At 34.2% G+C, this 72,089-nt stretch overlaps 1 protein-coding gene across 1 annotated transcript; it reads right to left on the reverse strand.

Annotated features, from left to right (window-relative positions):
- Positions 1–11,064: 11,064 nt before the first annotated feature.
- On the reverse strand, positions 11,065–45,774 carry LOC145673501 (uncharacterized). The gene is made up of 11 exons (XM_081743271.1): positions 45,527–45,774; positions 35,783–35,982; positions 32,724–32,814; positions 31,174–31,292; positions 29,902–30,038; positions 28,976–29,042; positions 25,800–25,965; positions 25,098–25,288; positions 23,279–23,444; positions 20,720–20,859; positions 11,065–18,441 (listed from the first exon to the last, which is right to left on the reverse strand). Exons 1-11 carry the CDS (start codon positions 45,603–45,605, stop codon positions 18,106–18,108), a joined length of 1,692 nt encoding a protein of 563 aa, XP_081599397.1. The 5' UTR covers positions 45,606–45,774; the 3' UTR covers positions 11,065–18,105.
- Between the last annotated feature and the right edge of the window lie 26,315 nt (positions 45,775–72,089).

The raw sequence follows: 72,089 nt of genomic DNA on the forward strand, positions 1-72,089 counted from the left end.
GTAACACAAAGAGAAACTACCTAATTCTATCAAACTTATATATTTTTCTGAAATCGAAGTGTTATCTAGTCTTCTGCAACGGGTTATTTTGATGCACCCTGTATATATATTTTCAATGTTAGAACAAAAAAAATGTTTTCATATTCTACACATCAGGATAGGTACGAAAGGCACAAATTAGCAGAAAAAGCATAAAATAATGAAGTTAGAAACAGATATTCTATATGAACGACTATAACCCTTACCTTTTCAATGAGATCACATGACGCACACCTTCTGTCAAAAATTGATTCCAATTACCACGGAGCTATTCAATTTTGTTTTAATTTTCTTATTTCACGTAAAAATGTTGGCTGGCAACCGCCTAACAATATATTATATGTCATTATGTGCATATTGAATTGTTACTAATTGTCGTGTATTATAATCTGTTTTGGTCTATATCTTAAGAACCATTTAACATATTTTCACGAAATAAAGCTCAAACTCGAGTACCAGCACTTCTCTCATAGAGGTCGTAAACCCGGGTCCCTATGGCTGAAAAAAGGTACCTTATCCTGTACCATGTTTGTTACTACTTTATTCTTTTTTTCAAAATAACGCATATTTCACTGCATTTCCCTACACTGACACACCACTAGGTTGCTTGCATATGATACCCGAGGATCACATATGCGTATTTTTACGTAACACAAAGAGAAACTACCTAATTCTATCAAACTTATATATTTTTCTGAAATCGAAGTGTTATTTTGTCTTCTGCAGCGCTATATTTTGATGCACCCTGTATATATATTTTCGATGTCAGAGCAAAATATGTTGTTTTCATATTCTACACATCAAGATAGGTAGGAAAAGCACAAATTAGCAGAAAAAGCATAAAATAATGAAGTTAGAAACATATATTCTACATGAACGACTTTAACCCTTACCTTTTCAATGAGATCACATGACGCACACCTTCTGTCAAAAATTGATTCCAATTACCACGGAGCTATTCAATTTTGTTTTAATTTTCTTATTTCACGTAAAAATGTTGGCTGGCAACCGCCTAACAATATATTATATGTCATTATGTGCATATTGAATTGTTACTAATTGTCGTGTATTATAATCTGTTTTGGTCTATATCTTAAGAACCATTTAACATATTTTCACGAAATAAAGCTCAAACTCGAGTACCAGCACCTCTCTCATAGCGGTCGCAAACCCGGGTCCCTATGGCTGAAAAAAAGTACGTTATCCTGTACCATGTTTGTTACTACTTTATTCTTTTTTTCAAAATAACGCATATTTCACTGCATTTCCCTACACTGACACACCACTAGGTTGCTTGCATATGACACCCGAGGATCACATATGCGTATTTTTACGTAACACAAAGAGAAACTACCTAATTCTATCAAACATATATTTTTCTGAAATCGAAGTGTTATTTTGTCCTCTGCAGCGCTATATTTTGATGCACCCTGTATATATATTTTCGATGTCAGAACAAAATATGTTGTTTTCATATTCTACACATCAGGATATGTACGAAATGCACAAATTAGCAGAATAAAAATAAAATAATGAAGTTAGAAACATATATTCTACATGAACGACTTTAACCCTTACCTTTTCAATGAGATCACATGACGCACACCTTCTGTCAAAAATTGATTCCAATTACCACGGAGCTATTCAATTTTGTTTTAATTTTCTTATTTCACGTAAAAATGTTGGCTGGCAACCGCCTAACAATATATTATATGTCATTATGTGCATATTGAATTGTTACTAATTGTCGTGTATTATAATCTGTTTTGGTCTATATCTTAAGAACCATTTAACATATTTTCACGAAATAAAGCTCAAACTCGAGTACCAGCACTTCTCTCATAGCGGTCGCAAACCCAAATCCCTATGGCTGAAAAAAAGTACGTTATCCTGTACCATGTTTGTTACTACTTTATTCTTTTTTTCAAAATAACGCATATTTCACTGCATTTCCCTACACTGACACACCACTAGGTTGCTTGCATATGACACCCGAGGATCACATATGCGTATTTTTACGTAACACATAGAGAAACTACCTAATTCTATCAAACTTATATATTTTTCTGAAATCGAAGTGTTATTTTGTCCTCTGCAGCGCTATATTTTGATGCACCCTGTATATATATTTTCGATGTCAGAACAAAATATGTTGTTTTCATATTCTACACATCAGGATATGTACGAAATGCACAAATTAGCAGAATAAAAATAAAATAATGAAGTTAGAAACATATATTCTACATGAACGACTTTAACCCTTACCTTTTCAATGAGATCACATGACGCTCACCTTCTGTCAAAAATTGATTCCAATTACCACGGAGCTATTCAATTTTGTTTTAATTTTCTTATTTCACGTAAAAATGTTGGCTGGCAACCGCCTAACAATATATTATATGTCATTATGTGCATATTGAATTGTTACTAATTGTCGTGTATTATAATCTGTTTTGGTCTATATCTTAAGAACCATTTAACATATTTTCACGAAATAAAGCTCAAACTCGAGTACCAGCACTTCTCTCATAGCGGTCGCAAACCCGGGTCCCTATGGCTGAAAAAAAGTACGTTATCCTGTACCATGTTTGTTACTACTTTATTCTTTTTTTCAAAATAACGCATATTTCACTGCATTTCCCTACACTGACACACCACTAGGTTGCTTGCATATGACACCCGAGGATCACATATGCGTATTTTTACGTAACACAAAGAGAAACTACCTAATTCTATCAAACATATATTTTTCTGAAATCGAAGTGTTATTTTGTCTTCTGCAGCGCTATATTTTGATGCACCCTGTATATATATTTTCGATGTCAGAACAAAATATGTTGTTTTCATATTCTACACATCAGGATATGTACGAAATGCACAAATTAGCAGAATAAAAATAAAATAATGAAGTTAGAAACATATATTCTACATGAACGACTTTAACCCTTACCTTTTCAATGAGATCACATGACGCACACCTTCTGTCAAAAATTGATTCCAATTACCACGGAGCTATTCAATTTTGTTTTAATTTTCTTATTTCACGTAAAAATGTTGGCTGGCAACCGCCTAACAATATATTATATGTCATTATGTGCATATTGAATTGTTACTAATTGTCGTGTATTATAATCTGTTTTGGTCTATATCTTAAGAACCATTTAACATATTTTCACGAAATAAAGCTCAAACTCGAGTACCAGCACTTCTCTCATAGCGGTCGCAAACCCGGGTCCCTATGGCTGAAAAAAAGTACGTTATCCTGTACCATGTTTGTTACTACTTTATTCTTTTTTTCAAAATAACGCATATTTCACTGCATTTCCCTACACTGACACACCACTAGGTTGCTTGCATATGACACCCGAGGATCACATATGCGTATTTTTACGTAACACAAAGAGAAACTACCTAATTCTATCAAACATATATTTTTCTGAAATCGAAGTGTTATTTTGTCCTCTGCAGCGCTATATTTTGATGCACCCTGTATATATATTTTCGATGTCAGAACAAAATATGTTGTTTTCATATTCTACACATCAGGATATGTACGAAATGCACAAATTAGCAGAATAAAAATAAAATAATGAAGTTAGAAACATATATTCTACATGAACGACTTTAACCCTTACCTTTTCAATGAGATCACATGACGCACACCTTCTGTCAAAAATTGATTCCAATTACCACGGAGCTATTCAATTTTGTTTTAATTTTCTTATTTCACGTAAAAATGTTGGCTGGCAACCGCCTAACAATATATTATATGTCATTATGTGCATATTGAATTGTTACTAATTGTCGTGTATTATAATCTGTTTTGGTCTATATCTTAAGAACCATTTAACATATTTTCACGAAATAAAGCTCAAACTCGAGTACCAGCACTTCTCTCATAGAGGTCGTAAACCCGGGTCCCTATGGCTGAAAAAAGGTACCTTATCCTGTACCATGTTTGTTACTACTTTATTCTTTTTTTCAAAATAACGCATATTTCACTGCATTTCCCTACACTGACACACCACTAGGTTGCTTGCATATGATACCCGAGGATCACATATGCGTATTTTTACGTAACACAAAGAGAAACTACCTAATTCTATCAAACTTATATATTTTTCTGAAATCGGAGTGTTATTTTGTCTTCTGCAGCGCTATATTTTGATGCACCCTGTATATATATTTTCGATGTCAGAGCAAAATATGTTGTTTTCATATTCTACACATCAAGATAGGTAGGAAAAGCACAAATTAGCAGAAAAAGCATAAAATAATGAAGTTAGAAACATATATTCTACATGAACGACTTTAACCCTTACCTTTTCAATGAGATCACATGACGCACACCTTCTGTCAAAAATTGATTCCAATTACCACGGAGCTATTCAATTTTGTTTTAATTTTCTTATTTCACGTAAAAATGTTGGCTGGCAACCGCCTAACAATATATTATATGTCATTATGTGCATATTGAATTGTTACTAATTGTCGTGTATTATAATCTGTTTTGGTCTATATCTTAAGAACCATTTAACATATTTTCACGAAATAAAGCTCAAACTCGAGTACCAGCACTTCTCTCATAGCGGTCGCAAACCCGGGTCCCTATGGCTGAAAAAAAGTACGTTATCCTGTACCATGTTTGTTACTACTTTATTCTTTTTTTCAAAATAACGCATATTTCACTGCATTTCCCTACACTGACACACCACTAGGTTGCTTGCATATGACACCCGAGGATCACATATGCGTATTTTTACGTAACACAAAGAGAAACTACCTAATTCTATCAAACATATATTTTTCTGAAATCGAAGTGTTATTTTGTCCTCTGCAGCGCTATATTTTGATGCACCCTGTATATATATTTTCGATGTCAGAACAAAATATGTTGTTTTCATATTCTACACATCAGGATATGTACGAAATGCACAAATTAGCAGAATAAAAATAAAATAATGAAGTTAGAAACATATATTCTACATGAACGACTTTAACCCTTACCTTTTCAATGAGATCACATGACGCACACCTTCTGTCAAAAATTGATTCCAATTACCACGGAGCTATTCAATTTTGTTTTAATTTTCTTATTTCACGTAAAAATGTTGGCTGGCAACCGCCTAACAATATATTATATGTCATTATGTGCATATTGAATTGTTACTAATTGTCGTGTATTATAATCTGTTTTGGTCTATATCTTAAGAACCATTTAACATATTTTCACGAAATAAAGCTCAAACTCGAGTACCAGCACTTCTCTCATAGCGGTCGCAAACCCAAATCCCTATGGCTGAAAAAAAGTACGTTATCCTGTACCATGTTTGTTACTACTTTATTCTTTTTTTCAAAATAACGAATATTTCACTGCATTTCCCTACACTGACACACCACTAGGTTGCTTGCATATGACACCCGAGGATCACATATGCGTATTTTTACGTAACACATAGAGAAACTACCTAATTCTATCAAACTTATATATTTTTCTGAAATCGAAGTGTTATTTTGTCTTCTGCAGCGCTATATTTTGATGCACCCTGTATATATATTTTCGATGTCAGAACAAAATATGTTGTTTTCATATTCTACACATCAGGATATGTACGAAATGCACAAATTAGCAGAATAAAAATAAAATAATGAAGTTAGAAACATATATTCTACATGAACGACTTTAACCCTTACCTTTTCAATGAGATCACATGACGCTCACCTTCTGTCAAAAATTGATTCCAATTACCACGGAGCTATTCAATTTTGTTTTAATTTTCTTATTTCACGTAAAAATGTTGGCTGGCAACCGCCTAACAATATATTATATGTCATTATGTGCATATTGAATTGTTACTAATTGTCGTGTATTATAATCTGTTTTGGTCTATATCTTAAGAACCATTTAACATATTTTCACGAAATAAAGCTCAAACTCGAGTACCAGCACTTCTCTCATAGCGGTCGCAAACCCGGGTCCCTATGGCTGAAAAAAAGTACGTTATCCTGTACCATGTTTGTTACTACTTTATTCTTTTTTTCAAAATAACGCATATTTCACTGCATTTCCCTACACTGACACACCACTAGGTTGCTTGCATATGACACCCGAGGATCACATATGCGTATTTTTACGTAACACAAAGAGAAACTACCTAATTCTATCAAACTTATATATTTTTCTGAAATCGAAGTGTTATCTAGTCTTCTGCAACGGGTTATTTTGATGCACCCTGTATATATATTTTCAATGTTAGAACAAAAAAAATGTTTTCATATTCTACACATCAGGATAGGTACGAAAGGCACAAATTAGCAGAAAAAGCATAAAATAATGAAGTTAGAAACAGATATTCTATATGAACGACTATAACCCTTACCTTTTCAATGAGATCACATGACGCACACCTTCTGTCAAAAATTGATTCCAATTACCACGGAGCTATTCAATTTTGTTTTAATTTTCTTATTTCACGTAAAAATGTTGGCTGGCAACCGCCTAACAATATATTATATGTCATTATGTGCATATTGAATTGTTACTAATTGTCGTGTATTATAATCTGTTTTGGTCTATATCTTAAGAACCATTTAACATATTTTCACGAAATAAAGCTCAAACTCGAGTACCAGCACTTCTCTCATAGAGGTCGTTAACCCGGGTCCCTATGGCTGAAAAAAGGTACCTTATCCTGTACCATGTTTGTTACTACTTTATTCTTTTTTTCAAAATAACGCATATTTCACTGCATTTCCCTACACTGACACACCACTAGGTTGCTTGCATATGATACCCGAGGATCACATATGCGTATTTTTACGTAACACAAAGAGAAACTACCTAATTCTATCAAACTTATATATTTTTCTGAAATCGAAGTGTTATTTTGTCTTCTGCAGCGCTATATTTTGATGCACCCTGTATATATATTTTCGATGTCAGAGCAAAATATGTTGTTTTCATATTCTACACATCAAGATAGGTAGGAAAAGCACAAATTAGCAGAAAAAGCATAAAATAATGAAGTTAGAAACATATATTCTACATGAACGACTTTAACCCTTACCTTTTCAATGAGATCACATGACGCACACCTTCTGTCAAAAATTGATTCCAATTACCACGGAGCTATTCAATTTTGTTTTAATTTTCTTATTTCACGTAAAAATGTTGGCTGGCAACCGCCTAACAATATATTATATGTCATTATGTGCATATTGAATTGTTACTAATTGTCGTGTATTATAATCTGTTTTGGTCTATATCTTAAGAACCATTTAACATATTTTCACGAAATAAAGCTCAAACTCGAGTACCAGCACCTCTCTCATAGCGGTCGCAAACCCGGGTCCCTATGGCTGAAAAAAAGTACGTTATCCTGTACCATGTTTGTTACTACTTTATTCTTTTTTTCAAAATAACGCATATTTCACTGCATTTCCCTACACTGACACACCACTAGGTTGCTTGCATATGACACCCGAGGATCACATATGCGTATTTTTACGTAACACAAAGAGAAACTACCTAATTCTATCAAACTTATATATTTTTCTGAAATCGAAGTGTTATCTAGTCTTCTGCAACGGGTTATTTTGATGCACCCTGTATATATATTTTCAATGTTAGAACAAAAAAAATGTTTTCATATTCTACACATCAGGATAGGTACGAAAGGCACAAATTAGCAGAAAAAGCATAAAATAATGAAGTTAGAAACAGATATTCTATATGAACGACTATAACCCTTACCTTTTCAATGAGATCACATGACGCACACCTTCTGTCAAAAATTGATTCCAATTACCACGGAGCTATTCAATTTTGTTTTAATTTTCTTATTTCACGTAAAAATGTTGGCTGGCAACCGCCTAACAATATATTATATGTCATTATGTGCATATTGAATTGTTACTAATTGTCGTGTATTATAATCTGTTTTGGTCTATATCTTAAGAACCATTTAACATATTTTCACGAAATAAAGCTCAAACTCGAGTACCAGCACTTCTCTCATAGCGGTCGCAAACCCGGGTCCCTATGGCTGAAAAAAAGTACGTTATCCTGTACCATGTTTGTTACTACTTTATTCTTTTTTTCAAAATAACGCATATTTCACTGCATTTCCCTACACTGACACACCACTAGGTTGCTTGCATATGACACCCGAGGATCACATATGCGTATTTTTACGTAACACAAAGAGAAACTACCTAATTCTATCAAACATATATTTTTCTGAAATCGAAGTGTTATTTTGTCCTCTGCAGCGCTATATTTTGATGCACCCTGTATATATATTTTCGATGTCAGAACAAAATATGTTGTTTTCATATTCTACACATCAGGATATGTACGAAATGCACAAATTAGCAGAATAAAAATAAAATAATGAAGTTAGAAACATATATTCTACATGAACGACTTTAACCCTTACCTTTTCAATGAGATCACATGACGCACACCTTCTGTCAAAAATTGATTCCAATTACCACGGAGCTATTCAATTTTGTTTTAATTTTTTTATTTCACGTAAAAATGTTGGCTGGCAACCGCCTAACAATATATTATATGTCATTATGTGCATATTGAATTGTTACTAATTGTCGTGTATTATAATCTGTTTTGGTCTATATCTTAAGAACCATTTAACATATTTTCACGAAATAAAGCTCAAACTCGAGTACCAGCACTTCTCTCATAGCGGTCGCAAACCCAAATCCCTATGGCTGAAAAAAAGTACGTTATCCTGTACCATGTTTGTTACTACTTTATTCTTTTTTTCAAAATAACGAATATTTCACTGCATTTCCCTACACTGACACACCACTAGGTTGCTTGCATATGACACCCGAGGATCACATATGCGTATTTTTACGTAACACAAAGAGAAACTACCTAATTCTATCAAACTTATATATTTTTCTGAAATCGAAGTGTTATTTTGTCCTCTGCAGCGCTATATTTTGATGCACCCTGTATATATATTTTCGATGTCAGAACAAAATATGTTGTTTTCATATTCTACACATCAGGATATGTACGAAATGCACAAATTAGCAGAATAAAAATAAAATAATGAAGTTAGAAACATATATTCTACATGAACGACTTTAACCCTTACCTTTTCAATGAGATCACATGACGCTCACCTTCTGTCAAAAATTGATTCCAATTACCACGGAGCTATTCAATTTTGTTTTAATTTTCTTATTTCACGTAAAAATGTTGGCTGGCAACCGCCTAACAATATATTATATGTCATTATGTGCATATTGAATTGTTACTAATTGTCGTGTATTATAATCTGTTTTGGTCTATATCTTAAGAACCATTTAACATATTTTCACGAAATAAAGCTCAAACTCGAGTACCAGCACTTCTCTCATAGCGGTCGCAAACCCGGGTCCCTATGGCTGAAAAAAAGTACGTTATCCTGTACCATGTTTGTTACTACTTTATTCTTTTTTTCAAAATAACGCATATTTCACTGCATTTCCCTACACTGACACACCACTAGGTTGCTTGCATATGACACCCGAGGATCACATATGCGTATTTTTACGTAACACAAAGAGAAACTACCTAATTCTATCAAACTTATATATTTTTCTGAAATCGAAGTGTTATCTAGTCTTCTGCAACGGGTTATTTTGATGCACCCTGTATATATATTTTCAATGTTAGAACAAAAAAAATGTTTTCATATTCTACACATCAGGATAGGTACGAAAGGCACAAATTAGCAGAAAAAGCATAAAATAATGAAGTTAGAAACAGATATTCTATATGAACGACTATAACCCTTACCTTTTCAATGAGATCACATGACGCACACCTTCTGTCAAAAATTGATTCCAATTACCACGGAGCTATTCAATTTTGTTTTAATTTTCTTATTTCACGTAAAAATGTTGGCTGGCAACCGCCTAACAATATATTATATGTCATTATGTGCATATTGAATTGTTACTAATTGTCGTGTATTATACACCCTAAAAAATGGTATAGTTGGCATAACCATTAAATGGTTAATAATACCAGAATAGTATTGCTTATATAGGGACAGCTATGCTTATGGCCAGTAATAGCATACAGGTATGGCTATTAAATCCGGGTTATTGTTACCATACATATGTGCAATAGTATCATATTTCTGTATTGTAAATTTAACTATAATCGGAGTTAATAGTCAATATTACCATGCAGATTACAATACAGCTACATCCCAACTATACCTTTATAGCTCTGCCTACAATACCATATTCGTTCGAATACTATACCGTATAGGTATTGCAAAGATACTAGATGGTTGGACAACAGGTGGACAACCATACCGTATAGTCATTGTAACCATTATATATTGTTGTATTTGCAAGACTAAATTACAGTACCTACAATACCCTATGGCTATTTTAAAAATACTGTCTTATTGAGACAACCATATAGCAGGGTAGGTGCACCAAATTTTATACTTGATGTAACCATACTATATTGCTGTAGTTGCAATATGATATGACTATATCTACAATACGGTATGGCTATGTGAACAAGAACGTCTTGTTGAAGCAGCCATGTAAGATGGTAGATGGAACAACCTGCATAGGTACTATAACCATATTATATTGCTATGGTAGCCATGCCGTATTGTAATATTGAAGATAAAGTATGTTTGCTGTTACCATGCTAGATTGTTGACAGAACAATCTAGCATAGTGTGTGGAACAATTTCGGAATTGTTATAGAAACAACACGCATAAACACACCACCTTGATTCTGCTTCATATTAAACTTCACAGAAGATAAGACAAAGGTATTATTAGAAACAGTTCCAGTAACCATTTCAATACTTCTTTAAATGAATAATGGAAATGTTTCTAATAATACTTTTGTCTTATCTTCTGTGAAGTTTGATATGAAGCAGAATCAAGGTGGTGTGTTTATAGCTATCGTAACCATGCAGTGTTGTTTCTATAACAATGGAACTGAGGTGGTATGCAATGTAGATCAGAAATTACACAGCATTTATAACAACTACTTTTATTTTCCTTTAATCAAGTATACATTACAGAAAAATTAGAAATGCAGCACAGTAATACCAAAAAAGGAACTTTACAATAATGCAGTTATGAAAGTATATAAATCTTTTAATCAATGCAATGAAAATATACCACATACTTTTGATTTACATTTCTTTCTTAATATTTTTACACGTATTTTATAAAATGTGGATGTTACTAAATAACAGTTATTCCAAGTAACTGAACACGGAAGACACATATTGATGATGTGTCCAAATTAGAATTATTTTTCATCTTACAGTTTCAGTGTACATCTGACACCATCTTCAGAGAGAGGAAATAAGATGGCAAATAACGGGTAAGGAAATTGAGAAGAACTCGAAGTATTCAATTTTGTAATCCATTCTTTTCCCATCCTATTTTTCTCTATCTGAAGATGCTGTCAGGTGTACAACCAGACTGTAAGATATAATTCTAATTTGGATACTAAGAATTGCCCCAATTACATAAACTAGAAGTTTTGAAGAATCAAGATTCACTTAATACAATACACATATATACACGGTGATTCAGAACTCGAATTCGCAGGAAAATGAACTTTGAATACCCTGGTCCTCGTAAAGTCCTTAAAACTACAAAGAAAAACGTTCTTCGCAGGACAATCCGCCTCCACCATATCCGTTACGTTTCAACACAAAACTATGAAATATTCAAATTTGAAAGTTTTACTCCCTTGAGCGGAATATGGTACATCAACTCTGTCAATCATAGTAGAGGAGTTAGTGTTCTAAAGTTCATTTCCTTACGACTTCGGTATGCATACAAGCAAGAAATATATTGATTCTAGTAAGGAGCATGTAAATGAATATCAAATGAAATTAAATGCTGATTCATTTCACATTCTAAATTCAAACTTGAAAATTAAGTGGCAAGTATTTGTGCTTAAACTGATTCACACAGAACAGGAATCAGAAGAAAACAAATATATATATGTATTATTCCATTAGACGCAGACTTACTGTTTTACTGATAATGAATATATTATAATACGATTTATGGCTGATTCGTTTTATTATTAATGAATTTAACACTAATGCTTTATTGTTGTAAGATCATATTGCACTTATTTTTAATTTATTTTCCACATTCCTAATACTGATACAATAAATCATTTTTCAACCAAAACTGCTAAGTTTTATCTTAGACAGAAAACCAAGAAGAAAAAAAAAAATGAGTACAACTTAACAAATATAACAATTCTTTTGAAACTTGGTAACCGTTTGCATTAAAAATGTAAATAATATGAAAAAATACAAAACATGTTACAAGACTGCTTTTTTTAAATAGAAAATTTTGTAACTACCATGTAGTTCTTTAGGGTCAATACCTACATCATAATAAATGTGTTTCTTCCTACGTTTGATAAATAATAAAAACATGCATAAAATAAAGCTTAGAAGATTGAACTGAATTAGTGTTTCGCTATGTTAACTGAATTTTCCTTATCATTTTATTATTACTTATTTTTCAAAAAGCTTTTTGGAGTTGGTAGTGCGTATTTCTAATGTCATTTAATCTCTCAATTTTTTTTTCTTTCTTTCTAAAGTGTACCGTATATAACGGAGTACTGAAAAGTTTTCAGAATAGTTTTGCAGCTCGTGAAGTTTAAGCTAGAATGATTAAACACCACCAAGCAATTCCTCGTACATCCTTTGAGAGTCAGTGCCCTAAGCGTCTTTGTCCTAGGAAGTCGCATTTAGTTTTTAAGCGTATCTTCCCCCAGTTATGCGCTGAGTAACAGCGAAATTGAAGGTGACGAAATTTATGAAACTAGGTAAAGCTAGAAAATCTGCTTCAGAAACACATGAAATGTTGAAGTCAACATTTGGAAAAGATGCTTTAGGCCATGGTCAAACGTAAGAGCATGTTAAAAGTGACAGAACATCGGTTGAAAATAATGTCCGTTCAGGATACCCGTCAATCGGCATAGGATTTTGTACCACGAAGAGAACATGGGAGGATTACTGTAAAGGCTGTGTAGAGACTTGCTGTAAAGACTGTGAAAAAAATTATACTACTAACTTTCCATCGGATTTACCCAACTCTGCACCGTGTAACATTTTCTTCTTCTTCAGAATGGAAATCAACTTCAAGGGCCGAGGATTTAACAGTATACAACACTCAAGCGAAACTGCCATCACGAAACACACGAGTGGAAATATATGCAAAAATTAAAAGTGATCTTCTAGCACAAAGTCGCTTAAGCATTGACCACCAAGTGATGCACGAGGAGCCATCTGCCGGAATTTTACTGTACAGACACTGCGGAAACTGAGTACCCCATCATACACATGACATTATTTAACATGATAAACGCAAACAAAAATTTACATTAAATGCCCACACAGACTGGATTACAAACGACACAATTTCACGACGAATATTTTCGTTAGAAGTAATTATTATTATTTTACATTTTCTGAAATTATTTTCTTGGTACAATATGCATTATTTGCATCTAACAATAATACGAAAGTATTTGCTAAGCAGTAATAAGACTTGTAAGAAAAGGCATAAGGACAAATAAAATACTTAAATACAAGGGACAATAATTAGAACCATCGTTAGCGTAACGTTTCGTAACACATAATATAAACGTTACAATACGAAAGAATATCTACTGATTCATGTTCTATCATAGGTTCGCTACATGTTTCCGTACCTATCTCTTTTTAAGAGTTAATGGCATTTGATTTTCGCGACGTCACGCCTGTGGTTTTCATTCCTTAATAGTATACAATTTCTTCTAGAACCTTTTTTTATTTTTATAAGTTTAAAATAAAATGAGGAGACAAAATGTATAACAAAGAAATTGGGGCAGCTCCTGCAAGTATCTACATTTTAAGGAGTAAAAATTTTGTTAGTGCACCAAGGATCAGAACAGGAATCGTCAGGCTGACGTCCTAGATTCAATCTTACGTCCAATAGCATATTTTCAACTCTAAAATTAGAACAAAGTATAGTTTGAACTCAGTAAAGGTTATAGTAAATGGTTTATGTAATTCAGTGAGATTTTGAATGAAGAAATATTATGACCACTAGCAATGTATTTGCAATCAATAAAAGCTATTCTTTTCGACGTACGACACATCATACTACCATATAATATTAATCAAAATTTAATGGCATCATATGTTTTTTCTTAAGACGGACACCTTCCCAAGATACGGTTCTTGACTTTGACACATTTATATTAGAATTGCAGAAACCCATTAAAAACTGCTTTCATAAATATATTTTTAGTAGTTTAAACTTAGTGTCACATGACATCCTTCCCAATTAAAAAAAAATACTTAGAAATAAAAATGGCAGACAACGATTTACCTTCCTTTCACGCAATATTGTTTAACTTTTGTTTTAAACCCATTTCGGTAACACTAAATCCTTTTCATTAGCAAATCCAAGTTACATTCTTATAAAGGAACCGAACCCATACAAACTTTTGCGACTGGGTACACGGATTCCTTTTCCAAAGCGGTTTTATATATATCGGGTGTAAGGAAAAGGTAGTACAGGCAGACAGACTTGATTCTACAGCTAAAACGATACGAAAATGTCTTTATAAAGTTGTCCTTTAAGGCCCCCTTTTGGAAGGGAGAGACCGGTAAACTTTGGTCGATATGGCAATATCGCACGGGTTGTCCGTAACAACACTTGACAGCAGCGACTTTGGAATGGTGTTTATCGTGGAGTAGAGGAAAGTGCCGTACTTCAAACGAAGGTACCTAACTTCAAAGCTCTTTGTCATTTTTCTTTTTCTTCTTCTTTTTTTTAAATAAAAGTATGGAATATGGGATGCAGCAAAAGGTCTGAAATGTGGCGGGAAAATGTGAAGAGATGAAAACGTACATTTAAAATGTCAAATTGAATAAATGTCGTACAAAAAGAAGCTTTCTGTGCCCAGATCATGACAAAACATGCCGTTTCAAATCTAGCCATTTTGTTGTTAAAATAAAAAAACTGATTTAAAAAACCTTAGATAACGAAGAAGTTTAAACTAAACAAAACTATCACGTGTTTCTACAGAGTACCGCAAGGTGTTACCTCATAGTCCAAATTTTACCCGTCTGTCACTTCAAAAGGGAACCTCGGAGGACAAAATATCGTAAGACATTTTCGTTTCATTTCAGCTGTAGAGTCAGATTCTGTCCAAGCTGTGCGATCTTTTCCTTACACTCGATATGTAACCTTTTTCTATTCCGAACAAAAAATCTGTATAAAATTTACATAGAACCAACCATGTTTTTTAAAAGTTTAGTTCCTACTTCGGTGGCCATAGGACCATGCAGGCAAAACATCTAGTAGTACAGGAATGTATGCTTCATTGCAAATGCTTTGCTAGTGGATATAATATTGTTTGACTGAAAATCACATGGATTAAGAAACATTTTCTTATGCTCGAGCCCTATTACGATTATGTTAGAAAACACTGCCCCACATGCAACACAAAATCATACCGAAACAGAAACATATATGTTGTCATTATCGATTATCTTATAATACGTAGGAGGCCCTGCAAAATTCAAATTTACTGGTATGCAGATCCACTCTTGCGTGAAAGACAAATGATATGCACAGTAGTGACTGTCATAGCCAACTGTTTTCATTTTCTTACATAGAAGGAAAATGTGCGACTCTTCGTCTAACAAAATTTTTTTTATATTATAAAAGTTTAAACCATCTTCATGAATTTCGAACGCTACCATGCAACACTTGAACACAAATCCGTTGTATATGCACCAAGCTACTGACCGACAAAGTTTCAACAACGAAGGAGGTAAACACATTGAAAACAATGGAAAATTCTGATCTTGTGAAAGGTATATCTTTGCTCCAGGTCCAATTTCTTGTTGAATATGAAAACCGTTTTTCTGAAAGAACTTATAACATATCTGCAATTGGTGTTTCAAACCTATAGTTTCTAGAACATTCTTTCGACAATAAGCAATACGGGCAGCAATCTTGGACGGTTGGTGTTTGGATTCATACCTCATACACCATGTGAAAACAAGTGGTCCTATATGTCGCATTAAACGTGGATAGTGAACCATATGATGATGCTTAGGTTTTAATGTATCCTGAAAAAAAGATTTGTATATCTCATGATGTTCTTCAATTAAGGTACAAAGTAATTCAGAAGTGTTTACGTGAATAACTTTTGATGTTAATATGACTGTTATTTCTCTTAGCAGAATATAAAATTTCCAAACGATATTTTCCTCGGGGATTAAGTCACCCATTATCAAACCAAAGTACCTTATGAGAAATAACATTTCAGCAGCAGACAAGTTTAATTTATTCTTTTCAAGATTTTCAGAAGATAAAGGTGCCGGCTTATTTACGTCATCTGACATGCTTGCAAAGGCCGAAATCCTACTGTTTAAAATATCCATTGTGAAAAGACGTGTTTCGTTGATGTAGTACTTCAAAATATGCATCATATCATAGTTCCCCACCCCTTCCAAAAGATCATGCATCACGTCCACACTGTAATTTTTGGTAACATGAAAACTCGGCAACATGTTCCAAGTGCTATTCTCTTTTACTCCTGTCTGTGAAGCATCTCCGAGAATTACATGTAGTTCATAATTCTCAACGTCCCGCAAATTCCGGACGTTTTCTCTTGACTGCGCCTGTAAATCTGTTTTTGATGTAAGGCAAAACCTGCAAGGGTACTTAGCAGAAAATGACTCTGTAAAGCCAAGAACGGAATTCAATCCAAGATTGTCACCTGTAATAACACACAACTTAAAATAAATCTGTACTTCTAAACCATTATACATTACACATATACCTTCACATTCTAGGAAACGCAACTCTTCAATAAGAATTGAAAAGGTTGCTTTATTACCGAAAGTTTTTCTATCATTTGAATGAAAGAGTAAGGCGAGAAATATGTTCTCTAGTTTCGCGAAAAACTCCGGTGGAATACATGCAATTGTATAATAAACTACCCCTATCTTTTTTGTACCAGCATGCCCACTTAAAGGATTGTTAATTTCATAATCGTCAAAGTAAAGAAATAAAGGTAATATCAAACGATCATCAGAAAACGTTACCTCGTTTCTCCAATGCAGTCCTTGCACACTACTGAAAAGTACTTCAGTCTCTTGTTCTGCACTGTTCTTGAAGTGGAGTAACGTTGACAGAACATTCGGTAACTCCAAAAATCGTTTAAGCATTTTTCGCATAGGCACAAACTTTCCAAGCACTTGTAATGTTTCCACCGAAACCTCGCCTTTCTTTCTCTTTGAAGATAATTTCTGTCCAATAACATAATCAATTGGTTTTATCAAACTGCCCATTGTCTCTAACATGCCAAATCGCCTATATTCGGTTTCCAAGCTATAAAATGGACTGGACATTATACTAAACATGTTCATTACTTCAGTTACTGTATTATCATCAACATGATTTCCTCGAAGCGTTTGTAAAATTTTCTCTCTTAGCAGTTGCATCACACTACCGCCCATAAACCCGTGTACCCAGTCGCAAAGGTTTTGTATATGAGTTCTGGTTAAGTTACATTGACTATACAGTTTAGTAATAAAAAGAAGGGCTTCCTCCTTTACAGCCTCACGGTAATCTTCAAGAGAAAGGCTTTCCACAGAAGTTTCAATTGGTATATCACCATTATCAGTCAACTGTCTCTCAACATTGATGTGACACACCTCATTTTGGTATCCTCGAAAAGGCTGGTTCCCATCACCACCCGTACTTGTTCTTTCGTGTTTCAGCAAGTGTTTGCGGAATGAATTGGCGTTATCAAATTCGCGTCCACACAATGATTCCCCACAACGAAAGGGGCTCATGGCACCTAATTTGTGACAAAATTTTAAATGAAGTAACAGAGACTGACTCGTTCTTAAGTCACTATGACAAACAAAACACTTAGGCATCTTCTTACAAACTAAAAAGAACGTATATACATGAAAAAACTATTTTACAAACTAAATGATTAACGGAAAACAACCTTTCCCGCCATTACACCTTTGATATTTCAGAGATAAGCGTGTTCACTGAAGGAAAATTCTTGTCGCAGTCATTTTCAATTTTGTACATATGTTTCTGCACAAATGTCCACACCTGTTCCGATTCCTTCGGATATTCTGCATCCAGTACTTGAAACGACTTGAATGTGCTATCGATTGCTTTCAGTGGAGTTTCAACTCTGTAGAGATTATCCTCAATACTCACGTAGAAGGCTTGAGGTTCATCTATTTTTGAAGCGACAACGACGGGCATGGGCTGCACACTACATCCAAAGCGCTGCATCTTTAGATGATGCCTTTCTAACTCTGTTTGAAGATCGGACGCTTCCTGTAAGTCATGTACACAGAATTATTATCACGTTACACACCTATTAACACGTTATCAAATTCCAAAAACTACAAATACACGTATAATTAAAATGAGCTTGTATTTTAAATACGAGGTGCACCAATAATATATATAGCAATCCAATTAAACTGGTACCAACTGTTTTCAGGCATTCTTCTATACTAGAAATGTAATGTAATGAGGTCATAATTGACGCGAGTCACTTCTACGCGATATGAAATGTCTTGAAAACTAATATAGGTTAATATGACAGTATTTCGAATGTATTATTATACCCCTTGAGTTGTACATTTTTAATACCGTTCATTGTGTTTGTATTATCCGATGCAATTAAGAAAAGTTCTGGAAAAATTAAGTAAAGTTCCTTAGAGGAATCTACCTTTTAGTATAAGGTTTGAGAATAATCACAAAGAAAACAATCTGAATTATTGCACTTATAAACTTGACAGTAGTTACGTGAATAGATAACTGCGACATCAATAAAATTGTCCTAAGCTTACACTTAATGGTTTACATTTACAGTAATAAATATTTCAATTAAATGTGGCAAACTTGGAATCACATCCAGACATAAAGTAAGCACGGATATTTTAAAGATAAAATAAATTTAGATCCTGTACGTCAATGACCGCAATTCTTGACGTTACAAATCTCCAGGAAGAAGAAAGAAAAACCTTTGCGGAAATTTGAAAAGCAAGGATGCTACAATATCAATGAATTAGTTTTTAAAATAATGATCGCGAAAAGGTTGGTGCCGTTCCCCTACGTGCTGTTTAGTATTTTTATAAGATTGATATTACACACATATCATTACCTCGAGTATAAACACTTCTTACTTATTTATGCCATAAAATGAAGAAAGGAGTGCTATCATAGTTCCAATATTTGAAGGGTTGAATGAAGAACATTTTTAAAGACACTGGGAAAAAGCTGTTTTGAGCCAAGTAAACATTTTATCCATGACCATAAACATATTTAACCTCTACTTATGTTTCAGAAAGTTTACATAGCATTCACCGAAAGTTTTACAGCATTTTTACGTTTACTATTGTTATTGGAATATAGGGTTTCATCACGGGAACTTCATAAGGCATAAACCTACAGTGGAACCGAAAATACGAATAACATCCTAAAATCCCCTCCCCCTTCCTCCCGGGAAATCGAACGCAGTCGCCCAACAAAGGAGATAAGTGTACTAGCAACGAAGGAGTAACTTTTAGGTCGGCTTTAAGTTCGACACGTTTGAGGGATGTCGTCCCTCGGAGAGCACACAATCCGAGAGAGGGGAAGCAAGAAAGGAATGGATGGGGAAGGAAGCGGTCTGGGACCTGTGTGTTAGGTACCATCCCGGCATTTTTAGCATCATTCACTGTGTTTATATTAAAAAAAAAAAACTCACTCAACCCAGGAAATAACACTCAGGATGATTGGCCTGAAAAAGCTGTTACACTTCTTTGATCGAGTGATCCCACCGGGAATCGAACCCAGAACCGCTCGCACCAAAGGCGAGGGCGTTAGCGACTAATAAATATTGTGTTTTCCTATTTTATGCATATTCCTTTCTATCTACACAACTTAGGTTCACGATATCTTCGTAAGATACAAATCGCGTCACATACACCGATACATGCTTTACTAATTGCATGAAGAAGAGTCATGTATATTGCAAAATATGGTTGATAGCTCACTCCACCAAGGGCGTGCTGTCCCGAGGGGGCCTTTTCTTAAACTTTTTTGTTTCCATGTACCACCAATATGATCCTCTTGATATGGTATGGTAATCATATCAATTGAGTGCACATCAAAGATGGAGCGGGTCAGTGGCTATGGATCACGTGGGGATAATTTTGAGTATACTTTAGTGGATCTTGGGTTACATTTACATGTTCCACTGTTACGTATGACTACCCTAACCCAACAATAACAACTGACTCATTGTAGTCCTCAATATAACACATTCCACTTTGATACACTCTCGACATATTCGGTCAGTAGGTCGAAGTAGATCAGTAGATCATGGTGACACGTGGTGAGTCAGAGTGGATCGTGGTTTGATGAAAATGGTGTTTGCTTACACAATATTTTTGTTTGAGCATAGCAGTTTTTCCAGAAAAGCTGATTGTTTTTGTTTGTTTGTTTGTTCGATAAGGTTTCGTGCAATGTTCTCCATTCTCCAATCACTAATTAAATGTTAATGACATATTTCGTGGTAATCAAGTGTAGATATTAATACATTATATTACATAATGGTACATACTCTGACATGAAAAAGGAATCCTTGCTGTGCCTCGTATTTGGAAGGTTTCCATAATCCACCTCCGTCTTTCCTTTTGATACACGTGGTCACAGATGGGAAATATCTTCCAAGAAGTATTAATATTACGACTGTTCTGGCATCTGGAAAAGAATGAAATATCAAGAACATTTGTAGGTAATTAATTTACGCTTATATAGCGAGGTCCGGAAGTGGGCGTACCTCTTAATTGGTGTTTTCTGACGGTTTTTGGTTTTACCTACATTTGTTTGGTAACACTGCTTGGCATTGTCTGGCAACATTGCTATCCATTTGTTTTCTGCTTGGTAACAGTTATCAGATCAGTTCCTGGCCGCTGGATTGGAAGAGGTTGTGCATCCAGCTCTTTGCCAGGCCTCCAAGAAGTCCCGATCTGACGATATCAGACAATGCTCCCTGGGCTTTCATGAAGCAACACGTAAGAAACACTCGATATCACACAACGCAGGAATTACGAGCAGCTGTGGAACACGCCTTCATCCTCGTTGACTCCGGAGTATCTCCGCAAAACATCTGCCAGAACTTTGTGCAGAATTCAGTTGTGTTATGACATGGATGGTGATCATACCTTTGTTTACGACTCTTACGACTTTAAGGTAGCTGTGTACAGACATTCTACCATAACTAACACTATACTGTTGAAACTAAAGGGGGGTACGCCCACTTTTGGACCACTTTATACTAATTTATTTGAATGTAAGTGCTAACTTTCTGACTGCATTCATTCTCATACCTGCCGAGGTTTGCTCTGTGATACGCAATGAATACTGTATATTACTTTAAGTCAATAATCAAAGAAAAAAGGAAATTACGTTTTGTAAGCAATGGACAGCAATCTGAAAAAAAAAAACACACAAAAAGTATCATCTTTTGTAACTACACCCAGATTCGGCAAAGGGATAATGCGATGTTTCTTATATGCAAATATTGGGTCCAAATAATGGGGAAAACTAATCTTAATACGATACTTATCTATCGCCTATAAGTACGTGTATAAAAGCTGTACATGAAGTATATTATTTCAAGAACCAAAGGTTAAAGTCAACGTATGTATTTCTCTTTGGGAAGTTGCAACAGATACGGATAAAAAGAGAGAAATTGAACAGCTTAATGAATCAAAATAGACAATTAACAACAAGTTAAAGACTATACGCTGCGGAAAAGTTCTTTCGTCACAAATTCTAAACATTAGTTTCATTCATTGCTACAAAAGGGATTTCATATCTGCTTATTAACCCTACTGAATCTATCTTCTTCATATACTGTTATTCAAGTAATTACTGATTTCAGGGATGTAAACTGGTCACTGAACTCAGTATTTCAGACTCTTTGGGAGATTAAACGAAAAATGTTCAATTACTACACAGCAGTTGAAATATTTCTCGTGATCTGAGCTCAATAATGAAACAAAAGAATAACAGAGCTTTTTTAAGTGCTCGATATGTTGTCGATTTACAATTATCATTTATTTTTCTTCTAGATTTTGATTTATTCTGCTCGGACTTACGACTAAAAGGAGACAAGGGAAAATTGCCGGAGCACCTGTAATTGATCTTTTCTTTGCTTACGGGAGTAGGCTGAACAGTGTTGCGTTTTAATAATTATAGTGAACAATACTTAATGAAATAATAAACAATGTGTACACCATTTCTCCACAGTCAAAACTTACTTCCATGCACTTCGATAAATTTTATTATAATTAGCAATTTTTAAAAAAGGGGGCAGGAAGGACTCGTAAACCTTATTCGCCTTCTGTGCAGATGGTATGGTAAAAATCAATACTGGATAATGAAAGTGTAAGTGTAAAGGCTAATATGGAACAGAGAAACAAAAGAGAACTTCTTCAGAAGGGAATTGGGAGGGGAGGGGATGAGAGTACAATGCTGTGACACTTAAAATGCGTCTTGATTTGTATACTTCAACAAACTTTTCTTATTAGATTACGCAATTTCTAGTTTCTTACTCCGATTATTCAAAGTATTCAAATGTTCTCGGAGGGAGTGACCGCCCCTCCCTTTAATCCGCCCGTGGTGTCATTCGTTTGGCTTTTCGCTACTAATTCAAAATGCTTTCCGAAACAAGTTGTCTTCTTGTGACAGCAGGGGGTGGAAGAAACAAACAAACCGTGAAAGGAAGAAAGAAGTGGTTTTGGGCTCTTCCAGTCCAGACCATTCTAACCACTGAGAAGTGAGAATCACAACGTGATTTTTCTGGTAAGAGCGTCCTTTTTAAAGCAGCTAACAAGCAAACAGATGGTCAGCCCTCTTCCCTCTGCAGCATACTTTTTATTCTCTGTTGCCAAACTTACTGAAGAATATATTGCAATTAATCTAACGCATGTAACGTAAATTGGAGACCGTGGTTGGATTTATATGGGTCTTGTCTATTTGTATTAAAAATTTCAAGTCATTACCTACAATACTTTGTTAGAAATTACCATATTAAAATTTACATGTTTTCAAATGGGAAGTTAGAAACATAAGCGAAGAGGTAGAAGATCCCCTTAATAAGAAAAATAATTACCTTCCCTGATGTTCTCCTGCAGCAAAAGTTCTACTAATGTGGCTCCGTCATTTGTTGTTTGTTTGGTCGTGGTAAGTATATGCTGAATCTTCTTTAAGTCTGCATTCCACGTTGAAAAAAATGTTATATCTTTCCCAGGATATAACTGGCCAAAATCAATGTCGATCTGAAAAGTAAAAGAAATTGTTGTCACATATACCTAACGCTGTTTGATGATATAATGTTCTATGCTTTCTTCTCTTTATACAAAAGTTTGGTAGTATAGTTTTCTTTGAAGTTCATTAAATAATCTTTGTTTCAACAGAGCGTTTTTAATCAAGTTATGAACATCAATGGCATTCACCCCACTATAGTATCCATTTTCAGAAAATACTATGTCTGATTGAAAAAGAAATCCCAAAGTAGGCATGTAAAAAACAATTACTTAGAGTGGAACTGATAAAATACACGCAAATATAAAACAAACTTCCAAGCGCTTTCGCATTTATGGAGTCGTCATACAGGGACGCAAAGACGAAAGTGGAATAAGAAATAGAGAAAGACACAAGGACCGCACCTATACCAACAGTGATTTCTCCACAAGGTTCTCTACTTTCTCGTATGAGTACTTGACAGCAGTCACGTGATCACATGACCACCATAGCACCTAGCAGAAATATGGCAAAATGAAATGAAATCTTTGAGTTTTACGTCTCACGGTTACGCCGGTTAGGCTAAAGGAGACGGTGATGATGAGAGATGAATGAAATGGTGGAATGAAGAAAGTGGGAGAACCCGAGAAAACCCACGAGCACGGTGTTTCTACACCACAAAGTCCACACGGCGGGAGCAGGGTTTGAACCCGGGACCCCAAGCACCGGAGGTGAACGCTCTACCACTGAGCCACCGCGCCCCCCCCCCAGAAATATGGCGTAACTCGTCTTACTCTGTATCTTTCTTCTTCCACTTTCGTCTTTCTCTTCCTGCCTAACAAAGCCATAAAAGGTGAAAGCTCTTACAAGCTTTTTTTTCTTTCTTAAATCTTTGCGCGCATGTACTGCACGTGTATTTTATCTAATTTCTGGTAACTGTTTTATACATTGGTTGGTTTTTAATTACACAAAAACGCGTCTTTAACGTAAGCTTACATAATTCTGAACCTTCTGCCGCTGATGCTGGTATATTTGTAAATTAAAATAAACTATTAAATGTTTTCATAGGAACATTATCAACAAGAGTGAGGATGTGGGGCTGATCGGGGAGCGGGCTGGGTAGCGTAGAGGTTAACTTATTGGCATTGTACGTCGAAGACAAAAGATCTATTTTCGGCCCACTCGCACTTTTTCACTCTGATTTTTCATTATTTCTGAATCTATACAGGTTTTGGTGTACTGAAAATCCGGTTGATTTTCTCAGAATTACTAAACGTTCTACCTGCTACAAGATGCACCATCTCGTCCATCAGCTTACTCACAGGAAAAAATTAGAACCGAAAAACTCCGAAACATAGTGCAAGACAGGGTACAACTTCATACACCGAAAAACATTTATAAACTCTCTCGCCTCATGCTAGGTGCTTTTTTTGCAAAGAAAAACTGCCGTGTTCGCAATTTATATATAGCATCAACATAAGACCCTTATGTTCATGATTTTTTTTTTAACTCATTAAATTTTGTTACTCGTTTTTTTTTTTTTTTTTCATTTTCCTTTAAGTACAGTTCGTTCTGTGATACGGAATTACACTTCTATAAAATAATATAAAGGTATTTTCTTTCTTCGGTTACATTCATAAAATAATAATAGAAAGATGTAAACTTCTTAGCAATATCACTACACTTACAAGTGTGTATCCAAGAGGCTGTTTTAAAGCAGGAAATTCCTTGAAGTAGGAGCTGATATCCTTCTTTGACTGAATGTAATTTGCTCTCCGATTTAATGTCGTTTGTTTCCACAGATCACACACTTTCTCCCATGGCTCTATATTATTTCTCAACCACGTGAGAGCTTCCTCGGCAAATTCATCAGTGGACTCTGAAAATAAAGGACACCATCTACATAATTCAGTGTGTAAGAAACGTACATACTCAGTATACGTAAATACATATGTATTAATTTCTAGGACAGAAGTACAAGAAATAATATTTCAATAAACATGTGAAACAGACAGTATTATACTTCTGAACACAATTGTCCTATGAGGTGTTCGGAACATGTATTTACAAAACGTCCCGTTAATATATGAAAGCAGTGATAGAGTTTTACACACAGATGAACAGCAGATATACTGATTGCACAAATTCACGGAAATTTGTTGATTTATAATGAAGGTAGTGCCCTTGAACTGTGAATCTGTTGATTGACCATAATACGTGAATATGTGTAACCATGTAAAAAATCGGCACGCATCTCTTTTAGGAAGTTTTGTACCCTTGTCTGAATATAAGATAGCATAAAACACTATGCATCGTGATTTACTGATAAAATTATAATACAGAATTTATGAACATGAAAGCAAATAAATGAAAAAGAACTATGAACGTACCATCTAAATCGACTTCGGTAGAAGTTGTAGCTGCACACCGGTTTCTCAAAGGCAAAACACCACTTTGCCGCAAATACCTTCTTGTGTTGCAATATCTGTCCCAAAGTTTCCCTCTTGCCAAAACCTTCTTCCCTTGAGCAACTTTATAGGGGACGTAGTAAGTATGCTATTTGAAAAACAAATCACTGTTATAATATACAGTCCTGATATCCTATTGCACAACACAAAATTACAATTAAACTATATTATTTCCACAGAGAAACAAAATACATGGAAACCTGTTTAAAACGAAACTTATATAAACCGGAAATTTGCCGAAGATGAATAGTTTTTAGTCCCGGCAACTCTGTCTGATTTGCCATATGGTAAAGATTTTTCTCTTAACTGATTGCCAGCTCGAAACGTAGGGGCACTGTAGTCTGTCTGTCTCTGCGTTGGCGTTACTACTGAACTTCTGTTTTCAATAGTTAAGATCTTTCGGCCGTGAACAAGAATGGAGATAATGTTTCTGTTATTTAAGTTACCTGTTTCCTGTTTTTGTTGATACACACATAAGCACTTTTCTACTGTCAAAACTTTCTTTATAAATTAAAGACTTACTGCTTGCTACTCCGTCATTACACATGCATTTTCAAGAATTCGGTCATTTTTGAAAAAAAAAATGGTAGAAATTTAGACCAGTTGTTGAAAATTTCCATTGTTTCTGCTGCAGAAAATGTGGTTTCGGTGTGGCGTGTTTGTGTGCCCAGTGTTGTGTACAAATACGGCAAAAACAAATGTTATTGTTACTTTGGAGGACACAATACGATTATTGAAGAGAGAAAAAGAGACAATGTTTGTAAAATATAAAGTTCATTTCAAATGTTGCAAACGCAAATTTCCAACACTGAAACCCAGAAAATGAAAACAATCCTTAAAAGGCGGTGAAAATGTAAAGAGGAATGTGAGAGGAAATACATAATAAAATAATACATACTTGTAGTTTCTACTTTAAGCGTCTGTCTTATTCAAATAAGTTCACTTTGTAAATTGAGTTTATGTTGTAAATACATTTTTGTGTTAATTAATCTTTCACCTCAACCATTTTAACCTAGGTATAGTACTACGAGATTATTTTTACCAGCAGTTATTGTTACAGAACTTAACTTTTCGAATTTGCACACAACGGAAAATTATTTTGTTCCTTGACGTTCCGTCTTATACAAGTTTCACTGTATATATATGCTGTAAATTAGACATATTGGAATTTCTTTTTTTTTTTTTTTCTGGATTCCTTTAGTACTTCAATAAAATGAGCATTGAAAAATGTATTCTGATAAGTTATGGAAAACGTTCACTTGTAAGTTAAATTGTAAATTTCTCCTTGTTCTGAAGACAATGATAAAATAAATATTAATACAATTAAGTCTAATTTTCAATGGGTGTTCAGAAACTATACCGGCGAAATCGGAAGATGATAGTTAATATAATTCTAAGCAAAAAAGCTTCTACACATATCCGATTCTCAGCGGCCTGACACCTACAGGTTGGTAACAATTCTGTACATTTTTCCAAAACAAAAATGTATTACTCATCCTGTATTTTTTCTAAAGGTCATCTATGATGCATTTGAATGGTGACAGAATGGCCTTTCCAAGGGTATATGGCACGTGACGATAGTTGCGTTGGAAGGAGCCTCATGAAGCTAATTTTCAGAACAAAATATCTTTCTTCCAAGAGCTTCAAGAAACACGGTTGCCAACACTGTCGCCAAATAGGAACGACAAAAAATTACGCATCAACTTCAATTTTTATGCTGAATAATGTCGCAAATTTATATATATATATATATATATATATATATATATATATATATATATAGGATGGTGCATTTAAAATTTGCCACCCCTATATCTTCGAAACGACTGCGAATATGAGAAAACGCTAAAACACGTCCATCATTATTTTAAGGGGCTTGAATTTTCAGCTATAAAAGATCCCCCTAAACACCCCATATAGCGGTATCTAGAGTCAACTTGAAAATTTTAAATAGCAAAGGGGGTCGAGTGATATATCGTTGGAAAGGTCTCGACAAGAGAAATATTTTACCTAGAGTTTCAAGTCCCTATGTTGACTCCATCTAAAATGGCTCGGGTTCACATTCTTTCCAACGATATATCACTCGACCCTCTTTGCTATTTAAAAATTTGAAGCTGACCCCATGTACCCCCATATGGGGGTACCTGGAGTGGACCGTTTATAGCTCAAGATTCAAGCTCCTTAAAATAGTGATGGACATGTTTTTGTGTTTTCTCATATTTACAGTCGTTTCGAAGATACACTGGGTGCCAACGGACTTTATGGACACAAAATGGGAACCCCCGCCATTTAGGATAGGGTCAACATTGGGACTTGAAACTTTTGGCAAAATATTTCTCTTGTCTAGACCTTTCCAACGATGTATCACTCGACCCCCTTTGCCATTTAAAATTTTCAAGTTGACCCACGTACCTCAATAGGGGGGTACCTGGGGTGGACTTTTTATAGCTCAAAATTCAAGCCCCTTAAAATAATGATAGACGTGTTTTTGCCTTTTCTCATATTCGCAGTCGTTTCAAAGATATAGAGGGTGGCAAATTTTAAATGCACCACCCTGTATATATATATATATATATATATATATATATATATATATATATATATATATATATATATATATATATATATATATACTACAGTATCAGAAAGAAAAATAAAATTGTCCTTATACAATCGAACTACTTTTATTAAAATGAAGAAAGTTTTTTTCTTCCTCCACAACTTCCCTTCCAACTCCACTATCGTCATATATACATCAGTGGAAAGGTACTTCCATTGCCGTTCAAATACGCCATGCGTCATCTCTTTAAAGTACATACAGGATGAGTAATAAAATTTTGTCCTGAACAAATTTGTATAAAATATTTACCAACCTGTAACTATCAGACCGTTGAAAATTGAACATATTCTTATGGGATCATTTTTGCTTAGAAGTACATCAGCTATTATCTCCAAAAGTTGTCAGTATGGTTTCCGAACAATCTTCAAAGAATCATAAAATACTCCAAGACTTTTAAATTTTTTCCAGTGAACGCAAAGAAAAACGAAAAATTAGCAATATACAAGAATTCCCTCACCTAACTGAATTTAACACAAACCTTGTTTTCAGACGGAAACAATCGTACAATCGCCTCACTTATTGAAATGAATGACTGTCTACTGATCCTGTAAGACAGAAAATGAAATTTCACAAACCAATTCCTATAGAAGCTTGAATAAATATTAAGAGACGACGCTCCATTGGGGAGGAAAAAAAAAACACTTGTTTATAAATTTTAAACTGACACACAATCATAGTATTCGTCTTGCGAATAAAATCAGAAAAACACACTGCTGAACAAGACTGTACTTTTAATATAAAAATATATTTACACGTGACGTTTCGATCTTCTAGCCAAGATCCTCATCAGAGTGTACGTCTGATGAGGATCTTGGCTAGAAGATCGAAACGTCACGTGTAAATATGTTTTTATATTAAAAGTACAGTCTTGTTCAGCAGTGTGTTTTTCTGTTTCTTATAAATTTTGTAACACTGGCACTAAAGAAAGAAGTGAATGTTTAGTTTCATTAAGTCAGGCAAATAAATGAACTATAATATTTAATACAACTCAACGTGTTCCAAGTTACTGCAAACAGTTATTAATCAATCCAAAGGGTGCTATGCAGTCATCAGAACACTTTCAAATTCCAACTGATCCATATTGTTGTGTACCACAATGAGCAACTAACGAATTAATGTGTTTGAACTTTTGCTTTGATAATTTCAATGCATTTTGAGACCAAATTAATCCTAAAAACACAACTACAAACATACTTGTAATATAGATCATAAGTGAAAAATACTGTCACGGTGATAAACGCAATCAATACCGTCGAATATGTGCCATGTGAAAACGAGATTCTACTCGGAATTCTTAGTGAAGACGATAAATGTATAGGACAGCAATTACTTAATATTTAAGACTATTGCATTTACATTATCTTTAACATACGATACCACAAAATTTAACGAAACGATCTGTACCTTTTATCTGCGCCAATATATCGAACGATGACATCTGTTAATAAACTGCGAGCTCTGCTATTAAGATGTCCCAAATTCTTGTGCGTAGATAATACTTCTTTTCCTTGCAGTGAACTATTCAGAATCTTCTGCAAGTCCTAGAACAAGGTACTTGTGATCATAGAATTTGAAATAAAACAAAACTTAAACAACAAAAGCAAAACTATAAAATAATTTGATATCACTTATGTTAAGATCACATAAACGTGAATACGTATAACCAGACGTATTTTATTTCAAAAATTTACAAAAAGAAACTCTTGTTTTCTACGAAAAACAAAAACGAGCATGAGCATGTATGTGTAAAAGTACACATATGTCCCAAATTTCGTCGAAATGGGTGCAGTATTTTTTTTTTATTTTTTATTTATTTTTTTTTTTTTTGATATCTGGTGATTACCTGAAAAAGAATTTCATTTTCAACGCATCACAACTTTGACAATTTTTCACATGGAAATTTTATTTTGATGTCACTTGCAATCTTTTCTACCAGAAAACAAATGTTTTAAATTTCATTCATATCTGTTTCGTAGTTGTCGTAAACGAACAACGCCGAAATGCCATTTTTTGTATTCTAGAAGCGTAAGCACTAGTCGATCTACTTTTTAAAGCCTTGCTTGCAAAGCGACCGTCCTGCCTGATAACGTAGAGTTGGTTTTTAGTTTAGCGTCCCTTTCAGCAGCGAGGCTATATGAGACGTGGACCTACTGATTAACGTGGAATCCGAACCACATGAGCTCCCGCTGGAAATCGAACCCGGGTCCCCCACGCCATGCCTGATAACGTACACGTAGAAGAGTTTAATAACAGTCCAAGAGCCGATTTGAATGAATGTGGTATCAAATGAGTACATTAAATAAGGTTATAAAGAATATGAGTTATGTTTACATTGAGTTCGTCCTACCAAACACATGCTCACTCTTGCGGTCATAAAAGATGTGTGACTAACTGATTATTACGATCTGGAAAATTAAACTTTAAATCTAGTAACGGTTACACAAGCTATACCAACATACTTATATATACGTAAATCTTCTATGGAAATACGAAGAATAGGTAGTCTCTTTGAGGATAAACGGACACTTACAATCAGTTTTATTTGTCCATTTCATCTGTGAAGAACAATTCAAGTGAAAATATATCTTTGGATGTGAATTTTCATCAATTTCATGGGCTCTTTACGTGAAATACAAGGTAATTTTACACCAGGAACAATGTGTTGTGAAAACTTACGAATTCCTCTTTTGCTGCACTTTCCTTCACTTGGGGGTCTTCCATCAACGGGCTATTTTTGCAGATATCTACATCTGTGGATGTATCTCTTGATCCTGCCGAACCACATACTACATCAACTGGAATACACAATAAATAAATAAATAAAATAATGCTGTAAGAATTCTATATTAACCTATCCTTATTCTCTCTGTCAAATAAATTAATTGAAGTACCTTCATTACACGTAAAAGCAATCATCCTAAGCAAACAGAAATGCATGCTGGCGTTAGGACTTCACACTTTGACATATTTTCTTTTACAAATCAAAACCAGGAGTGGACCGTATATACCCATGTAACGGCTGCGCTTAAGTAATACTTGCACCCACGCTTTAAAAGTGAATTGAAATAAAAGTGGCCTGCTCGGACTGCCATTCTGATGGAGGTTTTCCTTAGTCGTACCACGATAATGGAAGCAAGAACTGAAATATTTCCAGGTCACTACACCTCTGTCCCAGTCAGAGGGCCATAAATAAAATTCAAGGGAACTCACATAATGTCTACATCCGAAAAACGATAATTTTCTCTACTGGAATATATAATTAAAAGTTTAAAATCATAAAATATGAATACGCAACTTACCACTGTCCTAATTGCTAATATATATTATAGTAGTGTAATATTTCAAGAGCTTTTCGACTGGCATGTTCACGCGAATCTTCGGTATATTAATAACATGTTATAAAATGCGAGAGATGTTCAACTCAAGGTAAGAAATAAGAAGTAAGGAAGAAATTAACAATATTTATATATTCATTTGAAGACACAATTGAACTCACTTGTGAATGCTCATCGCATCACTGTGTCTTACACCATTTTTTTAACAATTTGAAGAAAAGTATCTCAGCAACCTGATGCTCTGATCATGGAATCTGTTTAAAGAAAGAAAAATAGTATATATTGTTTCTTTTCTTCCTTTTTTCTTAAAAAAAATTCAGTTAAAAGTCACTTGCATTTTATAATAAGTTTCTCATATGCGGGAGGACGGTAGGAAAGTTCTCGAAATAAGGGCTATTTCAATTTATACGAGCGACTGGGACACTTACCCTTTAATTATCTTACCTATTTATTAACAACATTCCAAATACAGCCGAAAGGCATTTCACATTGAAACAAATAACAACAAAGGAAGGAAAGGAGCTTCGAAGTCGGCGAGGCGGGTCATATATTCAAGGTACCATCCAGACATATGCCTAATGAAACTAAGAAAAACCCTGGAAAACAATTGTTACGATGGCCTGCCTCAGGATTCCAACCAGGGACCTCTGCATACGCTAACCACTCACACACGCTCGCTCGGTTAACTACGAACTGCAATAGCACACAAAATGCTTATCTTTAACTATTACCATTTTTCCATGCTCATTTTTCATTTTCATGCAATAAAACAGATAAATATTAATCCGAAAATAAATGTTTAAACATGTTTTCTAGCGGTGTTAGTTGGATGTGTCTAATTAAAAATACTTTTCTACGTAAGTCATTGAGATTGAATTACAATCTACTCACAAGGTTCCTCGTAACAATACAATGTGCTTCCATTTGCATTGCTTATCCTATCTCCACCACCAACACTAGGGAAAAAGGAAATAGTTGTCACCTGGAATAAAAGTTTATTATTAGCTTCATTAAATACAATGATTAAAAAACATAAATGCATATAATTACATAGCGCAACTGCGTACGCGCGTAATTTCCCTTAAAGTGTTAACAACTGTTGATTGCCGTTACTTTTATTTTTTATCTTATGACAACGCACAGATTCAACAACTTCAAGATGCCTTTTCTTGAACGTGTGCTGATCATAACCAGTTTCATGTCAATTTTATTAATGCATTTTAGTTCAGTTTGTGGCATTTCATGTTAAGTGAACCAATGGTTCCCACTCCACCATCTATAATTTGTTTAAACTTTTGCTCCAATGTTACCTGACACAAAAATGAACATTAGTCTTTTGTAGTCCGGCTATCTCAAAATAACCCTTGTAACAGCAACAATAAGTACTTTTTTTTTAAGTGCTTGTCATTGTTCACTGAAAGGTCTAACAAACTTCAAAACTTGCTACCTGAGAGAGAGAGTTAGTCATCAATTCCCATGGATGCGCAGAATTTGTACATAAAATTCACAAAGTTTGCTTAAAACAAAGTGTGTGTGTGTGTGCAAGTGTAATGAGTGACAACGGTGTGTGAAGTCAATTTAGTAGACTGATACTTGAAATAAATAAAAATGGTAGATGTACTATAGAATAAAGAAAACCTCAAATCTGAAGCAGAGATTATTTTAGGGGCATGCGTTCTTATAAAAAGGAAAAGTACAAGATGTGAAAAATGAATGCTCTTCGTATCTCAAAATGGTTATGTTGCCAAACTTGCACCAAATTGGAACCATAACCAATGGAAAGAATACGTTTTCATATAATTAGAAACACATTTTTACGTAGATAACTTTCTTGGTTTCTGGATGGTGGAAAAATAGCTATTAGGTCATTTCACACTGAATTCACTACCGACAGAATTTGCATACCATGTCGATGCAAGTAGTAATATTTGTAACAAAGTCGTAGGAAAGAAGAGAAGAGATGGGGATAAAGAATGGATGGAGAGAATGATGAAAAGGGGATAGAGGAATACAATACATTTTAGTAACATCATGCTAAACTTACATTGAAGCCCTCCTCGCCTGTTAGTGAATAGAGTGCGTGAATAATTCACGCAGTCCCGGGTTCAATTATCAGTGGAAGAGCAACGAACACATTACAGTGTTTCTGATTTCACTTTAAAATGTAGTTTCACGTCTAATATAGCGTCAATGCTAAAATGGGACATTTAACTACAATTAACTAAGTAACTTACACTAAGGCCAAATCTATGTCTTTCAACTTAGTAAAAAGGAACATTTGACTATTTTGATTGCTGTTACATTAAGTACCCAAAATCACGATCTGCAATACAACATCGAGCATGAAAATTGATATGATCACCGCACCTTGAAAAAACTGGCTGTATTAACTTGTTCAATCTTTGCGTTATTGTAAAAATGAAAGTAAACTAACTAGAAACTTGATAGGTATTCCATATTTTCCAATATTATCTAACCAAATAAAAATTATTCTCAGAAGGTATTTCATCGACGCTTCCGATATTCTTTCAGAAAACATAATATATTTCTCAGAGGATTGACCCTCTGAAACAATCTGGTATCTATCAAGTCGAATGCAGTTAAGGACAGAGATATACCTTGGTGAAACAGAGATATATTTATTAAGACTAGAAGAACCTGTTAGAGAATCAAATCAAACCGTCATTTCGGGACTTTCGCTACATTTAGGGCTCTCAATATGATATTCGTACTCGTAAGTTCTTGTATCTCTTTCATTTACCAAACTTACAATTAAGTTTACATTTACATTTTTCGGCTATCTTTAAATACATGTAAAACTGCTGCACTGTGCGCTATAATTTAAGTATTAAATTGCAAACATTATTACATGGATAATTATTATATTTTTAAACATTGTCTCTTTTACGGATTTTTTTCCTGGAATCATCTGAAATGGATTACAATTTAACGTTTCGTTCAGAACATTAATTTACTGCCGTTGAAGAAAGTATGTGCATCCGATTTCTTGGTTTAAGTTCAGCGTCTCGTTCAGTAGCGAGGCTATATGAGACGTGTACCTACAGCTTAATGTCGGATCGGAACATGAGCTTCCGCCGGGAATCAAACCCGGGTCTATCGCGCCAAAGGCGCGTCACTAACCACACAAGCACTGAAGACCTCGTATGTGCACTCGAGTTTGAAAAAACTAGGAGGGTAACAAAGAAAAGATTTAAATCATTAGTTTCCTTGTTTTGTTCTGAGTTAGTAATAGTATGACTGGGTTTGGAAAAAGCTTGCTAATATTTTTTACGAGTGAATTAAACGTACAAAATTGTTTTCATTTTTTTCTTTCTTTTGCGAAGCATCAACTTTTACACTTACACATTGACACGGACTAATCCTTACAAAATGCAAGTACCATAAGTAACTGAACGCAAAAGACAAATTTTAAAACATTAAAGTGTAATAATTAAAATTACATCTTTCTGACAGTTTCGGTATATTTCTGACACCATCTTCAGAGAGGGAATAGAATGGGAAAATAGTGGTAGGCTTTTCTCATTCTATTCCTCTATTTGAGGATGGTGTCAGAAGTACATTGAAACTGTTACCAAGATATTTTAATTTGGGTTAATTTGAGTTTAACGTCCCGTTCAGCAGCGAGGCTATATGAGAAGTGGACCTACTGATTAACGAGGAATCCGAACCTCATGAGCTCCCGCCGGGAATCGAACCCCGGTCTCCCACGCCAAAGGCGCGTATATTTTAATTTGGGCACTGTAAGGTGTTTATATTTACAAGTAAAACAGTTTGCTGAAAAAAATAGTGAGTATTATACCCAACACTTTCTCTACCGATTAAAATCGTAATACGGTTGAAAATACACCTATGAATACGGTATTACAGGTACAATGATAACAAAGTACGATTATATTTGAGAAAAATAATAAGATATCAGTTATTTCTACCTCGCTATCACTAAAGGTACTGCCTTCTGAGCTGTGTGACAGGAAAGACACAGGGGATGAAGAAGTAGGAGATTTCATCTTCTGTTCCTTGTACAATTTATATTTTGATATAAATTTCATTCGTGGTCCAACTTTAGGAATTAATTCCTTTATTGCATCCACAGTTAAATTTTCGAATGCCTCATCATCGATTTCTTCCTCTGAAATAATAACAAATGTTTGTTCAATGAAATACACAGATTGCACAAAGCTCCTATTTAACGAACAATATAAAGATTATGTCGGAATCTAAGGTACACGATGCTGGGTGAACATAAATTTTGAGCTCCTTTCGGGAATCGAATCCGTCACTCCTCACACCACAAGCGCTAGGCAAAACAAACTGGATGTGAAGAAGCTCTAAGGAAATAAAGAAATATGAATAAAACTTCCCTGAAATAAGAAAAAATTGAATCCTGCAACTCTTCATTCTTTCAATTTAATTTTATAAAACGACATGATAAAATTAGGCAGATTATACAAATATGTTCAACTTTTTGTCACGTCTTAGCTATTTTCTTCAATGTCATTCAAACCGGTTAGCATCTTAAAATATAGGTCCTGAGCGACATCTTTCCCATATTCCTATCTTTCAGTTGTGGGTCAGCTTCTTTAAGCCAAATGGCTCTTTAAAAAAAAAAACTATTCGGAAATACAGCTTAGTGATTGCATGTACAAAAAGTATTTATCCTACTTGGAAGTTGGGATACAAATAACTGAAGGTCTGTCCTGAAGAGGCAAAGTAGAACTAAGGAGGTACTGTTCTGTGCCTTTTCTCTTGATATTATTTCTTCATTTGTTTGGTCTTTCGGAAAAATCTTACTTTTGATGACTTCAATATGTGAATGGAATGAAGGATCTGTCAATGCTAATGAGGAAAGCATAATTACTATTGCAAAAATATCTTTAATTGAGTAAACAGGAATGAAGTATAAACATCTAGCTTCATGTACCGCAGTTATGCCCTGTATGTTGATGGAGAAGAATCAACAAAGAAACAGCTGCTAAATTAAGAAAACCAAAGACAGGTCTTTTGTAATGGAACACCAAATCTTGGGAGTTACAGTTATTGTGATCTCAGAAATAAGCTGAGAAGAGGTAGAACATGCTTTAAAGAAAATGAAGACAGGGAAAGCAACTACAAGCTAAAACATGGGTGCTTAGGACCAGAAGTTGTCCTACCGCATACTATGGGATCTAATGAAAACAGTTTACAGACAAGAGAAAAATGCCAAGTCAGTGGAGAGAGAGAGAGAGAGAGAGAGAGAGAGAGAGAGAGAGAGAGAGTAGTACTGTATCTATATACAAAGAGAAGGAAGATGTACAAAATTGTGAAAATTACCGAGGAATCAAGCTGATGCCACATACAATAAACCAGGGTTTGCCCAAGTGGGCCCAGCCCGAAAAAACCCGGTGGGTTTTTTCGGGTTGGACCCACCTGAAAAAACCCACCTGGGTTTTTGAGCTTTTTGTTAATATATTATTGATACAACCAAGGTGATCACATTTTATCAGATTTTGGACTTTCCATGGGCGAATTGAATGCTTTCCCGTTAAGGTATACAACATTCAACATAAGACCTTTATAAAGTTCTGAATGCACTGAATGAATAAAAAAAAGCCTTATCTTAGCTTGAGATAGTTAAGTAACAAATTAATGTATGGATTATGCGTATAGCCTGTTTGAAGGGAAAAAAATGCAATTTTATATTTTAGAAAATACTTTCCGTGAATAGTGTGCTAGTGAAACGTTGTCCCTCATACGTTTGACGCGTTTAAAGCCATAGATGCCGGTACTACCAGTAAACATCTAGTGCATTAGTAAAACTATTAGTATTATTTATGCCTTACCTTTGATGGTAACACAAGTATTCTTCAATAAAATTTAGTTTTCCAACAACAACAGTTTAGTACAGTTATTTGTAGGTACTTTTCAAATAAGCATTCTGTAGAATCAACACCAACAAAAGCGTAAAAATTCGTCAAATTTAAGAAACTCGATGCTCAGAGTTCCGAACTACGTACCGCTTACTATTTCAAGTGCTGAATTCGAACTTTCGTACTAGTGGAAGTTTCGATGTATAGTAAAGGGAGCTGCATTTTCGACGGAGGAGGAAAAAAAACACGTCCCGAAAGAAGTTCTCGGGAAATTCCCCCAATTGAACGCGCAAAGCATCGGAACTGAATACTTCAACAATAAAACTATTTATTTTATGCTGGAAGATATTTAATTTCATTTAAGACAATCTGAACACATCCTAACTATATATAAAACTACATGAGCTGACATAAATTATTGAGCACGTCCTGTAGGGCTACAATGATTAAACTTGTCATGATGGTAGCTTTCCGGGACTAACCGACAGAAAAATTGCCAAAAGTGAATATTTTTAATTTTTAGGGGGGTCTAAAGCGGGTATGAAAAATTTCCCCATGTTATTTAAATGGGCCTTTTTTAGACATATAATCTCATGTTTTAGGTACACCCTACTTAGAATTGGAATAAAAACTTGAAATTCGGTATGCTTATACGTTTTCTTAGCAGTACCTAAGTAAATCAGTAATCATGTAAAAATCCAACTTTAGAGTGGTTTTATAGGGAACTGAAAAATCTTTTCCATGTTATTTATATGGAACACCTTTTACATCCTCAAATTATTGAGCATTTCCTGTAGGGCTACAATGGTTAAATTTGACATCATTGTAGCTGTTCGGGACAAACCCACAGGAAAATTGCCAAAAGTGAATATTTTTTAATTTTGAGGGGGTCTAAAGATTGTATGACGAATTTCCCCATGTTATTTAAATGGGCCTTTTTTTTAAACTTATAATCTCATGTTTTAGTACTTAGAATTGGAATAAAATCTTAAAATTCGGTATGCTTGTACATTTTCGTAAGCGTTACCTAAGTGAAACATCAGAAATAAAAATTTCCAACCGTAGAGTGGTTTTATGGGGAACTGGAAAATCTTTCCCATGTTATTTATATGGGACGTCTTCTATACCCCAAAATGTTTAGGCCCTTCTGGCATGATTAGAATGATGAAATTTGGCATGATTATAGCATTCCAGGACTAACGGACAGGAAAATAGCCAAAAGTGAATATTTTTAATATTTTTAAGGGTCTAAAAGATGATGAAGAAATTCCCTTGTTATTTAAATGGGCGTTTTCTTGGGATACAAAATTTTATCTTTAAAATAGTTGAAATAGGAAAAGTGTGGGTTCAAGAGATGCGAGGCTGTAGGCCGAGCAAAGACAGTGTGTGGGAGGCGATGCCCCCGGGTGGGCAGATTCAGGAAATATGAAAAGCAAGTTCACGACGAAAAGGGCGATAGATAAGAAATGCGAGGCCGTAGGCCGAGCAAACTCGGGGGTCTGGGGGTAGAGCCCCCAGCTAGCCAAAAGCTAGTTTATTTTATAAAATATGAATTATATCTTTCTTAATGGTCTTAAATTAATTTTCTGGAAAGATCCCTCTTACAACAAGTGCTCGGGAAATTCACGTAATTGAACTCACAAGCTATCGAAAGTGAACTTCAACAATAAAAACCATTTATTTTACGCTGTTAAATTAATATATTTGGTGTTCACATTTGGCAAACGTCACTGAGGCTTCTGGGAAGATTCAATCTGCATTTGTTCGTTCGTCTGCTTGTACCACACATACTACAGAGAATCACTTCCTGTCTTTTAAGTGTAAATTTTCAGAGTACAAGCACGAGACACACTAAATTTCCTGTATAGATTTTGGCGGCATGCCAACGTAAAATTTCAAAATGGTGACAATTTTTTTTTTTCAAAATAGCGGGTATGCACGCTACAAAGCGCAATTTTCGATCTTTTAAGTCGAAATTTTTAGAGTAGAAGCACGAGATGCTCTAAATTAGCTGTATATATTTTGGCGATGATCCAACGTAAAATTTCAAAATGGCGGCCATTTTTTTAAAGCAGTAGTGAATAGAAAATTGTTGCAAGTTGTGACAATGATAATCTTGAAATATAAATCATATTTTAACACTTTTACCCCAAAGACATCGAAATATTTTGATAAAACCCAAAAAAACCCAATAAAACCCGAAAATACCCGGAAAAAACCCATATGGGCCCAGGTGGGTTGGGCTTTTTCAGAAAAACCCGGGTTTTTTCAAACCCTGCAATAAACACTTGGACGATGAAGATTTAGAAAGAAAAACAACAGTTGAATCCATGCTACAGATGAGTACAACTGATACAATCAGTGGCGTCATTAGCTCTTAAATATTAGGGGGGGAGACACATGATATATCTCACATGTGCAAGTTATTTTCTAATTACATATTATGATTTTGTTTAATTTTATCGAAATAAATTAATGATATACCGTAACTCATGCAGTGCAAATAATAATAAAAAAAATAAATAAATAAAATACTGGCCAGCTGGTAACTTTATACACGACACAGAAAATTACGGGGGGGCATGTCCCCATCACGCTAACGACGCCCGTAGATGCAATCTTATTAAAGCAAACAATGGAAAAGCGTCAGGGAAAGCAATAAGGATGCAGTATTTACTGAATGGGCAAAGACGTAAGCCAGAGTACCAAGTCAGGAAGTTTGGAGGTATATGAAAGGAAAATGGAACTCCAGTAAAGTACAGGAAGATTGTTCAAGATCCGTATACAAGAGCTAGTGTCCCGGTAAGAAGCAGTGTAGAAATAATACATCTTACTGCGTTTAGAGTTGGACTGCACTATGGTTCGGAAGTGAAATCTCTATCTGGTAGCCCAAAACGCAACAGCCCAATACGAGCATAACCTAACCGTAACTACCCTACGCCAGAGGTCACAAAACTATCTGGATATGTAAGTCCCTCAATAATGAATAGGCACGAAACGAATATAATTAAAACGTAACTAACTCAAGGAAGCAGTCACAAAACTAGCTGTGTGTATTTTTGATTATTATCTATCAGAGTTGGTTGGTGTAAACCAAGATGGTTTAAATTTTTTTAAAATCCAATTGGTTTAAGCCAAAAATATAAAATAAATGGTTCACAGCCAGAGTGAACACAAATTATTAGTATCTTTATTCACTTCTAAGCAATTTAAATTAGGACGCTGTACTTCGGATGCAGTGAACTACTTGAATTAAAGTAACCTTCTGTAATCTGTATAATGTTTTGAAATTGTCCATTTATATCAATTATGAAATGAAATATTTAGTTTAACGTGCCACTTTTATACACCGAAGCTAAGAGAGACGGTGATGATGAGTAATGACTGAAATGGTGGAATGGAGAAAGTAGGAGGAAATGGGAGAACCCCGAAAAACCTACGCACACGGTGTTGTCCGACAGACGGCCCACTGGCGCGAGCTGGGATCGAACGAGGGACCCCACGCACCAGAGGTGAACGCTCTACCACTGAGCCACCGTGTCCCCTTATTTCAATTATAAGTCTGTAAAGTGATTTCACTTATGCAGTTGTCCTAAGGTGACGGAAAATATGCACAAGTATGCAAATCGGTTAAACATATTTCTATCACGTGTCCTAAGGTATAGTCTATAAACTCATCGCCTTCCTAATCAAGGGATCCCGAGTTCAAGTCCAGGTGAAGAACAATTTCTCTTGGATGTAAACCGAGTAGTGATTCAGGTCCAACCTTAAACTGTATTTCCCGTCCTTCATAAACTCACTGTTGAATAAGTATATATGGACCAGACATTTTCATTAATATGTAATCTCAACAAATAAAGTTTAAAGTGGAATAACGATGACCCCTACTATTTTTTTTTTAAAAAAAAGGAATAAAGTAATTTCAGGGTACTGGTGCTATTGAGCTCGATTTCAACTCCTTTAGAAAAAACAAAAATGAAATCTCTAAGTTTTACGTCCCACGGTTATGCCGGTTAGGCTAAAGGAGACGGTGATGATGAGAGATGAGTGAAATGGTGGAATGAAGAGTAGGAGGAAACGGGAGAACCCCGAGAAAACCCACGAGCACGGTGTTTGTCCACCACAAAGTCCACACGGCGCGAGCTGGGATCGAACCAGGGACCCCAAGCACCGGAGGTGAACGCTTTAGAAAAAAACGGTAACCCGGTCAAACTCGAAGGCAAATGTCAACTAGCTCTGTTTTCCTCGCAATCGATGACTTCCAATTCCAACATGTGCAGCAGCTGTGCGTGTTACTGAAGACTAGCCTTCGGCTAGCTGGAGGTCTCGCACCTTATAAACCCACAAGTATGCCAAAAGTCTAAGCATTTTGAGATGTAGAAGATATGATATTAAATAACTGTGAGTTTTCAGTTTTCTAAAATAAATAATATATAAATAAATAAAAATAAAAAAATTTAAAAAATCCCTCTATAACTAGATATTATGTTTGGTCAATAACTTGCATATCGCTATCAAAAGTTTGCAAGCATACCGAATTTCAAACTTTTGTTCCAATTTCAATTACCTAAAACATGAGATTTTATGTCCAAAACAAACATACATTTAAATAGCACCGGAAATCTTTCTTTTTATTTTAGAATTACCCTAAAAACTAAAAATATTTACTTTTGATATTTTTTGTGAGTTACTTCCAGAATGCTACAAACATGCCAAACTGCATCACTCTAACCTTCGGGCTACATCATTTAACTTAATAATTTTGGGCTGTAGAAGGTATCTCCATATAAATAACAAAGGAAGATTTTTCACTTTCCCAAACAACCTCACTGAACTAGGAAATGTATAGTTTTGGTGATTTACTTAGTAAATTTTATGAAAACCCTACATGAATACCGAATGTAAAGTTTTTACTCAAATACAATTTCCTAAGACTTTTTTTTTTAAAGTACACCGAAATAAGATGGGATTTTTACTCATTCTTCCTTTTCACCTACTAAAAAGAAAAAAAAATTCTGTATATTTTTCTCTGAAGGCTATATGTATGCCAAGTTTCAACTTTCCACGTCAACTGCCAGTTCCATTATTTTGTCAGTTAATGGCACGATGAAAAGTTTGAAACTTCCGGCTTTTATCCTAACTTAACGTACGCTCTAATGCAACGTGTGAACCAGATAATTGCTAAGGAGAAGTTCTAGAACACAGGTTCCCCATATAAATTAGCAAGGTTGGTTCCTTTCTGTACCAAAATTTAAATTTTATTTCACAGAATATTGCTAGCGAGCGTCAGCAAGTGAAAGCGGGTTAGAAGACCGCAGGATACGTTGTTTTCTGTTTTTATTACAGCTAAATGGGAAGTGGGACATGTGTTCTAGAACCTTGTAATTTCTATGACGTTTATATTTTCTTCTCGCTTATTACAAAGCTAAGGCATTACTGCCGCATCGCCGGACCAGTATTAGAATCGAAAAAAAGTACCAAAATGTACTGTATACGGATATATTTCGTTGGACTACATTAACTTACATTAGATTACCTCACATTAGGATAAGGGCATAAAAAACTACAGTGCAAAAACACAAACCAACTTGTGCTAGGTGGCCACTAAGTGCACGAATGCTATCTAACCGAGCCAAGGTAGGGCGGAGCTAGCGGACCAGCGCGGTAGTGTGCCCGAAGGGAGTCAGCGACGATGTGTACACGCGTAAGCGAGGGTACTGAAAACATCGGGTTTCCGCAATCATATACATTTCAATAGCACTTGCCATACTCCTCTTCGCGCCACTACATCATAACAACTATATCTCTCCGCGAAATGGTCCATCCGCCTCCACATACAGTGTCGCTTACAACATCAAAAATAACCAATTTCTTCATTTTTACTATTCCCCTTACATGACTTTCACTCATTCTTGCTCATAAACAAACAAACAAACAAACAAACAAACAAAAAATTAACTGACCCGGCAAATTTTCTAAAACTGTTCCGGTGATACACCAGTTAACCCCAAAGCTAAATAAGCTCCATTTCGTGGGAACAATCACATACAAAATTATTATGAATACTTGACTAATTTCAGTAAACTGTGAGATCAACTAAGCTTATATATTAGTTTCATTAGATCATGGTCCCTTGTACGAAGGTACTGAATGTTTAAACTTAGGTCAAGCTTCAGTACTGCTGAATGGGCTGACTGGTAAATAATTTGTGAACTACTGGTACATCATTTGAGGAATTAGTTGACCTCTGACCGAGTCTGATCGGGTTAGATCACTTCTTGAGGTCAAAACCGAGCACTCAATCCAATCAGCGCCCCACCTTTACTTAGTTTTAAATAGGGACTTTGTTTACTCCACTTTAATTTAACCTAAATATATTAAAAAAAATGAACTGGTTCAAACAAAATATCGGATTTAAAAAGAAAATGGTTTCTGCAAAACCTGTTATTTATGTGCTTTGAAGTTTGACATCACCATCATGAATTAAATTAAAAGTGCAAAGGTGGTGTCACTTAGTGTAACACAAAGAGAAAGGCCTTCTGTAATAATTTGAAAGCGACAGAAGCACACTTAAAAAGCATTAAATCGTAACCTATCGTGTTTTCTTTTTGCTACACATACCTAAACTAGCCTATATAACCATACTTTCGCTCGCTGTCGCTTGTTCAGCATTAATTAGTAAAAATTAAGGGTGAATTATTATTAAAATTCTTGATCCCATCTGTACTGTTTGTAGAAAGTAATAAGGGCACAAAGTATAACAATTAAGGGGTTAAATTCCAAAGTTGGACGTCCGTTTTCAGCAAAATTTTGAAACTTGCACGGAAGATACGTATAATTTGATCGTTTGTGTGCTTGATAATATATAAAGATAATACAACAACACTCTCTCTATTTGTTATATATAATTGGTTATAAACATGGGACTACTAAGCGAGCGAAGAGAACTACCTCGCGCAAGGTAACCGAATAGTTGCATTGTGGGAAAGTAACGAGCATTCATAATATCAATATTGCGGGTAATATACCGAATCGCTGTACGGGATGTGAACTGACAGTGTTGAATTTCGTGAAGCTCCCGTCGAAGGGTACTTCTATTATAGATCCTAACGTAACCTAACCTAACCTACACTTTCTCCCAACTCGCGAAATTGAAAAATTATACATTTTAATAGCTTTTACGCAATTTTGGTAGAAAAGTATCGGACGTCCAACTTCGGAATAAATGCCCAATTAAGTAAAACTCAACGTAGAAATATCAACATAGGACCACTATGATCCTCAAGCATCGAATCGTTCTGCAAAAGCTTAAGCCTCTTCCAAATAGTACGAACTCTCATATTAATAATAACCTTTCTCTCAACTTTTCACACAAACATCTTACAAGAAGTTAAATCATTATTATACCTTATATAATTTCATCTGTACATTTTCGGGCTTAAGTTTAGATTTGCCCCTCCAGTTTCCAACCTACGAAAATGCAGTTAAAACATTAAAAATTGTTAGGTTAGGTTAGATTAGGTTACCTGGTAAGACTTTAATTAGACTAGAACAGTGACTGAAACAGGTTCTAATATCGTAATTCCGAGTAAAAACGGGCTAGAAACTTTAAACTTACCCTCAATTGCGTGAACACATCGTGTCTCTATTTTGAAGTATTTTGATTTGGTGATAATAAAAATAATATTTTGGAAGCGTCATAAATGCTTAATAATACACTATTTCGTACAAGGGACTTTCGTTGCTTGTGCGCAATACAATTCAAATAAACATTTACAAATACATATCTTCAATTTACATATTGAAACTTACTGACTATCCACTTACCTTGAAATTTCATTATTAGGGTTTCTAAACCCCACTCTTTTAAGATATTTTCGTAATTCATATTAACTATAGAATCCATTATGGCGGCTACATGACAACTCGTAAAAGGCGGGATTTCGCATAGTTGCCATAACAAGAGTTTTATATTGTAATAGCCATTCTAACCATAATGCTATCGCTATTTTAGCAATACTAAATAATCTGGTTATATAAACAATATGCATGATATTATTAACCATACTAATATTAGCAATATTTTTTTCTTACCACAGCCATACTAAAAAAATAGGTGTTGTATAAATAACAAATCAGTATTTATACATCAACTATACTATAGTCAATATTAATTTACCAATTAGCAATACTCATCAACAATGCTTTTATTGTCAATTCAGCTATACCATTTTTTAGAGTGTAATCTGTTTTGGTCTATATCTTAAGAACCATTTAACATATTTTCACGAAATAAAGCTCAAACTCGAGTACCAGCACTTCTCTCATAGAGGTCGTAAACCCGGGTCCCTATGGCTGAAAAAAGGTACCTTATCCTGTACCATGTTTGTTACTACTTTATTCTTTTTTTCAAAATAACGCATATTTCACTGCATTTCCCTACACTGACACACCACTAGGTTGCTTGCATATGATACCCGAGGATCACATATGCGTATTTTTACGTAACACAAAGAGAAACTACCTAATTCTATCAAACTTATATATTTTTCTGAAATCGAAGTGTTATTTTGTCTTCTGCAGTGCTATATTTTGATGCACCCTGTATATATATTTTCGATGTCAGAGCAAAATATGTTGTTTTCATATTCTACACATCAAGATAGGTAGGAAAAGCACAAATTAGCAGAAAAAGCATAAAATAATGAAGTTAGAAACATATATTCTACATGAACGACTTTAACCCTTACCTTTTCAATGAGATCACATGACGCACACCTTCTGTCAAAAATTGATTCCAATTACCACGGAGCTATTCAATTTTGTTTTAATTTTCTTATTTCACGTAAAAATGTTGGCTGGCAACCGCCTAACAATATATTATATGTCATTATGTGCATATTGAATTGTTACTAATTGTCGTGTATTATAATCTGTTTTGGTCTATATCTTAAGAACCATTTAACATATTTTCACGAAATAAAGCTCAAACTCGAGTACCAGCACCTCTCTCATAGCGGTCGTAAACCCGGGTCCCTATGGCTGAAAAAAGGTACCTTATCCTGTACCATGTTTGTTACTACTTTATTCTTTTTTTCAAAATAACGCATATTTCACTGCATTTCCCTACACTGACACACCACTAGGTTGCTTGCATATGATACCCGAGGATCACATATGCGTATTTTTACGTAACACAAAGAGAAACTACCTAATTCTATCAAACTTATATATTTTTCTGAAATCGAAGTGTTATTTTGTCTTCTGCAGCGCTATATTTTGATGCACCCTGTATATATATTTTCGATGTCAGAGCAAAATATGTTGTTTTCATATTCTACACATCAAGATAGGTAGGAAAAGCACAAATTAGCAGAAAAAGCATAAAATAATGAAGTTAGAAACATATATTCTACATGAACGACTTTAACCCTTACCTTTTCAATGAGATCACATGACGCACACCTTCTGTCAAAAATTGATTCCAATTACCACGGAGCTATTCAATTTTGTTTTAATTTTCTTATTTCACGTAAAAATGTTGGCTGGCAACCGCCTAACAATATATTATATGTCATTATGTGCATATTGAATTGTTACTAATTGTCGTGTATTATAATCTGTTTTGGTCTATATCTTAAGAACCATTTAACATATTTTCACGAAATAAAGCTCAAACTCGAGTACCAGCACCTCTCTCATAGCGGTCGCAAACCCGGGTCCCTATGGCTGAAAAAAAGTACGTTATCCTGTACCATGTTTGTTACTACTTTATTCTTTTTTTCAAAATAACGCATATTTCACTGCATTTCCCTACACTGACACACCACTAGGTTGCTTGCATATGACACCCGAGGATCACATATGCGTATTTTTACGTAACACAAAGAGAAACTACCTAATTCTATCAAACTTATATATTTTTCTGAAATCGAAGTGTTATCTAGTCTTCTGCAACGGGTTATTTTGATGCACCCTATATATATATTTTCAATGTTAGAACAAAAAAAATGTTTTCATATTCTACACATCAGGATAGGTACGAAAGGCACAAATTAGCAGAAAAAGCATAAAATAATGAAGTTAGAAACAGATATTCTATATGAACGACTATAACCCTTACCTTTTCAATGAGATCACATGACGCACACCTTCTGTCAAAAATTGATTCCAATTACCACGGAGCTATTCAATTTTGTTTTAATTTTCTTATTTCACGTAAAAATGTTGGCTGGCAACCGCCTAACAATATATTATATGTCATTATGTGCATATTGAATTGTTACTAATTGTCGTGTATTATAATCTGTTTTGGTCTATATCTTAAGAACCATTTAACATATTTTCACGAAATAAAGCTCAAACTCGAGTACCAGCACTTCTCTCATAGCGGTCGCAAACCCGGGTCCCTATGGCTGAAAAAAAGTACGTTATCCTGTACCATGTTTGTTACTACTTTATTCTTTTTTTCAAAATAACGCATATTTCACTGCATTTCCCTACACTGACACACCACTAGGTTGCTTGCATATGACACCCGAGGATCACATATGCGTATTTTTACGTAACACAAAGAGAAACTACCTAATTCTATCAAACATATATTTTTCTGAAATCGAAGTGTTATTTTGTCCTCTGCAGCGCTATATTTTGATGCACCCTGTATATATATTTTCGATGTCAGAACAAAATATGTTGTTTTCATATTCTACACATCAGGATATGTACGAAATGCACAAATTAGCAGAATAAAAATAAAATAATGAAGTTAGAAACATATATTCTACATGAACGACTTTAACCCTTACCTTTTCAATGAGATCACATGACGCACACCTTCTGTCAAAAATTGATTCCAATTACCACGGAGCTATTCAATTTTGTTTTAATTTTCTTATTTCACGTAAAAATGTTGGCTGGCAACCGCCTAACAATATATTATATGTCATTATGTGCATATTGAATTGTTACTAATTGTCGTGTATTATAATCTGTTTTGGTCTATATCTTAAGAACCATTTAACATATTTTCACGAAATAAAGCTCAAACTCGAGTACCAGCACCTCTCTCATAGCGGTCGTAAACCCGGGTCCCTATGGCTGAAAAAAGGTACCTTATCCTGTACCATGTTTGTTACTACTTTATTCTTTTTTTCAAAATAACGCATATTTCACTGCATTTCCCTACACTGACACACCACTAGGTTGCTTGCATATGATACCCGAGGATCACATATGCGTATTTTTACGTAACACAAAGAGAAACTACCTAATTCTATCAAACTTATATATTTTTCTGAAATCGAAGTGTTATTTTGTCTTCTGCAGCGCTATATTTTGATGCACCCTGTATATATATTTTCGATGTCAGAGCAAAATATGTTGTTTTCATATTCTACACATCAAGATAGGTAGGAAAAGCACAAATTAGCAGAAAAAGCATAAAATAATGAAGTTAGAAACATATATTCTACATGAACGACTTTAACCCTTACCTTTTCAATGAGATCACATGACGCACACCTTCTGTCAAAAATTGATTCCAATTACCACGGAGCTATTCAATTTTGTTTTAATTTTTTTATTTCACGTAAAAATGTTGGCTGGCAACCGCCTAACAATATATTATATGTCATTATGTGCATATTGAATTGTTACTAATTGTCGTGTATTATAATCTGTTTTGGTCTATATCTTAAGAACCATTTAACATATTTTCACGAAATAAAGCTCAAACTCGAGTACCAGCACTTCTCTCATAGCGGTCGCAAACCCAAATCCCTATGGCTGAAAAAAAGTACGTTATCCTGTACCATGTTTGTTACTACTTTATTCTTTTTTTCAAAATAACGAATATTTCACTGCATTTCCCTACACTGACACACCACTAGGTTGCTTGCATATGACACCCGAGGATCACATATGCGTATTTTTACGTAACACAAAGAGAAACTACCTAATTCTATCAAACTTATATATTTTTCTGAAATCGAAGTGTTATTTTGTCCTCTGCAGCGCTATATTTTGATGCACCCTGTATATATATTTTCGATGTCAGAACAAAATATGTTGTTTTCATATTCTACACATCAGGATATGTACGAAATGCACAAATTAGCAGAATAAAAATAAAATAATGAAGTTAGAAACATATATTCTACATGAACGACTTTAACCCTTACCTTTTCAATGAGATCACATGACGCTCACCTTCTGTCAAAAATTGATTCCAATTACCACGGAGCTATTCAATTTTGTTTTAATTTTCTTATTTCACGTAAAAATGTTGGCTGGCAACCGCCTAACAATATATTATATGTCATTATGTGCATATTGAATTGTTACTAATTGTCGTGTATTATAATCTGTTTTGGTCTATATCTTAAGAACCATTTAACATATTTTCACGAAATAAAGCTCAAACTCGAGTACCAGCACTTCTCTCATAGCGGTCGCAAACCCGGGTCCCTATGGCTGAAAAAAAGTACGTTATCCTGTACCATGTTTGTTACTACTTTATTCTTTTTTTCAAAATAACGAATATTTCACTGCATTTCCCTACACTGACACACCACTAGGTTGCTTGCATATGACACCCGAGGATCACATATGCGTATTTTTACGTAACACAAAGAGAAACTACCTAATTCTATCAAACTTATATATTTTTCTGAAATCGAAGTGTTATTTTGTCCTCTGCAGCGCTATATTTTGATGCACCCTGTATATATATTTTCGATGTCAGAACAAAATATGTTGTTTTCATATTCTACACATCAGGATATGTACGAAATGCACAAATTAGCAGAATAAAAATAAAATAATGAAGTTAGAAACATATATTCTACATGAACGACTTTAACCCTTACCTTTTCAATGAGATCACATGACGCACACCTTCTGTCAAAAATTGATTCCAATTACCACGGAGCTATTCAATTTTGTTTTAATTTTTTTATTTCACGTAAAAATGTTGGCTGGCAACCGCCTAACAATATATTATATGTCATTATGTGCATATTGAATTGTTACTAATTGTCGTGTATTATAATCTGTTTTGGTCTATATCTTAAGAACCATTTAACATATTTTCACGAAATAAAGTTCAAACTCGAGTACCAGCACTTCTCTCATAGCGGTCGCAAACCCAAATCCCTATGGCTGAAAAAAAGTACGTTATCCTGTACCATGTTTGTTACTACTTTATTCTTTTTTTCAAAATAACGAATATTTCACTGCATTTCCCTACACTGACACACCACTAGGTTGCTTGCATATGACACCCGAGGATCACATATGCGTATTTTTACGTAACACAAAGAGAAACTACCTAATTCTATCAAACTTATATATTTTTCTGAAATCGAAGTGTTATTTTGTCCTCTGCAGCGCTATATTTTGATGCACCCTGTATATATATTTTCGATGTCAGAACAAAATATGTTGTTTTCATATTCTACACATCAGGATATGTACGAAATGCACAAATTAGCAGAATAAAAATAAAATAATGAAGTTAGAAACATATATTCTACATGAACGACTTTAACCCTTACCTTTTCAATGAGATCACATGACGCTCACCTTCTGTCAAAAATTGATTCCAATTACCACGGAGCTATTCAATTTTGTTTTAATTTTCTTATTTCACGTAAAAATGTTGGCTGGCAACCGCCTAACAATATATTATATGTCATTATGTGCATATTGAATTGTTACTAATTGTCGTGTATTATAATCTGTTTTGGTCTATATCTTAAGAACCATTTAACATATTTTCACGAAATAAAGCTCAAACTCGAGTACCAGCACTTCTCTCATAGCGGTCGCAAACCCGGGTCCCTATGGCTGAAAAAAAGTACGTTATCCTGTACCATGTTTGTTACTACTTTATTCTTTTTTTCAAAATAACGCATATTTCACTGCATTTCCCTACACTGACACACCACTAGGTTGCTTGCATATGACACCCGAGGATCACATATGCGTATTTTTACGTAACACAAAGAGAAACTACCTAATTCTATCAAACTTATATATTTTTCTGAAATCGAAGTGTTATCTAGTCTTCTGCAACGGGTTATTTTGATGCACCCTGTATATATATTTTCAATGTTAGAACAAAAAAAATGTTTTCATATTCTACACATCAGGATAGGTACGAAAGGCACAAATTAGCAGAAAAAGCATAAAATAATGAAGTTAGAAACAGATATTCTATATGAACGACTATAACCCTTACCTTTTCAATGAGATCACATGACGCACACCTTCTGTCAAAAATTGATTCCAATTACCACGGAGCTATTCAATTTTGTTTTAATTTTCTTATTTCACGTAAAAATGTTGGCTGGCAACCGCCTAACAATATATTATATGTCATTATGTGCATATTGAATTGTTACTAATTGTCGTGTATTATAATCTGTTTTGGTCTATATCTTAAGAACCATTTAACATATTTTCACGAAATAAAGCTCAAACTCGAGTACCAGCACTTCTCTCATAGAGGTCGTAAACCCGGGTCCCTATGGCTGAAAAAAGGTACCTTATCCTGTACCATGTTTGTTACTACTTTATTCTTTTTTTCAAAATAACGCATATTTCACTGCATTTCCCTACACTGACACACCACTAGGTTGCTTGCATATGATACCCGAGGATCACATATGCGTATTTTTACGTAACACAAAGAGAAACTACCTAATTCTATCAAACTTATATATTTTTCTGAAATCGAAGTGTTATTTTGTCTTCTGCAGCGCTATATTTTGATGCACCCTGTATATATATTTTCGATGTCAGAGCAAAATATGTTGTTTTCATATTCTACACATCAAGATAGGTAGGAAAAGCACAAATTAGCAGAAAAAGCATAAAATAATGAAGTTAGAAACATATATTCTACATGAACGACTTTAACCCTTACCTTTTCAATGAGATCACATGACGCACACCTTCTGTCAAAAATTGATTCCAATTACCACGGAGCTATTCAATTTTGTTTTAATTTTCTTATTTCACGTAAAAATGTTGGCTGGCAACCGCCTAACAATATATTATATGTCATTATGTGCATATTGAATTGTTACTAATTGTCGTGTATTATAATCTGTTTTGGTCTATATCTTAAGAACCATTTAACATATTTTCACGAAATAAAGCTCAAACTCGAGTACCAGCACCTCTCTCATAGCGGTCGTAAACCCGGGTCCCTATGGCTGAAAAAAGGTACCTTATCCTGTACCATGTTTGTTACTACTTTATTCTTTTTTTCAAAATAACGCATATTTCACTGCATTTCCCTACACTGACACACCACTAGGTTGCTTGCATATGATACCCGAGGATCACATATGCGTATTTTTACGTAACACAAAGAGAAACTACCTAATTCTATCAAACTTATATATTTTTCTGAAATCGAAGTGTTATTTTGTCTTCTGCAGCGCTATATTTTGATGCACCCTGTATATATATTTTCGATGTCAGAGCAAAATATGTTGTTTTCATATTCTACACATCAAGATAGGTAGGAAAAGCACAAATTAGCAGAAAAAGCATAAAATAATGAAGTTAGAAACATATATTCTACATGAACGACTTTAACCCTTACCTTTTCAATGAGATCACATGACGCACACCTTCTGTCAAAAATTGATTCCAATTACCACGGAGCTATTCAATTTTGTTTTAATTTTCTTATTTCACGTAAAAATGTTGGCTGGCAACCGCCTAACAATATATTATATGTCATTATGTGCATATTGAATTGTTACTAATTGTCGTGTATTATAATCTGTTTTGGTCTATATCTTAAGAACCATTTAACATATTTTCACGAAATAAAGCTCAAACTCGAGTACCAGCACCTCTCTCATAGCGGTCGCAAACCCGGGTCCCTATGGCTGAAAAAAAGTACGTTATCCTGTACCATGTTTGTTACTACTTTATTCTTTTTTTCAAAATAACGCATATTTCACTGCATTTCCCTACACTGACACACCACTAGGTTGCTTGCATATGACACCCGAGGATCACATATGCGTATTTTTACGTAACACAAAGAGAAACTACCTAATTCTATCAAACTTATATATTTTTCTGAAATCGAAGTGTTATCTAGTCTTCTGCAACGGGTTATTTTGATGCACCCTATATATATATTTTCAATGTTAGAACAAAAAAAATGTTTTCATATTCTACACATCAGGATAGGTACGAAAGGCACAAATTAGCAGAAAAAGCATAAAATAATGAAGTTAGAAACAGATATTCTATATGAACGACTATAACCCTTACCTTTTCAATGAGATCACATGACGCACACCTTCTGTCAAAAATTGATTCCAATTACCACGGAGCTATTCAATTTTGTTTTAATTTTCTTATTTCACGTAAAAATGTTGGCTGGCAACCGCCTAACAATATATTATATGTCATTATGTGCATATTGAATTGTTACTAATTGTCGTGTATTATAATCTGTTTTGGTCTATATCTTAAGAACCATTTAACATATTTTCACGAAATAAAGCTCAAACTCGAGTACCAGCACTTCTCTCATAGCGGTCGCAAACCCGGGTCCCTATGGCTGAAAAAAAGTACGTTATCCTGTACCATGTTTGTTACTACTTTATTCTTTTTTTCAAAATAACGCATATTTCACTGCATTTCCCTACACTGACACACCACTAGGTTGCTTGCATATGACACCCGAGGATCACATATGCGTATTTTTACGTAACACAAAGAGAAACTACCTAATTCTATCAAACATATATTTTTCTGAAATCGAAGTGTTATTTTGTCCTCTGCAGCGCTATATTTTGATGCACCCTGTATATATATTTTCGATGTCAGAACAAAATATGTTGTTTTCATATTCTACACATCAGGATATGTACGAAATGCACAAATTAGCAGAATAAAAATAAAATAATGAAGTTAGAAACATATATTCTACATGAACGACTTTAACCCTTACCTTTTCAATGAGATCACATGACGCACACCTTCTGTCAAAAATTGATTCCAATTACCACGGAGCTATTCAATTTTGTTTTAATTTTTTTATTTCACGTAAAAATGTTGGCTGGCAACCGCCTAACAATATATTATATGTCATTATGTGCATATTGAATTGTTACTAATTGTCGTGTATTATAATCTGTTTTGGTCTATATCTTAAGAACCATTTAACATATTTTCACGAAATAAAGCTCAAACTCGAGTACCAGCACTTCTCTCATAGCGGTCGCAAACCCAAATCCCTATGGCTGAAAAAAAGTACGTTATCCTGTACCATGTTTGTTACTACTTTATTCTTTTTTTCAAAATAACGAATATTTCACTGCATTTCCCTACACTGACACACCACTAGGTTGCTTGCATATGACACCCGAGGATCACATATGCGTATTTTTACGTAACACAAAGAGAAACTACCTAATTCTATCAAACTTATATATTTTTCTGAAATCGAAGTGTTATTTTGTCCTCTGCAGCGCTATATTTTGATGCACCCTGTATATATATTTTCGATGTCAGAACAAAATATGTTGTTTTCATATTCTACACATCAGGATATGTACGAAATGCACAAATTAGCAGAATAAAAATAAAATAATGAAGTTAGAAACATATATTCTACATGAACGACTTTAACCCTTACCTTTTCAATGAGATCACATGACGCTCACCTTCTGTCAAAAATTGATTCCAATTACCACGGAGCTATTCAATTTTGTTTTAATTTTCTTATTTCACGTAAAAATGTTGGCTGGCAACCGCCTAACAATATATTATATGTCATTATGTGCATATTGAATTGTTACTAATTGTCGTGTATTATAATCTGTTTTGGTCTATATCTTAAGAACCATTTAACATATTTTCACGAAATAAAGCTCAAACTCGAGTACCAGCACTTCTCTCATAGCGGTCGCAAACCCGGGTCCCTATGGCTGAAAAAAAGTACGTTATCCTGTACCATGTTTGTTACTACTTTATTCTTTTTTTCAAAATAACGCATATTTCACTGCATTTCCCTACACTGACACACCACTAGGTTGCTTGCATATGACACCCGAGGATCACATATGCGTATTTTTACGTAACACAAAGAGAAACTACCTAATTCTATCAAACTTATATATTTTTCTGAAATCGAAGTGTTATCTAGTCTTCTGCAACGGGTTATTTTGATGCACCCTGTATATATATTTTCAATGTTAGAACAAAAAAAATGTTTTCATATTCTACACATCAGGATAGGTACGAAAGGCACAAATTAGCAGAAAAAGCATAAAATAATGAAGTTAGAAACAGATATTCTATATGAACGACTATAACCCTTACCTTTTCAATGAGATCACATGACGCACACCTTCTGTCAAAAATTGATTCCAATTACCACGGAGCTATTCAATTTTGTTTTAATTTTCTTATTTCACGTAAAAATGTTGGCTGGCAACCGCCTAACAATATATTATATGTCATTATGTGCATATTGAATTGTTACTAATTGTCGTGTATTATAATCTGTTTTGGTCTATATCTTAAGAACCATTTAACATATTTTCACGAAATAAAGCTCAAACTCGAGTACCAGCACTTCTCTCATAGAGGTCGTAAACCCGGGTCCCTATGGCTGAAAAAAGGTACCTTATCCTGTACCATGTTTGTTACTACTTTATTCTTTTTTTCAAAATAACGCATATTTCACTGCATTTCCCTACACTGACACACCACTAGGTTGCTTGCATATGATACCCGAGGATCACATATGCGTATTTTTACGTAACACAAAGAGAAACTACCTAATTCTATCAAACTTATATATTTTTCTGAAATCGAAGTGTTATTTTGTCTTCTGCAGCGCTATATTTTGATGCACCCTGTATATATATTTTCGATGTCAGAGCAAAATATGTTGTTTTCATATTCTACACATCAAGATAGGTAGGAAAAGCACAAATTAGCAGAAAAAGCATAAAATAATGAAGTTAGAAACATATATTCTACATGAACGACTTTAACCCTTACCTTTTCAATGAGATCACATGACGCACACCTTCTGTCAAAAATTGATTCCAATTACCACGGAGCTATTCAATTTTGTTTTAATTTTCTTATTTCACGTAAAAATGTTGGCTGGCAACCGCCTAACAATATATTATATGTCATTATGTGCATATTGAATTGTTACTAATTGTCGTGTATTATAATCTGTTTTGGTCTATATCTTAAGAACCATTTAACATATTTTCACGAAATAAAGCTCAAACTCGAGTACCAGCACCTCTCTCATAGCGGTCGCAAACCCGGGTCCCTATGGCTGAAAAAAAGTACGTTATCCTGTACCATGTTTGTTACTACTTTATTCTTTTTTTCAAAATAACGCATATTTCACTGCATTTCCCTACACTGACACACCACTAGGTTGCTTGCATATGACACCCGAGGATCACATATGCGTATTTTTACGTAACACAAAGAGAAACTACCTAATTCTATCAAACATATATTTTTCTGAAATCGAAGTGTTATTTTGTCCTCTGCAGCGCTATATTTTGATGCACCCTGTATATATATTTTCGATGTCAGAACAAAATATGTTGTTTTCATATTCTACACATCAGGATATGTACGAAATGCACAAATTAGCAGAATAAAAATAAAATAATGAAGTTAGAAACATATATTCTACATGAACGACTTTAACCCTTACCTTTTCAATGAGATCACATGACGCGCACCTTCTGTCAAAAATTGATTCCAATTACCACGGAGCTATTCAATTTTGTTTTAATTTTCTTATTTCACGTAAAAATGTTGGCTGGCAACCGCCTAACAATATATTATATGTCATTATGTGCATATTGAATTGTTACTAATTGTCGTGTATTATAATCTGTTTTGGTCTATATCTTAAGAACCATTTAACATATTTTCACGAAATAAAGCTCAAACTCGAGTACCAGCACTTCTCTCATAGCGGTCGCAAACCCAAATCCCTATGGCTGAAAAAAAGTACGTTATCCTGTACCATGTTTGTTACTACTTTATTCTTTTTTTCAAAATAACGAATATTTCACTGCATTTCCCTACACTGACACACCACTAGGTTGCTTGCATATGACACCCGAGGATCACATATGCGTATTTTTACGTAACACAAAGAGAAACTACCTAATTCTATCAAACATATATTTTTCTGAAATCGAAGTGTTATTTTGTCCTCTGCAGCGCTATATTTTGATGCACCCTGTATATATATTTTCGATGTCAGAACAAAATATGTTGTTTTCATATTCTACACATCAGGATATGTACGAAATGCACAAATTAGCAGAATAAAAATAAAATAATGAAGTTAGAAACATATATTCTACATGAACGACTTTAACCCTTACCTTTTCAATGAGATCACATGACGCACACCTTCTGTCAAAAATTGATTCCAATTACCACGGAGCTATTCAATTTTGTTTTAATTTTCTTATTTCACGTAAAAATGTTGGCTGGCAACCGCCTAACAATATATTATATGTCATTATGTGCATATTGAATTGTTACTAATTGTCGTGTATTATAATCTGTTTTGGTCTATATCTTAAGAACCATTTAACATATTTTCACGAAATAAAGCTCAAACTCGAGTACCAGCACTTCTCTCATAGCGGTCGCAAACCCAAATCCCTATGGCTGAAAAAAAGTACGTTATCCTGTACCATGTTTGTTACTACTTTATTCTTTTTTTCAAAATAACGCATATTTCACTGCATTTCCCTACACTGACACACCACTAGGTTGCTTGCATATGACACCCGAGGATCACATATGCGTATTTTTACGTAACACATAGAGAAACTACCTAATTCTATCAAACTTATATATTTTTCTGAAATCGAAGTGTTATTTTGTCCTCTGCAGCGCTATATTTTGATGCACCCTGTATATATATTTTCGATGTCAGAACAAAATATGTTGTTTTCATATTCTACACATCAGGATATGTACGAAATGCACAAATTAGCAGAATAAAAATAAAATAATGAAGTTAGAAACATATATTCTACATGAACGACTTTAACCCTTACCTTTTCAATGAGATCACATGACGCTCACCTTCTGTCAAAAATTGATTCCAATTACCACGGAGCTATTCAATTTTGTTTTAATTTTCTTATTTCACGTAAAAATGTTGGCTGGCAACCGCCTAACAATATATTATATGTCATTATGTGCATATTGAATTGTTACTAATTGTCGTGTATTATAATCTGTTTTGGTCTATATCTTAAGAACCATTTAACATATTTTCACGAAATAAAGCTCAAACTCGAGTACCAGCACTTCTCTCATAGCGGTCGCAAACCCGGGTCCCTATGGCTGAAAAAAAGTACGTTATCCTGTACCATGTTTGTTACTACTTTATTCTTTTTTTCAAAATAACGCATATTTCACTGCATTTCCCTACACTGACACACCACTAGGTTGCTTGCATATGACACCCGAGGATCACATATGCGTATTTTTACGTAACACAAAGAGAAACTACCTAATTCTATCAAACTTATATATTTTTCTGAAATCGAAGTGTTATCTAGTCTTCTGCAACGGGTTATTTTGATGCACCCTGTATATATATTTTCAATGTTAGAACAAAAAAAATGTTTTCATATTCTACACATCAGGATAGGTACGAAAGGCACAAATTAGCAGAAAAAGCATAAAATAATGAAGTTAGAAACAGATATTCTATATGAACGACTATAACCCTTACCTTTTCAATGAGATCACATGACGCACACCTTCTGTCAAAAATTGATTCCAATTACCACGGAGCTATTCAATTTTGTTTTAATTTTCTTATTTCACGTAAAAATGTTGGCTGGCAACCGCCTAACAATATATTATATGTCATTATGTGCATATTGAATTGTTACTAATTGTCGTGTATTATAATCTGTTTTGGTCTATATCTTAAGAACCATTTAACATATTTTCACGAAATAAAGCTCAAACTCGAGTACCAGCACTTCTCTCATAGAGGTCGTTAACCCGGGTCCCTATGGCTGAAAAAAGGTACCTTATCCTGTACCATGTTTGTTACTACTTTATTCTTTTTTTCAAAATAACGCATATTTCACTGCATTTCCCTACACTGACACACCACTAGGTTGCTTGCATATGATACCCGAGGATCACATATGCGTATTTTTACGTAACACAAAGAGAAACTACCTAATTCTATCAAACTTATATATTTTTCTGAAATCGAAGTGTTATTTTGTCTTCTGCAGCGCTATATTTTGATGCACCCTGTATATATATTTTCGATGTCAGAGCAAAATATGTTGTTTTCATATTCTACACATCAAGATAGGTAGGAAAAGCACAAATTAGCAGAAAAAGCATAAAATAATGAAGTTAGAAACATATATTCTACATGAACGACTTTAACCCTTACCTTTTCAATGAGATCACATGACGCACACCTTCTGTCAAAAATTGATTCCAATTACCACGGAGCTATTCAATTTTGTTTTAATTTTCTTATTTCACGTAAAAATGTTGGCTGGCAACCGCCTAACAATATATTATATGTCATTATGTGCATATTGAATTGTTACTAATTGTCGTGTATTATAATCTGTTTTGGTCTATATCTTAAGAACCATTTAACATATTTTCACGAAATAAAGCTCAAACTCGAGTACCAGCACCTCTCTCATAGCGGTCGCAAACCCGGGTCCCTATGGCTGAAAAAAAGTACGTTATCCTGTACCATGTTTGTTACTACTTTATTCTTTTTTTCAAAATAACGCATATTTCACTGCATTTCCCTACACTGACACACCACTAGGTTGCTTGCATATGACACCCGAGGATCACATATGCGTATTTTTACGTAACACAAAGAGAAACTACCTAATTCTATCAAACTTATATATTTTTCTGAAATCGAAGTGTTATCTAGTCTTCTGCAACGGGTTATTTTGATGCACCCTGTATATATATTTTCAATGTTAGAACAAAAAAAATGTTTTCATATTCTACACATCAGGATAGGTACGAAAGGCACAAATTAGCAGAAAAAGCATAAAATAATGAAGTTAGAAACAGATATTCTATATGAACGACTATAACCCTTACCTTTTCAATGAGATCACATGACGCACACCTTCTGTCAAAAATTGATTCCAATTACCACGGAGCTATTCAATTTTGTTTTAATTTTCTTATTTCACGTAAAAATGTTGGCTGGCAACCGCCTAACAATATATTATATGTCATTATGTGCATATTGAATTGTTACTAATTGTCGTGTATTATAATCTGTTTTGGTCTATATCTTAAGAACCATTTAACATATTTTCACGAAATAAAGCTCAAACTCGAGTACCAGCACTTCTCTCATAGCGGTCGCAAACCCGGGTCCCTATGGCTGAAAAAAAGTACGTTATCCTGTACCATGTTTGTTACTACTTTATTCTTTTTTTCAAAATAACGCATATTTCACTGCATTTCCCTACACTGACACACCACTAGGTTGCTTGCATATGACACCCGAGGATCACATATGCGTATTTTTACGTAACACAAAGAGAAACTACCTAATTCTATCAAACATATATTTTTCTGAAATCGAAGTGTTATTTTGTCCTCTGCAGCGCTATATTTTGATGCACCCTGTATATATATTTTCGATGTCAGAACAAAATATGTTGTTTTCATATTCTACACATCAGGATATGTACGAAATGCACAAATTAGCAGAATAAAAATAAAATAATGAAGTTAGAAACATATATTCTACATGAACGACTTTAACCCTTACCTTTTCAATGAGATCACATGACGCACACCTTCTGTCAAAAATTGATTCCAATTACCACGGAGCTATTCAATTTTGTTTTAATTTTTTTATTTCACGTAAAAATGTTGGCTGGCAACCGCCTAACAATATATTATATGTCATTATGTGCATATTGAATTGTTACTAATTGTCGTGTATTATAATCTGTTTTGGTCTATATCTTAAGAACCATTTAACATATTTTCACGAAATAAAGCTCAAACTCGAGTACCAGCACTTCTCTCATAGCGGTCGCAAACCCAAATCCCTATGGCTGAAAAAAAGTACGTTATCCTGTACCATGTTTGTTACTACTTTATTCTTTTTTTCAAAATAACGAATATTTCACTGCATTTCCCTACACTGACACACCACTAGGTTGCTTGCATATGACACCCGAGGATCACATATGCGTATTTTTACGTAACACAAAGAGAAACTACCTAATTCTATCAAACTTATATATTTTTCTGAAATCGAAGTGTTATTTTGTCCTCTGCAGCGCTATATTTTGATGCACCCTGTATATATATTTTCGATGTCAGAACAAAATATGTTGTTTTCATATTCTACACATCAGGATATGTACGAAATGCACAAATTAGCAGAATAAAAATAAAATAATGAAGTTAGAAACATATATTCTACATGAACGACTTTAACCCTTACCTTTTCAATGAGATCACATGACGCTCACCTTCTGTCAAAAATTGATTCCAATTACCACGGAGCTATTCAATTTTGTTTTAATTTTCTTATTTCACGTAAAAATGTTGGCTGGCAACCGCCTAACAATATATTATATGTCATTATGTGCATATTGAATTGTTACTAATTGTCGTGTATTATAATCTGTTTTGGTCTATATCTTAAGAACCATTTAACATATTTTCACGAAATAAAGCTCAAACTCGAGTACCAGCACTTCTCTCATAGCGGTCGCAAACCCGGGTCCCTATGGCTGAAAAAAAGTACGTTATCCTGTACCATGTTTGTTACTACTTTATTCTTTTTTTCAAAATAACGCATATTTCACTGCATTTCCCTACACTGACACACCACTAGGTTGCTTGCATATGACACCCGAGGATCACATATACGTATTTTTACGTAACACAAAGAGAAACTACCTAATTCTATCAAACTTATATATTTTTCTGAAATCGAAGTGTTATCTAGTCTTCTGCAACGGGTTATTTTGATGCACCCTGTATATATATTTTCAATGTTAGAACAAAAAAAATGTTTTCATATTCTACACATCAGGATAGGTACGAAAGGCACAAATTAGCAGAAAAAGCATAAAATAATGAAGTTAGAAACAGATATTCTATATGAACGACTATAACCCTTACCTTTTCAATGAGATCACATGACGCACACCTTCTGTCAAAAATTGATTCCAATTACCACGGAGCTATTCAATTTTGTTTTAATTTTCTTATTTCACGTAAAAATGTTGGCTGGCAACCGCCTAACAATATATTATATGTCATTATGTGCATATTGAATTGTTACTAATTGTCGTGTATTATAATCTGTTTTGGTCTATATCTTAAGAACCATTTAACATATTTTCACGAAATAAAGCTCAAACTCGAGTACCAGCACTTCTCTCATAGAGGTCGTTAACCCGGGTCCCTATGGCTGAAAAAAGGTACCTTATCCTGTACCATGTTTGTTACTACTTTATTCTTTTTTTCAAAATAACGCATATTTCACTGCATTTCCCTACACTGACACACCACTAGGTTGCTTGCATATGATACCCGAGGATCACATATGCGTATTTTTACGTAACACAAAGAGAAACTACCTAATTCTATCAAACTTATATATTTTTCTGAAATCGAAGTGTTATTTTGTCTTCTGCAGCGCTATATTTTGATGCACCCTGTATATATATTTTCGATGTCAGAGCAAAATATGTTGTTTTCATATTCTACACATCAAGATAGGTAGGAAAAGCACAAATTAGCAGAAAAAGCATAAAATAATGAAGTTAGAAACATATATTCTACATGAACGACTTTAACCCTTACCTTTTCAATGAGATCACATGACGCACACCTTCTGTCAAAAATTGATTCCAATTACCACGGAGCTATTCAATTTTGTTTTAATTTTCTTATTTCACGTAAAAATGTTGGCTGGCAACCGCCTAACAATATATTATATGTCATTATGTGCATATTGAATTGTTACTAATTGTCGTGTATTATAATCTGTTTTGGTCTATATCTTAAGAACCATTTAACATATTTTCACGAAATAAAGCTCAAACTCGAGTACCAGCACCTCTCTCATAGCGGTCGCAAACCCGGGTCCCTATGGCTGAAAAAAAGTACGTTATCCTGTACCATGTTTGTTACTACTTTATTCTTTTTTTCAAAATAACGCATATTTCACTGCATTTCCCTACACTGACACACCACTAGGTTGCTTGCATATGACACCCGAGGATCACATATGCGTATTTTTACGTAACACAAAGAGAAACTACCTAATTCTATCAAACTTATATATTTTTCTGAAATCGAAGTGTTATCTAGTCTTCTGCAACGGGTTATTTTGATGCACCCTGTATATATATTTTCAATGTTAGAACAAAAAAAATGTTTTCATATTCTACACATCAGGATAGGTACGAAAGGCACAAATTAGCAGAAAAAGCATAAAATAATGAAGTTAGAAACAGATATTCTATATGAACGACTATAACCCTTACCTTTTCAATGAGATCACATGACGCACACCTTCTGTCAAAAATTGATTCCAATTACCACGGAGCTATTCAATTTTGTTTTAATTTTCTTATTTCACGTAAAAATGTTGGCTGGCAACCGCCTAACAATATATTATATGTCATTATGTGCATATTGAATTGTTACTAATTGTCGTGTATTATAATCTGTTTTGGTCTATATCTTAAGAACCATTTAACATATTTTCACGAAATAAAGCTCAAACTCGAGTACCAGCACTTCTCTCATAGCGGTCGCAAACCCGGGTCCCTATGGCTGAAAAAAAGTACGTTATCCTGTACCATGTTTGTTACTACTTTATTCTTTTTTTCAAAATAACGCATATTTCACTGCATTTCCCTACACTGACACACCACTAGGTTGCTTGCATATGACACCCGAGGATCACATATGCGTATTTTTACGTAACACAAAGAGAAACTACCTAATTCTATCAAACATATATTTTTCTGAAATCGAAGTGTTATTTTGTCCTCTGCAGCGCTATATTTTGATGCACCCTGTATATATATTTTCGATGTCAGAACAAAATATGTTGTTTTCATATTCTACACATCAGGATATGTACGAAATGCACAAATTAGCAGAATAAAAATAAAATAATGAAGTTAGAAACATATATTCTACATGAACGACTTTAACCCTTACCTTTTCAATGAGATCACATGACGCACACCTTCTGTCAAAAATTGATTCCAATTACCACGGAGCTATTCAATTTTGTTTTAATTTTTTTATTTCACGTAAAAATGTTGGCTGGCAACCGCCTAACAATATATTATATGTCATTATGTGCATATTGAATTGTTACTAATTGTCGTGTATTATAATCTGTTTTGGTCTATATCTTAAGAACCATTTAACATATTTTCACGAAATAAAGCTCAAACTCGAGTACCAGCACTTCTCTCATAGCGGTCGCAAACCCAAATCCCTATGGCTGAAAAAAAGTACGTTATCCTGTACCATGTTTGTTACTACTTTATTCTTTTTTTCAAAATAACGAATATTTCACTGCATTTCCCTACACTGACACACCACTAGGTTGCTTGCATATGACACCCGAGGATCACATATGCGTATTTTTACGTAACACAAAGAGAAACTACCTAATTCTATCAAACTTATATATTTTTCTGAAATCGAAGTGTTATTTTGTCCTCTGCAGCGCTATATTTTGATGCACCCTGTATATATATTTTCGATGTCAGAACAAAATATGTTGTTTTCATATTCTACACATCAGGATATGTACGAAATGCACAAATTAGCAGAATAAAAATAAAATAATGAAGTTAGAAACATATATTCTACATGAACGACTTTAACCCTTACCTTTTCAATGAGATCACATGACGCTCACCTTCTGTCAAAAATTGATTCCAATTACCACGGAGCTATTCAATTTTGTTTTAATTTTCTTATTTCACGTAAAAATGTTGGCTGGCAACCGCCTAACAATATATTATATGTCATTATGTGCATATTGAATTGTTACTAATTGTCGTGTATTATAATCTGTTTTGGTCTATATCTTAAGAACCATTTAACATATTTTCACGAAATAAAGCTCAAACTCGAGTACCAGCACTTCTCTCATAGCGGTCGCAAACCCGGGTCCCTATGGCTGAAAAAAAGTACGTTATCCTGTACCATGTTTGTTACTACTTTATTCTTTTTTTCAAAATAACGCATATTTCACTGCATTTCCCTACACTGACACACCACTAGGTTGCTTGCATATGACACCCGAGGATCACATATGCGTATTTTTACGTAACACAAAGAGAAACTACCTAATTCTATCAAACTTATATATTTTTCTGAAATCGAAGTGTTATCTAGTCTTCTGCAACGGGTTATTTTGATGCACCCTGTATATATATTTTCAATGTTAGAACAAAAAAAATGTTTTCATATTCTACACATCAGGATAGGTACGAAAGGCACAAATTAGCAGAAAAAGCATAAAATAATGAAGTTAGAAACAGATATTCTATATGAACGACTATAACCCTTACCTTTTCAATGAGATCACATGACGCACACCTTCTGTCAAAAATTGATTCCAATTACCACGGAGCTATTCAATTTTGTTTTAATTTTCTTATTTCACGTAAAAATGTTGGCTGGCAACCGCCTAACAATATATTATATGTCATTATGTGCATATTGAATTGTTACTAATTGTCGTGTATTATAATCTGTTTTGGTCTATATCTTAAGAACCATTTAACATATTTTCACGAAATAAAGCTCAAACTCGAGTACCAGCACTTCTCTCATAGAGGTCGTAAACCCGGGTCCCTATGGCTGAAAAAAGGTACCTTATCCTGTACCATGTTTGTTACTACTTTATTCTTTTTTTCAAAATAACGCATATTTCACTGCATTTCCCTACACTGACACACCACTAGGTTGCTTGCATATGATACCCGAGGATCACATATGCGTATTTTTACGTAACACAAAGAGAAACTACCTAATTCTATCAAACTTATATATTTTTCTGAAATCGAAGTGTTATTTTGTCTTCTGCAGCGCTATATTTTGATGCACCCTGTATATATATTTTCGATGTCAGAGCAAAATATGTTGTTTTCATATTCTACACATCAAGATAGGTAGGAAAAGCACAAATTAGCAGAAAAAGCATAAAATAATGAAGTTAGAAACATATATTCTACATGAACGACTTTAACCCTTACCTTTTCAATGAGATCACATGACGCACACCTTCTGTCAAAAATTGATTCCAATTACCACGGAGCTATTCAATTTTGTTTTAATTTTCTTATTTCACGTAAAAATGTTGGCTGGCAACCGCCTAACAATATATTATATGTCATTATGTGCATATTGAATTGTTACTAATTGTCGTGTATTATAATCTGTTTTGGTCTATATCTTAAGAACCATTTAACATATTTTCACGAAATAAAGCTCAAACTCGAGTACCAGCACCTCTCTCATAGCGGTCGCAAACCCGGGTCCCTATGGCTGAAAAAAAGTACGTTATCCTGTACCATGTTTGTTACTACTTTATTCTTTTTTTCAAAATAACGCATATTTCACTGCATTTCCCTACACTGACACACCACTAGCTTGCTTGCATATGACACCCGAGGATCACATATGCGTATTTTTACGTAACACAAAGAGAAACTACCTAATTCTATCAAACATATATTTTTCTGAAATCGAAGTGTTATTTTGTCCTCTGCAGCGCTATATTTTGATGCACCCTGTATATATATTTTCGATGTCAGAACAAAATATGTTGTTTTCATATTCTACACATCAGGATATGTACGAAATGCACAAATTAGCAGAATAAAAATAAAATAATGAAGTTAGAAACATATATTCTACATGAACGACTTTAACCCTTACCTTTTCAATGAGATCACATGACGCGCACCTTCTGTCAAAAATTGATTCCAATTACCACGGAGCTATTCAATTTTGTTTTAATTTTCTTATTTCACGTAAAAATGTTGGCTGGCAACCGCCTAACAATATATTATATGTCATTATGTGCATATTGAATTGTTACTAATTGTCGTGTATTATAATCTGTTTTGGTCTATATCTTAAGAACCATTTAACATATTTTCACGAAATAAAGCTCAAACTCGAGTACCAGCACTTCTCTCATAGCGGTCGCAAACCCAAATCCCTATGGCTGAAAAAAAGTACGTTATCCTGTACCATGTTTGTTACTACTTTATTCTTTTTTTCAAAATAACGAATATTTCACTGCATTTCCCTACACTGACACACCACTAGGTTGCTTGCATATGACACCCGAGGATCACATATGCGTATTTTTACGTAACACAAAGAGAAACTACCTAATTCTATCAAACTTATATATTTTTCTGAAATCGAAGTGTTATTTTGTCCTCTGCAGCGCTATATTTTGATGCACCCTGTATATATATTTTCGATGTCAGAACAAAATATGTTGTTTTCATATTCTACACATCAGGATATGTACGAAATGCACAAATTAGCAGAATAAAAATAAAATAATGAAGTTAGAAACATATATTCTACATGAACGACTTTAACCCTTACCTTTTCAATGTGATCACATGACGCTCACCTTCTGTCAAAAATTGATTCCAATTACCACGGAGCTATTCAATTTTGTTTTAATTTTCTTATTTCACGTAAAAATGTTGGCTGGCAACCGCCTAACAATATATTATATGTCATTATGTGCATATTGAATTGTTACTAATTGTCGTGTATTATAATCTGTTTTGGTCTATATCTTAAGAACCATTTAACATATTTTCACGAAATAAAGCTCAAACTCGAGTACCAGCACTTCTCTCATAGCGGTCGCAAACCCGGGTCCCTATGGCTGAAAAAAAGTACGTTATCCTGTACCATGTTTGTTACTACTTTATTCTTTTTTTCAAAATAACGCATATTTCACTGCATTTCCCTACACTGACACACCACTAGGTTGCTTGCATATGACACCCGAGGATCACATATGCGTATTTTTACGTAACACAAAGAGAAACTACCTAATTCTATCAAACTTATATATTTTTCTGAAATCGAAGTGTTATCTAGTCTTCTGCAACGGGTTATTTTGATGCACCCTGTATATATATTTTCAATGTTAGAACAAAAAAAATGTTTTCATATTCTACCCATCAGGATAGGTACGAAAGGCACAAATTAGCAGAAAAAGCATAAAATAATGAAGTTAGAAACAAATATTCTATATGAACGACTATAACCCTTACCTTTTCTATGAGATCACATGACGCACACCTTCTGTCAAAAATTGATTCCAATTACCACGGAGCTATTCAATTTTGTTTTAATTTTCTTATTTCACGTAAAAATGTTGGCTGGCAACCGCCTAACAATATATTATATGTCATTATGTGCATATTGAATTGTTACTAATTGTCGTGTATTATAATCTGTTTTGGTCTATATCTTAAGAACCATTTAACATATTTTCACGAAATAAAGCTCAAACTCGAGTACCAGCACTTCTCTCATAGAGGTCGTAAACCCGGGTCCCTATGGCTGAAAAAAGGTACCTTATCCTGTACCATGTTTGTTACTACTTTATTCTTTTTTTCAAAATAACGCATATTTCACTGCATTTCCCTACACTGACACACCACTAGGTTGCTTGCATATGATACCCGAGGATCACATATGCGTATTTTTACGTAACACAAAGAGAAACTACCTAATTCTATCAAACTTATATATTTTACTGAAATCGGAGTGTTATTTTGTCTTCTGCAGCGCTATATTTTGATGCACCCTGTATATATATTTTCGATGTCAGAGCAAAATATGTTGTTTTCATATTCTACACATCAAGATAGGTAGGAAAAGCACAAATTAGCAGAAAAAGCATAAAATAATGAAGTTAGAAACATATATTCTACATGAACGACTTTAACCCTTACCTTTTCAATGAGATCACATGACGCACACCTTCTGTCAAAAATTGATTCCAATTACCACGGAGCTATTCAATTTTGTTTTAATTTTCTTATTTCACGTAAAAATGTTGGCTGGCAACCGCCTAACAATATATTATATGTCATTATGTGCATATTGAATTGTTACTAATTGTCGTGTATTATAATCTGTTTTGGTCTATATCTTAAGAACCATTTAACATATTTTCACGAAATAAAGCTCAAACTCGAGTACCAGCACTTCTCTCATAGCGGTCGCAAACCCGGGTCCCTATGGCTGAAAAAAAGTACGTTATCCTGTACCATGTTTGTTACTACTTTATTCTTTTTTTCAAAATAACGCATATTTCACTGCATTTCCCTACACTGACACACCACTAGGTTGCTTGCATATGACACCCGAGGATCACATATGCGTATTTTTACGTAACACAAAGAGAAACTACCTAATTCTATCAAACATATATTTTTCTGAAATCGAAGTGTTATTTTGTCCTCTGCAGCGCTATATTTTGATGCACCCTGTATATATATTTTCGATGTCAGAACAAAATATGTTGTTTTCATATTCTACACATCAGGATATGTACGAAATGCACAAATTAGCAGAATAAAAATAAAATAATGAAGTTAGAAACATATATTCTACATGAACGACTTTAACCCTTACCTTTTCAATGAGATCACATGACGCACACCTTCTGTCAAAAATTGATTCCAATTACCACGGAGCTATTCAATTTTGTTTTAATTTTCTTATTTCACGTAAAAATGTTGGCTGGCAACCGCCTAACAATATATTATATGTCATTATGTGCATATTGAATTGTTACTAATTGTCGTGTATTATAATCTGTTTTGGTCTATATCTTAAGAACCATTTAACATATTTTCACGAAATAAAGCTCAAACTCGAGTACCAGCACTTCTCTCATAGCGGTCGCAAACCCAAATCCCTATGGCTGAAAAAAAGTACGTTATCCTGTACCATGTTTGTTACTACTTTATTCTTTTTTTCAAAATAACGAATATTTCACTGCATTTCCCTACACTGACACACCACTAGGTTGCTTGCATATGACACCCGAGGATCACATATGCGTATTTTTACGTAACACAAAGAGAAACTACCTAATTCTATCAAACTTATATATTTTTCTGAAATCGAAGTGTTATTTTGTCCTCTGCAGCGCTATATTTTGATGCACCCTGTATATATATTTTCGATGTCAGAACAAAATATGTTGTTTTCATATTCTACACATCAGGATATGTACGAAATGCACAAATTAGCAGAATAAAAATAAAATAATGAAGTTAGAAACATATATTCTACATGAACGACTTTAACCCTTACCTTTTCAATGAGATCACATGACGCACACCTTCTGTCAAAAATTGATTCCAATTACCACGGAGCTATTCAATTTTGTTTTAATTTTCTTATTTCACGTAAAAATGTTGGCTGGCAACCGCCTAACAATATATTATATGTCATTATGTGCATATTGAATTGTTACTAATTGTCGTGTATTATAATCTGTTTTGGTCTATATCTTAAGAACCATTTAACATATTTTCACGAAATAAAGCTCAAACTCGAGTACCAGCACTTCTCTCATAGCGGTCGCAAACCCAAATCCCTATGGCTGAAAAAAAGTACGTTATCCTGTACCATGTTTGTTACTACTTTATTCTTGTTTTCAAAATAACGCATATTTCACTGCATTTCCCTACACTGACACACCACTAGGTTGCTTGCATATGACACCCGAGGATCACATATGCGTATTTTTACGTAACACAAAGAGAAACTACCTAATTCTATCAAACTTATATATTTTTCTGAAATCGAAGTGTTATTTTGTCTTCTGCAACGGGTTATTTTGATGCACCCTGCATATATATTTTCAATGTTAGAACAAAAAAAATGTTTTCATATTCTACACATCAGGATAGGTACGAAAGGCACAAATTAGCAGAAAAAGCATAAAATAATGAAGTTAGAAACAAATATTCTATATGAACGACTATAACCCTTACCTTTTCTATGAGATCACATGACGCACACCTTCTGTCAAAAATTGATTCCAATTACCATGGAGCTATTCAATTTTGTTTTAATTTTCTTATTTCACGTAAAAATGTTGGCTGGCAACCGCCTAACAATATATTATATGTCATTATGTGCATATTGAATTGTTACTAATTGTCGTGTATTATAATCTGTTTTGGTCTATATCTTAAGAACCATTTAACATATTTTCACGAAATAAAGCTCAAACTCGAGT

Source organism: Thermobia domestica, chromosome 16, assembly GCF_964235325.1.
Source record: "Thermobia domestica chromosome 16, izTheDome1.hap1.1, whole genome shotgun sequence".
Taxonomy (NCBI): domain Eukaryota; kingdom Metazoa; phylum Arthropoda; class Insecta; order Zygentoma; family Lepismatidae; genus Thermobia; species Thermobia domestica.

What these genes read in the sequence shown, in the direction of transcription:
- LOC145673501 (XM_081743271.1), bottom strand. Translation starts at nt 45,605, where the DNA reads ATGGATTCTATAGTTAATATGAATTACGAAAATATCTTAAAAGAGTGG. An exon ending in TATATTGGCGCAGATAAAAG is followed by an intron (nt 29,043 to 29,901) that starts GTACAGATCGTT and finishes TCTGTCTTACAG; the next exon opens with GATCAGTAGACAGTCATTCA. An exon ending in TACCGAAGTCGATTTAGATG is followed by an intron (nt 25,289 to 25,799) that starts GTACGTTCATAG and finishes CTTTATTTTCAG; the next exon opens with AGTCCACTGATGAATTTGCC.